Source organism: Ursus maritimus, unplaced genomic scaffold, assembly GCF_017311325.1.
Source record: "Ursus maritimus isolate PB19 unplaced genomic scaffold, ASM1731132v1 scaffold_20, whole genome shotgun sequence".
Lineage (NCBI taxonomy): Eukaryota > Metazoa > Chordata > Mammalia > Carnivora > Ursidae > Ursus > Ursus maritimus.
The window spans coordinates 15054964-15115807 of NW_024424453.1; the positions used below are offsets into that span (position 1 = coordinate 15054964).

Genomic DNA, 60844 nt, shown 5'->3' on the forward strand with positions numbered 1-60844 from the left:
CTTTTCCTTATGCGCCAGGATAGAAAATAGCTTTGTGGACTCCTGGGGGTAGTTTTCCCTTAAGAGGATACATACCAATTTAAACCACAGAAGACAAGTAAGTAAAGGGTGTACAGCCTAGATCCTCTAGGGAAAGATGATACAGAGAGGCCCTTTTTGTTTGGGGAGTTGAGCGGGGTGGGGGATGGGTGGTGGAGGTAATGCTGCTGCCCCATGTCTTGGGGACCCCTGGAAAGAAAGGACGCAGAGAATTCTGTAAACAGTGGAACCCATTCCTACTCAGAGCTTCAGGGGCCAGCTCTGAGTGTAGAGACTAAAAGAGCTAGGTTGAAAGGGAAGCCACATGGGGGCCGTTGACAGAGCCCGGTGCTGGAGGAGGGCACTGCCCCTGCAGAGAGAGCCCTTGTGGTCCCTTCAGACCCGGTCAAAAAATGCTGAGGGCTCCTCACAGCAAGGAAGCCGGTTAAGGTGAACCAACCGGTCTTCAACAGTGACACCATGTGGCCGAGGGAAGTAAAGACAGCACTAGGATTGAAGGATCTGGGGCCAGCCTACCCCCAAAAGAACGATGTGAGAGGGGGCAGGTCAAGAGGAGGACTGACCTTTTTGTTACTAGGCTGGGTGGGGGGCGACAGCTATTTTGTTTGGTATTGGTACTTTGAGTTTTGGGAGCAGTTCATACTAATTAAATACATTCTAAAATAAATGTTATAGACTATAGATTTTCTGAAAATCTATAACTACATCGTTTTGCCTTTTTTCGGGTTTTGCTGAAGGCCCTGAGCATCCAACTCCAGACAGCTGAACACAAGCATTGTTTTGTTTCCTCTTTCACTGCATGGTATGCCAACCTGTTTTTGGAAAAGAAGAGAGAGGGAAGAGTGGGAGGACCCAATTTTTGAATTTCAAATGAGATTACACTGGGGTCATTACATGTTTCTCTAAGTTATCTTTCAGCTCAAATGTCTACAGTTTTATATCGAACTGTTTTATGTTTTAAGAATCTCCTGGAAAACTTATTCATGCTACTCATTATGAACTTCTAGTTCAGTAAATGTTCCATTCATTTCCAGCTGAGTACCATAGTATTGGTTTCTCAAAACATTTATTTGTAAGTGTATTGGGAATAAGACTGTGTAAACTAGTCAAATGGATATAGTCCATGTGGCTTAGAGTGTCATTCATTGAAACAATAGGTAGTGTGTGAGCCCCACTATGTCAGCATTGTTCAGGTCATGGAAGACAGAAAGATATAGAACAGAACATGGCATCTTCCGCAAAGAGCCTTCCTGGCTGGAAAGAATCACAAGATGCTATAAGAGCAGAGAGGAAGAAGATCTGAGCTAGTCTCAGTTGCTAGCACTGATTTGGAGGGGCATAAGGCACAGATGAATGCCAACAACCAAGCACGGAACCAGCCCATGAAATTAGTAATTACATGCAGGCAGGGCTGGTGTTGGAGTCAAGACTACATGGGTTTGAATCCCAGTTCCACCACTTAGCAGCTGTATAATCTTGGGTATTGTTACTAAGCTCCGAGTGTCCCAGCTTCCTTGCCTGTGAATTGGAGAGAATACCTACCCTGGAAGAGGTTGAAATTAGATAATATTGGCAAAGTGTAATGCTGAGCAGGATTGCTCTATAATTGAGATTTATTTTAATAAGGACAATAAATAAAAAATTTGTGGCCAATCAGATCATCAGCTCATTTTTCTTATGTTCAAATCAAGAACTGACCCATTTAATAAAGAGTTGATGGTTTAGACCGGATGAGATTTACCATATTTCTCTAATTTTCTGGATATTGGCCTTTGCCGTACATCAGAATCACCTGGGGAATCTTAAAGCTGATGCCTAGACTTCAACCCCAGAGTCTGATGCAGTTGGTCTGGAGTATGCTTTGAGCTTCAAGATTTTTAATCATGAACTGATGGTGCAGCCAAGGTTGAGACCCACTGGTCTAACTGAATATGGAGAGTGAGCAGATCTGTCCTTGAGTCACAGGCAACCAAGGCAGTTAGTTACTGATGACGTTCCCCTTATATACCTGCATTCTGAGCTAGATGCTGTCCTGGAAACAACCAGTGGGAGAGGAAGTCGCCTCCAGCACCTGGTGCTAAAAACTGATGGAGGCACCTGTAGTTCAAACCCCATGAGGCATTTGTTAGTAGTAGCAGGACATGTTGCTCTGCCTGCAGCCATGGGATGTCTGGAACAGCTGCAGTTAGAAAGGTGGATTCTAGGGACAGCTCCACCATAGCCCAGCCAAGAAACTATTGGCAGATCATTCCGTCTGTCTCATCTTGGTTTTGTTATTTGTGTGTGTGTAGAGAGATGAGAATATTCTTCCGGCATGACCCACAGACCTGTTCTTAGGTCAATGAGTTATGTTGGTAAAGCACTTTGTAAACCATAAAATACTATATGAATGAAATAAAATACCCAGTAGAGATTAGACGTTGCATTTTTTGAACTAAAAACTGTTATTTTGTATCATTTCTGCTGTCCAGAGCTAAGTTTTCAAACACCTTGTACCAAATTGTGATGATTGAGACCATTTTCTGTAGTGATTCTATGTACTAGGTTTCACAAAAACAGTACAGCAGTGAACTCTATTTTCTATCCTATTCAATAATTTATCGTAATAAACCTTTTGAAAAACACCATCTAGGGTATGGGCCTACAGGGTAAAATGATTCCTTTTTCATGGAAAAATAGTTACTGCAATGAGTTTTTGTTATGTGTGGAACTGAATAAAGGAAACCTAATTCAAAATGGAGTCAGAGGCCAGAAGGTGGAGCTCTCACACCAAACCACTGGCTGCAGCCCTTGCATTCTCAACAGGAAGAAGCCTATACTTTACAACCCCTGTAGGAAAAAAGATTTCCTCCTTACCCAGCAACAGCAAAGCCAATCAGAGACTGTCACAACTCAGCCAATGAGAAGCCACTATACTGTGAACTCCCAATTTACTCCAGTGGACTTTTTGTTTTTAATAGTCTCTCCCAACTCCCCCAACTTTCCTCTGTAAAAGAGCAATCCTCTCCTTTGTTCTCTGAACTTGCCTAGGGTTTTGCCATAGCTTGCGTGTCCTGAATCGAAATTCTCTGCTATTCCCATATAAACCCATTTTTGCTGGTAAAATAATGGACAGTTTCACTTTTAAAGTTAACATATGCAAATATAAAGCACCTGGGTCCATGTGATTTTATGGAGGATAAAAATTTCCCAAAATTCATATGAAGGGTTCTAATTAGGAATGTAAATTAGCAATATAAATGATGGGTTTTTTGTTTTGTTTTGTTTTCTGTTTTTAGCAGAATTATTTTCTTTCAGGTTATAGAGAACTTAGAGAAGATTTATTTTTGTTAAAAAACAAAATTCAACTGAGTAAATTTTAAAGATCTTACTAACTTTATGCAGAGATTCATGAATCTGGCAGCATTCAAGCTAGCAAATAAAAAGGAGACCCAAATAGTTGTACAATTTGAGAGGTTTTATAGACCGAAGTGAGCAGGAACAAGGAGTTATACAGGGCAGGAGTGGATTGGTTATTGCAAGGTTACCTTCCTTCTAGCAAAGGGAAGTCTTGGAGCTGGGTCAGGTAACCTGTGCCGAGCAGGCAAGCACTGATTGGTTGACCTGGGCCTTCCTTTGCTGGGAGAGCTGAGCATAGAAACTTAGTTAAAAGATTTGGTTTGCTCATATGAGGCTTAGCACGAGTGACTCCAATTTGGGCTCAATCTGGTTAGTTAACATCTTCCTAAATCTGACTGGGACTGCCTAGCACGTGTACACGCTTGTATGTTCTTACAGAGCTGGGTGAGCTGTGTTGTGGGCAGCTGGATGCAGGTGCGGAACTTGTAGGTAGGGACCACTGGAGAAATCCACAGGCTTATCTCCTCAGCTCATGCTGCAGAAAAAGGTTATATGAACAAGGCAACTGCCCGTGTAAGGAAAGATTAAAAGTATGTTGAGAGGCGACCTACAGCACAGATTCCATCTGGAGTCAAACGGCCCAGGTTGAACTCCAGCTTCAATTTTTACCAATGGTGTGAGTTCAGGCAAGTAATTTAACTTCTCTGTGCCTCAGTTTCCTCTTCCATTAGATGGAGGTAATATTAGTAACTACATCATCATGTTGTTATAAGGATTAAATGAGTTAATATTGGTAAAATGCTTAAAACAGTAGCTGGAACATAGTCAACACCATGTAAGTGTGAAATAAAATACACTTCTTAACCCAGTGTTATAGCATCTGTAATTTACTCTAAAGTACATTGATATAGACAAGTGGAATTAATTTTAATCTACATCTTAGTGATGAGAAATTAAAAATGAAATACCCAATTTCAGGGTCCATTTTCCGAGGATGATTAGAGCAGAACTTCGGATATTGCTAGATAAATCTATACCAGGAGGTAAGCTATTTGATTTATTAAGAAGAAAGAATAGCAAATTATGGTAACAATAAAAAGGCAATTTGTTGAGTAATATTCTCTGAACAGTGTCATTTATATAAAAGTACATTCATTCATTCAACAAACATTTATTAAGTACCCACTATGTGCCAAACACAGTGAGAGGCACAAGATATACATTTGTCTAAGATGGATGTGAAGCCTGCCCTGTGGGGCTCCAAAGTGAGATCTGAAGGAAGAGGTGGCACCCACCAGCTGAAGCAGGTGGGGATAGAGTTCAAGCAGTGGGAACAGCAAGGATGGGACCTAGGGGCAGGACGCACTACAGGTTTGGGCAACTGAAAGGCAACTTGGGTGGTTGGATAGTGGAAGGAAATGGGATAGCAAGCAGCAGATGACTTTCTGGGCATGTTTCACTTGATCTACCTTTTGAACCTTGAAATTGTATTTCTTCAATTTCCATGTTACCTCCACCTCTTGATTTTCTCCCATTTTAAATAGTGAATATTTGAATAGTGTTCCCCAAATTCATATCTATTCAGAGCCTTCAAATATGACCTTATTTGGAAATAGGGTCTTCGCTGATATAAGGCAAATAGTTAGACAGATTAGAGTAGGCTCTAAAACCAAGGATGGCTGTCCTTATAAGAAGGCCATGTGAAGACACACAGAGAGATAAAAGCCAGGGTATGACAGAGCCAAGCCTGACGTGATGCCGCGTAAGCCAAGGAACGCCAAGGATTGCCACAACCACCAAAGCTGGGATAGAGGCATGAAACAAGGTGGCCCTCAGAACCTCCAAGGAACCAAACTTGCTGGCACCTTGAATTCAGAGCTCTAGTTTCCTGAACTGTGAAACATTAAATTTTTGTTGTTTTAGGCCACCCAGTTTGTGGCAATTTGCTATAGCAGCCTTAGGAAACTAATATACATCTCTTTAACTATGCATTCTCAGTCCTTTTCCTGGTTTCCTCTTCCCGTGCATACCCTTGGTGTGATCCAAGGGTTCCATCCTTGTGATACTCTCTCCTTACAGTCTCTCCCCAGCACCTATTGGCAAACAACCTTACTCTCTACTACCCAAGGCAAATAGGAAAGAAGTTTGGGAGTTAGCCAGGGCACTTTCCTCTATTTCAACTTCCACATTCAGTTAGTCACCAAGTCCCATTGACACTGCACTCTTTTTAAAAATTAGTTTTCAAGAAGAATAGGGGAGTAATACTTGCATATGATTTTAAAAGATATAGCTTGAATAGATAAATACTCAGACCAATGGAACAGACTAGACATTCCAAAATAGACCCAAGAATATATGGAAATTTAGTAAATAATAAAGATGGTTACTAGGGAAAATATTACCTTAAAAAATGGTGTAGGGACAACTGGATAGCCATTTCAAAAAAAGACAAATTAGACCTTTATCTCATATCATAGATCAGAATAAATTTCAAATGGATCAGTAATCTAAATGCAAAAAAAAAAAAAGGAATAAAAGTACTAAGAAATTATAACTGAGTTTGGAAAGAACTTCTTAAAGCTATAAAACAAGATCCCAAAGCAACAATAGAAAATCTTGATAAATTTAACTACATAAAAATAATTTTTTTGGCAAGGTGTAAGACATCACAAGCAAAGTCAAAAGGCAAATGACAAACTGGTGGAGAATATTTGCAACTTATATTGGGACTCATCTTTTTAATACATAAAGAGTGCCTAAAAATCAAAAAGAATAAAATTCAAGACATGAGAGAAAAATGGACAAAATCACAAACAGACAATTTGAGAAAGAGATATACAGTTGACTTTAAAACATTTTTTTAATTTAAATTCAATTTAGTTAACATATACTGTATTATTAGTTTCAGGGGTAGAATTTAGTGATTTATTAGTTGCATATAACACCCAGTGCTCATTACATCAAGTGCCCTCCTTAATGACCTTCACCCAGTTACCTCTTCCCCCCACCCACCTCCCCTCAGTTTATTTCCTACAGTTAAAATTTTCTTATGGTTTGCCTCCCTTTCTGTTTCCCTTTTATTTTATTTTTCCTTCCTTTCCCCTTTGTTCATCTATTTTGTTTAATAAATTCCACATGAGTGAAATCATATGGTATTTGTCTTTCTCTGACTGACTTATTCAGTAACATAATACCCTCTAGTTCTATCCATGTCATTGCAAATGGCAAGATTTCATTCTTTTTGATGGCTAAGTAATATTCCATTGCGTGTATCTACCACATATTTTTTATCTATTCATCTGTTGATTGACACCTGAGCTCTTTCCATAGTTTGGCTATTGTGGACATCGATGCTATAAACATTGGAGGTGCATGTGCCCCTTCAAATCACTATGTTTGTATCCTTTGGATAAATATGTGATAGTGCAATTGTTGGGTCATAGGGTAGTTCTATTTTCAACTTTTGGAGGAACCTCCATACTGTTCTCCAGAGTGGCTGTACCAGTTTGCATTCCCATCAACAGTATAAGAGGGTTGCCCTTTCTCCACATCCTCACCAACATCTGTTGTTTCCTGAGTTGTTGATTTTAGCCATTCTGACTGGTATGAGATGATGTCTTATTGTGGTTTGGATTTGTGTTTCCCTGATGCCTAGTGATGTTGAGCATTTATTCATGTGTCTGTTGGCCATTTGTATGTCTTCTTTGGAGCAATGTCTGTTTGTGTCTTCTGCCCATTTCTTGACTGGATTTTCTGTGTTTTGGATGTTGAGTTTGATAAGTTCTTTATAGATTTTGGATACTAGCCCTTTATCTGATAAGTTGTTTGCAAATATCTTCTCCCATTCTGTCAGTTGCCTTTTAATTTTGTTGACTATTTCCTTGGCTGTGAAAAAGCTTTTTATCCTGACGAAGTCCCAATAGTTCATTTTGCTTTTGTTTCCCTTGCCTTTGGAGATGTGCCTAGCAAGAAGCGGCTGTGGCTGAGGTCGCATAGGTTGCTGCCTGTGTTCTCCTCTAGGATTCTGATGGATTCCTTTTTCACATTTAGGTCTTTCATCCATTTTGAGTTTATTTTTGTGTGTGGTATAAGGAAATGGTCCAGTTTCATTCTTCTGCATGTGGTTGTCCAATTTTCCCAACACCATTTGTTGAAGAGACTGTCTTTTTACTATTGGATATTTTTTCCTGCTTTATCAAAGATTAGTTGACCATAGAGTTGAGGGTCCATTTCTGGGCTCCTTGTTCTGTTCCATTGATCTCTGTGTCTGTTTTTGTGCCAGTACCATGTTGTCTTGATGATCACAACTTTGTAATAGAGCTTGAAGTCAGACATTGTGATGTCCCAGCTTTGGTTTTCTTTTTCAACATTCTTCCAACTATTTGGGGGTCTTTTCTGGTTCCATACAAATTTTAGGATTGTTTGTTCCAGCTCTGTGAAATATGTCGATGGTATTTTGATAGGGATTGCATTGACCGTGTAGATTGTTTTGGGTAGCATAGATATTTAAACAATATTTGTTTTGCACATCCATGAACGTGGAACATTTTTCCATTTCTTCTTTTTTTTTTAAGATTTTGTTTATTTATTTGACAGAAAGACAGCCAGTGAAAGAGGAAACACAGCAGGGGAGTGGGAGAGGAAGAAGCAGGCTCCCAGCCGAGGAGCCCGATGTGGGACTCGATCCTGGAATGCCAGGATCACGCCCTGAGCCGAAGGCAGACGCTTAACAACTGCGCCACCCAGGCGCCCCACATTTTTCCATTTCTTTGTGTCTTCCTCAATTTCTTTCATGAGTGTTCTATAGTTTTCTGAGTCCAGATCCTTTGCTTCTCTGGTTAGGTTTATTCCTAGGTATCTTATGGTTTTTTGGTGCAATTGTAAATGGGATTGATTCCTTGATTTCTCTTTCTTCTGCTTCATTGTTAGTGTATAGAAATGCAACTGACTTCTGTGCATTGATTTTATATTCTGTGACTGCTGAATTCCTGTATCAGTTCTAGCAATATTTTGGTGGAGTCTTCTGGGTTTTCTACACAGAGTATCATGTCATCTGTGAAGAGCGAGACTTTGACTTCTTCTTTATTGATTTGGATGCCTTTTACTTCTTTTTGTTGTCTGATTGCTGAGGCTAGGACTTCCAGTACTATGTTAAACAACAGTGGTGATAGTGGACATCCCTGCATGTTCCTGACCTTGGGGGAAATCTCTTAGTTTTTCCCCATTGAGAGTGGTATTTGCTGTGGGTCTTTCATATATGACTTTTATGATATTGAGGTATGCTCCTTCTATCACCACCTGGTGGAGGTTTTTAATCAAGGAAGGATGCTAAATTTTGTCAAATGTTTTTCCGGCACTTATTGAGAGGATCATATAGTTCTTAACCTTTCTTTTATTAATGTGGTGTATCACATTGATTTTTTTGCAGATGTTGAACCACCCTTGCAGGCCAAGAATAAATCCCACTTGGTCGTGGTGAGCAATCATTTTAATGTACTGTTAGATCCTATTAGCTATCTTGGTGAGAATTTTTGCATCTGTGTTCATCAGGGATATTGGTCTGAAATTCTTCTTTTTGGTTGGGTCTTTGTCTGGTTTTGGGATCAAGGTAATGCTGGCCTCATAGAATGAGTTTGGAAGTTTTCCTTTCATTTCTATTTTTCGGGACAGTTTCAGAAAAACAGGTATTAATTCTTCTTTAAGTGTTTGGTAGAATTCCCCTGGGAAGCCATCCGGCCCTTGATTTTTGCTTGTTGGGAGATCTTTGATTACTAATTCAATATCTTTGTTGGTTACGAGTCTATTCAGGTTTTTTAAGTTTCTTCCTGTTTCAGTTTTTATAGTTTGTATGTTTCTAGGAATTTATGCATTTCTTCCAGACCGCCTAATTTGTTGGCATGTAATTGCTAATAATATCATCTTATAATTGTTTGTATTCCTTTGGTGTTGGTTGTGATTTCTTCTCTTTTAATCATGATTTTATTTATTTGGGTCCTTTCTGTTTTCTTTTTGATAAGTCTGGCTTTTTGATCTTATTAATTCTTCCAAAGAACCAGTTCCTAGTTTCATTGATTTGTTCCACCATTTTTTTGATATCTATATCACTGATTTTTGCTCTAATCTTTATTACTTCTCTTCTCCTGCTGCATTTAGGCTTTACTTGCTGTTCTTTTTCCAGCTCCTTTAGGTGTAAGGGTAGGTTGTGTATTTGAGACTTCTTTTGTTTCTTGAGGAAGGCCTGTAATGAATGCTATATACTTCCCTCTTAGGATCTCCTTTGCTGCATTCCAAAGGTTTTGAGCTGTTGTGTTTCCATTATCATTTGTTTCCACGAATTTTTTAAAATTCTTCTTTAATTTCCTGGTTGACCCATTCATTCTTCAGTAGTATGTTCTTTAACCTCCATGTATTTGTGGTCCTTCCAAATTTTTTCTTCTGGTTGACTTCAAGTTTCATTTGGTTGAGGTCTGAAAATATGCATGGTATGATCTCAATCTTTTTGTACCAGTTGAGACCTGATTTGTGACCCAGTATGTGATTTATTCTGGAGAACATTCCATGTGCATTCAAAAAGGATGTGTATTCTGCTGCTTTAGGATGAAATGCTCTGAATATATCAGTTAAGTCCATCTAGTCCAGTGTGTCATTCAAAGCCCTTGTTTCCTTGGTGATCTGCTTAGATGATCTGTCCATTGCAGTGAGTGGGGTGTTAAAGTCCCCTACTATTATTGTATTATTATCAGTGAGTTTCTTTAATTTTGTTTTTAATTGGTTTATATATTTGGCTGCTCTCAAGTTAGGGGCATAAATATTTACAATTGTTAGATCTTGTTGGATAGACCCTTTTATGATGATATAGTGTCCTTCTTCATATCTTATTATAGTTTGTCTGGTATAAGGATGGATACTCCAGCTTTCTTTTGATGTCCATTAGCGTGATAAATTGTTCTCCACCCCCTACTTTCAATTTGGAGGTGTCTTTGGGTCTAAAATTAATCTCTTGTAAACAACATATAGATGGATCTTGCTTTTTGTTTTTGTTTTTGTTTTTGTTTTTTTTTAATCTATTCTTATGCCCTCTGTCTTTTGATTGGAGAATTTAGTCCGTTTACATTCAGAGTAATTACTGAAAGATATGAATTTAGTGCCATTGTATTACCTGTAAAGTCACTGTTCCTGTAGATTGTCTCTGTTCATTTCTGGTCTTTATTCATTTTGGGCTCTCTCTCCACTCAAAGGATTCCCTTTAATATTTCTTGCAGAGCTGGTTGAGTGTTCACAAATTCCTTTAGTTTTTGTTTGTCCTGGAAACTCTTTATCTCTCCTTCTATTCTGAGTGACAGACTTACTAGATAAAGCATTCTTGGTTGCATATTTTTCTCATAAATCATATATCATACCAGTCCTTTCTGGCCTGCCAGGTCTCTGAGGACAGGTCTGCTACCAGCCTTACGTGTCTGTCCTTGTGGGTTAAGGACCTCTTGTCCTGTGCTGCTTTCAGGATTTCTTCTTTATCTTTGAAATGTGCAAGCTCCACTCTAATATGTTGAGGAGTTGACCTACTTCTGTTGATTTTGGGAGTAGGGAGGTCTCTGTGCCTCCTAGACTTGAACGCCTGTTGCCTTCCCCAGATTAGGGAAGTTCTCAGCTGTAATTTGTTCAAATAAACCTTCTGTCTCTTTCTCCCCCTCCTCATCTTCTGGGACCCCTATAATATGGATATTATTTCCCTTTATGGAATCACTGAGTTCTCTAAATCTCCCTTCATGATCTAATAGTTTTCTTTCTACTTTTCAGCTTCCTTATTTTCCATCATTTTATCTTCTATATCATTGATTCACTCCTCTGCTTCGTTCATCCTCATCTATCTGGCCTCCACTTGGGACTGCATCTCAGTAATAACATTTTAAATTTCAGCCTGACTAGATTTTAGTTCTTTTATCTCCAAAGTAATGGATTCTTTACAGTTTTCTGTGCTTTTTTCAAGCCCAGCTAGTATCATTATAATCATTTTAAATTCTAGTTCAGACATCCTATATCCGCACGTCCTGCCTTCCAAATGGTGGTCGCTTTTCTACTTGTAGACTTGCAGCATTTCTTTTCTCAAATTTCCCAATCGATTTCTCAGGTGTTCAGAATGATTTGATAGCTATCTGGGGATGAAACAAACTTGGGGTCCCCCTACTCTTCTCTCATCTTAACTCATCCTTCTCTCTCTCTCTTTTTTTAAGATTTATTTATTTGAGAGACAGAAGGAGAGTGTGCCAGCCTTGAGGGAAGGAGCAGAGGGAGAAGGAGAGAGAAATTCAAGCAGACTCCCTGTTGGGTGCAGAGCCTGATACGGGGCTCCATTCCACAACCCTAAGATCACTACCTGAGCCAAAACCAAGAGTCGGACACTCAACTGAGTGCACCACCCAGGTGCCCCTAAAGTTGACTCTTAAATATGTAAAAAGGTGTTGAAATTTATTCATAATAGAATAAAAAGTATGCAAATTAAAACCATACAAAGATATCATTTCTTATCTATCAGACTGACAATAATTCAAAAGCTTGGCAACATACTCTGTTGGCGAGGCTGTGGGAAAATAAGCACAGTCATACAATGCCAGTAGGAATACAAAATGATACAATCCCTGATGAAGGAAATTGGGCAGTACGTAACAATAATAATTATGCATTTACCCAGGAAAACCACTTCTAGGAAACTACTTTGAAAGTAAGCCTCCACAAATATGAAAGAATGCATGTACAATATTCTTCATTACAGTATTACTTGTAATAGTAAGATAGTGGAAACAACCCAAACAGCCATTAATAAATTAAACCGCAGTACAGCTATATGATGGAGTATTATACAGTCACAACAAAAAATATGAAATATTTCTATAAACTGACATGGAGTGATTTCCAGGATTATATTATTAAGTGGAAAAAAATGAAGTGTGAAAAATAAGAGAACATAAGAATATATATATATTACATTTATATATATATATGCTTATTTTTGCAAAATAAAAAGGGAACACGAGTAGGATAAAACAAAGACTAATGAAAATATCGGCTTCTGGAGATGGTGGGAACAGAGTGAAGGAAAGGGAAGTAAGTGGCACTTCTTTGAATATACTTTTTTATATTGTTCTGACTTTTGAGCCAAATAAGTCATCCATAAAACAATTCAATAAAATGTAATAAAAAGATTTTAAAAATCAAAACTAAAATCAAATATAAAAAGAAGCAAATGAATTTCTATCAAGTTATTATCAAGATTTCTTGGCAGTCCCTTTATGTCCTTGAGTATATCTCACTAAGGATGTACAGAGGACTACGTTCAAAGTTATTTGAATTACTCTGTTCTGTACTATACATTGTACCATCATTTCACATCCTTGGTGTCCTTAATTCTAAAGGAAAAGGGAGACTGCAAAACTTTTAAAGTCTACATCATAGATATATGATTGGTATTAATATTAAAATTGTGGTTCTAAAGCTATTTTATGTGTACAATATTGTAGAAGGCAGCAAGAAGTAAATATGTGACTGCTATTAGGAACCGAGATTTTCACAGTGGTCATGTAGAATGTTCTAGATCTTAGTAGATGCCCATTGAGGGGCGCCTGGGTGACTCAGTTGGTTGACTCTTGATTTTGGCTCAGGTCATGATCTCAGGGTCATGAGATCAAACGTTGAGTCAGGCTCTGCACTCAGTGTGTGGAGTCTGCTTGGGATTCTCTCCCTCTCCCTCTGCCCCCTGCCCAGCTTGTGCTCTATCTCTCTAAAATAAATAAATAAATAAATAAATAAATAAATAAATAATATTCTTAAGGAAAAAAAAAGAAGATGCCCATTGAAGTTTTTCCAGCGAAGTTTCATGATGTCTGCAACTTTCTTTTAAATGATTCAGAAAAAAAAGCATGTGAGAAACAAAGCAAAGGGAGCAAAATATGAGCAATTGATGTCTAGCTGAAGAATAAAGAGTGATCTTTGTATAATTCACATTTTATCAATTTTTCTTAAGTTCAAAATTCCAATAAAAAATTTTAGAATAAATGATATCTCTTACTTGACATTTTATAAAACACATGTTTTGGTATTAATTCTAATCAGAAACACATCATTCCTAGCAATAAAAATAAGCTGGATTTTTGCTTCAGTAAGAACCAGAAGCAAAAATCTCCATGTCTTAGAAAATCAAAGGTAGATAGCACTAGCTACCCATCACAGTCAACACAGTCTGGTGCAAGAGGAGAAAGAGAGCTGTGGAAGTTCTCTTTCAAATAATAAAATGCCTGAATAGAAATGACACGTGTAATTCTTTAATCACATGATCCAACTCACCCTAAGGGGAATAAGAGATTGGGAAATATCTGATGAGTACTATTAATGATTATCACCTCATGTTCACTATGTTTCATGCCACAGTAAACATTGATAAATGTGAGAAGTTAATATAATGTAGTGGTTAAGAACACAGATTCTGCCGCCAGATTACCAGTTACTAGCTCAATCACTTGCCGGCTAATCTTGGGCTAGTTACTTAATCTCTTTGTGCCTCAGTTTCTTCAGGTATAAAAATTGGGTCTTATAATAAGTAACTGCGGAAAGATTATGTGAGTTAACATTGTTAAAGCCTTTAGAACAATGGCTGGCATATCACTATCATCAACAGCGTTATTATTTTGTAGTATGAAACTCAGGATAATGCATTAAAGAAATTTCTCAATGTCCCTCCCCCAAATCAAGCAGTACAAAGATTTACAGTGAAAAGTGAGTTTCTCTCTCACATCTGAGCCTCATCAACCAGTTTTTCTCCCCAGATACGACTGTTACCAGCTGTGGCATTTACGAATTTATTTCCTTCCAGCCCCCAATTTCCTCTTCATTTCTCTGCTTCTGATAAATGAAGCATATTTCCTTGCTCCCTGCCACAATGTTAAGCTTTGCCAGTAGAGGACACTGGTGGGACTCTGGAGGAAAGATGGGCTTCTCTTCCCATCTCTTCTATTCTTGTGCTTGTGGTGCTAGGCAGGCATGTGGGAAACTCAATGATGGTGGGGGCCCCACCTGGCTTCCCCAGGGCCAGCTCAGCAACACTCCTGTAAACAATTCCTGGCAGATTTCCACTATGACCAACCAATGGCCTAGCTGGCTTCCCAAGCTCAACAGCACTCTCCATGGCAGTTTCCCCGAGAATTCCATCAGCACCCCCCAGCAAGTGATTTCTTTCCCACCAGTCTCAGACTACCGGTATTTCCAGCTTGTCATCCCTTGCCTGTCAACTGTGGACTAACTCTGACTTGGGGTAACCAGCAAAATGCTAAACTGTGGTGGGGAGGGGGCTTCTCCCACTCCAAGGAGGTCTGGTCCGGCCTTGAGGCTCCACCTTTCAAGTTCATTCTAGGGTACTCTTTCTCACCCCTAAGGTATTCTTCAGAGTTCTCTTAGTCTCTCTCAGTAAATTCCCTGTAAATAACTTTGTTTTTGTTTTCAGGAACGATTTTGTGGTTTATTCAGAGAATTGGCTTCCAGATCACTGTGGACAAGACCCAACTTGGCTAGAAGATGCAATTCCTTGGCAGATCCACACAGACAGCTCAGCTGGCTAAATTTTATTCTCAGAAAGGACAAAAATGCTCTGATTTCCCTAAAGTCCTGTTTTAGCAGCCAGGAGGGTGTAACTCTCATATTGAAAAGCAAGTAGTTTCAAGAAAAACTTCCATTATACTTTAGTCTTATAATGTATGCAATTGTGTTATGCAAATTCAATTATAGACACTCAACAGAATAGTAAAAATAACAATAATAGCATAATAATGAGAGACAAGACAGGACAAATGAACATGAAGTGCCAAGCAAACTTTCACCTGCCATTCTTCTCCCGGTGTGGAACTGGAGTCCATTCAGTCTCCTCCGCTCTTGAGTGCCTCTCTGCCCCAAGCATGAGTCCAGTGCTTAAATATCTACTGTTTTCATATAATATGGCCTCTAAAAGCTGGCCAGCTTCTTCATCTGGTGCTCAACTGAACAATCAACAACCTTCCCCAACACCGTAGTCTACCTGGCTGCACTGGACTGACAGAGAAAACACAACAGACTCCAATTTAATGTCTCTTGAAGGGTTTTCACGGGTCATTTCTGACCATAGGAATGTGTGTTCCTCCCGGGGGTTCCAGTAACTATAGAGTTGCCCTACCACGTCAGACATGACTTCCCTGGAGTCTCAAAGCTGACTAGAACCTGGTTTTGTCCATATTGTCACAGCACATATTTTCTGAAAGCCGAGACTAACTCTACGACTGGGTTCGGTAGGGGCCATCAAAAAGATAAGATTAAAGGAAAGTCAATGAACCATGTTACACCCCATTTCCCATTCCCTTCACACACACTCACCCACCCCACCCCCCCCATAAAAAAAAAAACCCTAGAGAAAACATTTTAAATCTGACTGTGTTACCTGAATGAGTTAACCCTTTAATCCTCTGTAGACTAGCAAGGATCGGCTTATCCCCTTAGCCAACAGCCCGCTGAAGGGTTGAGGGTGGGGGTTCACAGATCCAGAAGGCTTAGCAGCCTGGGGAACACAGAACCAGTTCTCACTCTCTCTCAGCTTTGTCCTTCCTGCATAAAAACTCCCACTGCCCACAGAATGATGTCCAAACTCAATAGTCCTTGTCTACCGAACCAGGATAAGCTGAGCCTCCCAAGGCAGGGTCTGGTTCTCACTCATCTCCAGGTCTGCCCAGCACTGAGCACAGATGGTAGCACATAAGCCAAATAGAGCTCAGTGAATGAATGGCAACTCTGTGAAAATGTAACCCATATAAAACAAGAGTACCAAATGTGCAAGTCTCTGCACAGTCTCATGTCAAAAAATAATAATAATTTAATGGGAGAGCACTTTAAATCTTTGCCAAATTTCTCAAGGACCGCCCCCCCAAATTCTATTATAATGTGAAACAAAACTTATAAACTCATATCTTACCTCCATGGCAGCTGGCCCCCAAATCTCTCTCAAATTACCCCCAATTTTCCTAACTTTTCTCATTCCCTTCCCATGTTCATTACCAGATATAGCTTCCATTCTTTCCTAGAAGTACAGGGTAGCAGGTTAAAAGCATAAGCTCTGGGGCTCATCTAGCTGGGTCCAAATTTCTGAAGCCGGTACCTGGCATGTGGTATAGTGCTCAATAAATGCAACTTGCTATTTATATCCTACCGACTTCTCCATCATCCTTTTTTTTTTTTTTTTAACTTGGCCCCTTTTCCATTAATGCAAGAAGAAATGTCTATCAGTTTTCCAGGGTTACCAAAACAAATGGCCACAAACTTGGTGGCTTAGCACAATAGGAATTTATTCTCTCACATCTCTGGAGGCCATTAGTCCCAAGTCAAGGTGTTGGTAGGGTTGTGCTCCTTCCAGAGCTCTAGGCGAGACTTTGTTCTTTGCCTCTTCAAGCTCCGGGTGGCTGTCAGCATCCCTGGGTTTGTGGCTGCCTCTGTCTCCACATGCCTTTCTCTGTGTGTACCTCCTCTGTGTGTTTCATGGGAACTTCTGTCATTGGATTTAGGGCCCACCCAGATAATCCAAGGTGATCTCATTTCAAGATCCTGAACTTAATTCCATCTGCAAAGACACTTTTTCTAAATAGTCTCATATTCGCAGTTTCCAAGGGCTCGGACTGCGAAGATATCCTTTATCACAGCCACCATTCAACTGACTACAAAATGAACCTTGGTCCTTCTTTGTGCAGGTGGTGGGCAGAGAGAGGGCTGGATACTCCTGTAATTTAATATTTTTCTTTTACCCTTGTCATGATGAACAGATGAAGTCAGCAGCCAGCTTCAACTACTTGGGAACCTGGGATGAGGTCCTGCATTTGCCCAAATACAATTCAAAGTGATCTTCGACATCCATGAAGAGGTTCTGGAACCCCACCACTGCCCAGGGGAGGAAGCGTGCCAGAAGTCACTTGCTGGGCTGCAGGCAGCAGGACATGCAGTACCTGGAAGCTCTGCAGCAGCCGTGGGGCAAGCAGCTGTCACAGCAGTACTGCTTTGTGCCACCGACGTTGATGTCCCAGCGGCCATTCACCAGCAAATCCTCCCTTTCACAAATGCATCCCAGCCGTCGGTGACGAGGCGCTTCTCTTGAATGGAGTCCCGGCACTGGTGGCCAGGCCGGCCTGCTCTCGCCCAGGTGAAATTTCTCTTTCCACAGAATGGGCTGATCATGGTCCGGAACCTGGAGGAGATTCTGATCTCTCACTGCCCTCTCCTCCTGCCTGAAGGTGCTGAGGAGGAAGTGGACGGGCGAGAACCGGAAGACCAGGGCAAGCAGCCACCTCTTCCAGAGGAGGAGGAGCGGGCGCCGCACCCTGGTGGCCAGGTTCACGGTGTCTGCTCGAATGCGGGACGTGGAGGCCAGGCTGTGGAGCGGGACAGGCCCGGGCCCAGGCAGCACGGCCCCTACGTGGCCAGCAGCCCCATCCACTGCAGTGGATAGTGGCCCAGCCAGTGTAACCACTCTTTATATTAAGCCTTCACTATCCAAATTAGTGTGTAATTTCTGTCTCCTGAAGGGACCCTGACAGATAAAACTGCTTCTGGTCATAGTCTTCCAGAGATATCCTATGACTATGCAGTGTGTGTGTGTGTGTGTGTGTGTGTGTGTGTGTGTGTGTGATCTCTTTTGTTGTGTAATTAGTAATACTCTGTGTAATGTTGTTTTTTTAAATATTCAACCATTATTGCATACCAGAGCATGTAGATTTTTCTCATTTTTAACAGCTGCATAGTATTCTGTTGTATAGATGTACCATAATTTATTTAATCAGTTTTCTATTAATGGAAAATTAGATTATTTCCACTCTTTTCTCCCCACAAATACTACAGTAGTATTCTTATTTGAGAGGTCCATATGCCCATGTGCAAGCCTATCTTATCTGAAAAATCACTTCCTGGAAAAGATTCTACCTTCTTAAATTCTCTCCAAAACGATCTCCACGCTTAATGTTTCCACCATATTATAGGCATTTCTCACTTAAAAAAAATTTAGTGTTTTTTGTTAACTGGAATTAAGACATTAATTAATTAACTAATTAAATATTTTGTATACATTTTAATTATTTAAAAAACATGTAAAATCAGGGGTGTCTGGTGGCCCTGTTGGTTAAGCTTCTGACTCTTGATTTTGACTCAGGTCATGATTTCAGGGTCATGGGATCTAGCCCCAGGTCTGGCTCTGCTCTTAGCACAGAGTCTGCTTGTCCCTCTCTCTCTGCTCCTCCCCACCACTAGCTCTCTCACGCAAATAAATAAATTTTAAAAACCATGTAAAATCAGTGAAAAACATAGCCCAAAGAAGATTATTGACAGATATTTTGAGACAGGAATGCCCATACAGACACACACAAACACACACAAATTTTCTATGTTCCCAGAATATAAATTTCTTCTTGAGAATCCATTATACACTTTTTAAAGTCAGTAACACATTCCTCATACTTGTGCCAAATTGGCTGCTACAGTAGTAACATTAAAATAGATGAAAATATTTTAATACATTCTGAATTACTCCTAGATATAACTTGATTGATCCTTTTATTCTTTTTTTTCTTTCTTTTTTTTTTTTTAAGATTTTATTCATTTGACAGAGAGAGAGACAGCCAGCGAGAGAGGGAACACAAGCAGGGGGAGTGGGAGAGGAAGAAACAGGCTCATAGCAGAGGAGCCTGATGTGGGGCTCGATCCCACAACGCCAGGATCACGCCCTGAGCCGAAGGCAGACGCTTAACCGCTGTGCCACCCAGGCGCCCCAATCCTTTTATTCTTGCAGCAGTTAACTGGCTGTATCCGGTGCGATGCTCTGACATTTCCTGTATTAGTATATCTGCTTTCTTGATTACCAAAACATCTTTCACTTTTCCTTCTCCTATTCTCTATCCATTCAGTCCTCATGTCTTGTTATTCTGTTTCTTTTTCTTTTCTTTGAAGTGAGGTATATCGAGATATCCAGTTTCTATACAGTGAAATTCACCCTTTGTAGGCACATAGCTTTGATAAATGTCTGCAGCTGTGCAACCACCACCATGATAAAAATACTGTATTAAATATTTCATTATCACCCCAGAAAGTTCCATGTGCCCCTCAGTGGGCAAATCCTCCCCCATACCACAGCACCTGGTAACCACTTGTCTGACTTCTGTACCACTAACTTTATTTTTTTCAGAATGTCATATCCACAGAATCATACGGTGTGTAGTTCGGCTTCTTCCACTTAGCATAGGCTTTTGAAATTCATCCATGTTGTAGTATCAGTATGTCATTCCATTTTATTGCCCACTCTTCTATTTATGAATGTATACTTTATCCATTTACTAGTCAATACTTCCAATTTTGGTGATTATGAATAATGCTGCTCTAAACATTCCTGTCAAAGTCTTTGTGTAACTTAAGGTTTTTTGTTTTCTTGAGTAAATTCCTAGTAGTGAAATTGCTGGGGTGTGTGGTACGTGTATATCTAACTTTGTAAGAGACTGCCAAATTCTTTTCCAAAGTAGCTTAATGCACATTCTTCCCAACATTTGGCCTGCTTTCTTTCTTTCTTTCTTTTTATTTTTAAAGCTTCATTTATTTATTTGGGAGAGAGAGCGTGAGTGGGAGGGCAGAGGGAAAGGAAGAAAGAATCTCAAGCACAGAGGCCAACATGGGGCTCGATCTCATGACCCTGAGACGGGGACCTGAGCTGAAACCAAGAGTTGGTCACTTAACCGACTGCACTATCCAGGCACCCTGGCCTTCTTTATTTCTGATGGAATGACTGCACTTGTCTCTGCAATGATCTCATAGCTGCATGCCTTCCAAACTCTGATCCATCCCTCAAACGAGCCTCTAAAATGCCCTCCACTCTTAAGCAGCTCTGACTTCCTCAGGATAAAGTCCAAAGAGTCTTCAGCTTGACACGCACAAGACTCTTCAAGCTCTGAGCTCCTTCTCCACCCACCCTCCCAACCACATTCATTGCCCCTCAGTCAGCTGGACGCTGGCTCTAAGTTGCAGACTGGGCCCCTCTTTCCTAACTCGGTACTTCTCTGTAGCCTAATGTGGTTGTTTGGGCAGAGCATTTATTTTCTATGTTGAGTTCCCAGCATGTTAGGGACGCCTGGGTGCCTCAGTCGTTAAGTGTCTGCCTTCAGCTCAGGGCATGATCCCAGGGTCCTGGGATCGAACCCCACATTGGGCTTCCTGCTCCCCTGGGAGCCTGCTTCTTCCTCTCCCACTCCCCCTGTTTGTGTTCCCTCTCTCGCTGGCTGTCTCTCTCTCTGTCAAATAAACAAATAAAATCTTAAAAAAAAAAAAAAGAATTCCCAGCACGTTAAAACACCTAATATTGTCTGATATACTCTGTATTCATAGTTTTGCTATTGTCCTCAAAATATGTTTCACCTCGTTTCCCAAGCCAAGATCCAATCAAGCTTCATACTTTGCATTTATCTACCAGTGAATGTTTAACTTTGATTGAGTCACAGTTTGCCCCGCTACCAGCTTCTTCACCTTTCGGACTCAGTTGTGTCCCTGCCCTTCCAAGAAATCTCCCATGAACCCCCAGCTTCATTCAAGCTCCCTGCGCCTTGCTGTAATTTCAAGAAGCTTACACTTTAATCTACTGGGTATTTGACAATTTGTTGAACAACTTCAACCTGTTGTTGAACTTTTCTATATCCAATCGCTTCTTGGCCTTTTGGTTAAGAGCAAGTGTGACCTTTTCTATTTCCCCAATTAGATTCTAAGCATCTTGAGGGCAAAAATGTTTTGCCTTCCTGCTAGATGGTAATCGCTCAATGCACGTTTAAAGAATAAGTGCTGGAATACAGTTCCTTGGCCCCTCATTGGGAAGAGCTGTAATAAATGAGTGGACTCTGAGAGCTAGAGCCAGGATGAAGAGGGCAAAGGGCAGGAAAGACAAAGGTTTGAAAGGCCTTTCCAAATACAGAATATTGTTTGGAGAGATTTGAGTATGAATTGTATACTCCTTCCCCTCTCTCAGTAGGCAACACACTAGATGTTTACCATGAATTAGAAATAAACGAAGACTCTAGCAGCACCATAAACATTTTGGCCTGATAATTCTTGAGAAAGAATTATAGAGACAAAAATCAAGGCTGCTTCAACCCAATGATCCATTTCTGTTTACACAGCTGTCCTACTGCTGCTTTCCTAATGTGTTTTTAAGGAAATACCCACTTCCGGTGGGTCCCTAGATTTGGCCTCCATGAACACTTTATGCCCACGGTCACTGGCGAACATCTCAATTCATCCACTTTGAACTTCCAGGATGAAATTTCTCCCTGAATAGTAACCTTTTCTACAGTTCAGTTTTCATCGTCGTGGCCAACTTTTCTTTTGGATAAACTTCTTTCAGATACTTCCTTCTTCTTCACTTCCCATCACCTGTGGGATTAATTCCAGGATCACACATTGACTTTGATTCCAAAGTGACTCAGAGGCTGCACACCAAGACTATTTTAGGTGGAGTGTTTCCTCCTGAGTCATCTTGTCCCCTGGTAGCAAGCATCCTGCGGATTTCCTCAGCTCTGCTGTTGAGAACAGGAAGCCAAGGCCAGAAGCAGCCAATAAGCACAGCAGCCCAGTGACTTGTCCCGGTTCCTGTAGGACCAGCAAGAAAATCCTGATTTAGTAAGAATTCATTGGCAAGAAAATTGGGAGTTTACTGGAGACAAATGGCTTCAGGAATCTTCTTTATGAGTACACAAATTTTTTTCAGGAGGCAGGTTAAAAAAGAGTCTTCTTGGAAATTAAATGAAGCTTTTTTTTTTTTTTTTTTTTTTTGCTTGTCTGGGGAGACTTCATTAGATGTTTTCATTAAGGGGATCACCAAAATTAGGACATTACTTCAACTCCCCTTTCCACAAATTTTATCAAATTTTCCAGCCTGTCATATCCTTTGCATTTACTTCTGTCACCGCCACCCGTCTTCCAAATGGCAACTGGTCCTGTACCTCCTCAAGTCTTCGTAAGTACCTGTGACATAAAAGCATCACTAGACACATCTTTCTGGGGTTGACTAGGACTGGGGAGTATTAGCCATGCGTGTTGCCCTTCCCTGACCCGATCTCCACAGCAGACAGCAGTCATGTATCTAGCTAATCTATCTGGTTACCAGTGTGTCTTCAAAATAACATTGTAGGCAGCCACTACCACGGAATCAGAATATCCACACTCGAAACCAATCTGCAATGAAGAAGAAGGGATTGATACATAGAAGTGTATCAGGCAGGGGCAGTTGAAGAGTCCAAAGAATACAAAAGTCTTGGATTTAACTTCTAGTTCTTGGGCAAGTTGAAAATTGTTTTTCTGAGGTCCATTTTTTTTTCACATGTAAAATGAGATTAATAATGCTTTCACCTTAGTGTCACCGAACTCATTTTTTGTTTTAATGTATTTTTTGCACAGTTTCTAGGATGAAAAAGACATCTAATGGATATTAGATGTCAATTCATCATGATTACTTGAGGGACACCCCTATTGGGAGTGACTACTCATCTCACCAACACTGAAATTTACTGGAAGCCATAGAGCTGATAGAAGATGGAAAATCCTCAATGATTCCACTCTCTGTAAGCGTTAACAAAAAGTATTTAGTCACTCTTCTTCAAAGTACAAAGCATCAGCAATAAAAACTTTGGTAAAATCTCAACGAAACCCTCTCAATTCTTCTTTCCAATCCTCTTACCTCCCGTCCTACCTCGCCTCTCACTTTCATGGCCCCACCTTGTTAGTCTGTGGGGGCTACTACAACAAAATACTACAGACTAGGGGGCTTAAACAACAGAAATTTATTTTCTCAGAGTAATGGAAGCTCGAGGTCCAAGATCAAGATGTCAGCAGGTTTGGTTTCTCTTGAGACCTCTCTCCTTGACTTACAGATGGCTGCCTTCTTGTGTCCTCACTCAGTCTTTTCTCTGTGTTCCGAGTGCACTTGGTATCTCTTTGAGTGTTCAAATTTCCTCTTCTTATAAGGACACCAGTCAATGGATTAGGGCCCTCCCTACCACCCCTTTTTAACTTAATTACCACTTTAAATATAGTCACATTCTGAGGTTATAAGGATTAGTGCTTCAACATAATGAATTTTGAGGGGACACAATTCAGCCCATAATACACCATTAGACTTTGTCTTCATCAATTTCTGAAACATTTCAATCTCAAATTCCAGCGTCCCACTTCTCGATCACTAAATTCTATCTTTCCAGCTCTTTCTCTTTCTGCTACCCCAAACCAGTAACTCTTCAACCACACTGGGACACACAATCTCCAAATCCAATAACTTTTTCACTCTCCTCACATTCTCTTATCTCCTTACTTGCCTTTCTCATACTGTGTTTCATGGTCCATCATTGGAATCACTCTCTTACATATATTCTTGATTCCCTTGCCCCTCTTTCTTCATGGTACTTGCCCGGCAAAGTCCCAATCCTGGCAATTCCAGCTTCCTTACTACTCTGCCCACACCTCTGCACCTGCACTTCACTAGGAAAAATACTCAATCGTGCTGCCTCGGCTCACTGTCAATTCATGACCTCATTGGGCCCTCAGTGCCTGCTGGCAATCCTGCCACATTGCTCCAGACCATTCACCATCCTAGGCAACTGTTTCATACTTTTTCCTCTCTCCGAACATTTAATATTCTCCCCCCATTCTCATTCTTGGTTGATCAACCTGCTTCCTGTTTCACCAAAAAAAACCAAATCTAATCTCGTCTGTTCTGTCTTCCTTTCTGTGCCAAGGACTGAGGGGCCCACGCTGTATCTAAGACCAGCTCCTCCATCTGAGCACATGTTCCCACCCCTTCTCATGTAAATGAGGACATGTTCTGGCAATTCTTCCCTCTCTCTCTTGCATTATCAATTCCCACCTCCCCTCCCCACTCCCAAAAAGAACATTTCCATCAAATGTACACAGATGCCACAATTTTTCCTATTAACTTTCTTCCCTTGACTTCCACTTTCCCTCCAGCTACTGCTTCGTTTTTCTGCTCTCCTTTACAGTAAAATTCTCCAAAAGAGCGCCTCTCCTCTCTTTCCATTCTCTCATGAACTCACTCCAGTTGGCCTCCCAAGTCCACTGCACCACCAGTTTCTCTTATCAAGGTCATTGGTGACCTCCATGTTGTTAAATCCAATAGCCAACTCTTAGTCTTCCCATATTACTTGCCCTATAGGCAGCATTTGACTCAGTTGGTTACTTCCTCCTCAGCCGGAAACTCAACTTCTAGGGTAAGCTTCTGGTTTTTCTTCTAACTCACTGGCCACTTCTCAAGCTCCTTTGCTGACTCACCCTCATGTCTCCAAATTCAATCCATTGGACTGCCCAGGATTTAGTCCTTGGGCCTCTTTTCTGTCTACACTTATTTTCGTAGTGTTTCATGGCTTTAAATACTATTAAAACGTTGACAACTCTTATATTCTCCACCCAAGACTTCTCCCTTGCACTTCATATTTGTATATCCAACTACCTAATTGGCATCTCCACTTGGATTTTAATAGTTATCTGAAAACTTGGAATGTCTGAAACTTACCACCTCATCTTTCCCCTCCCAAACCTGTTCAACCTGCTGTTTTGTTAATTTCAGTCACTGACAACTTCATTATTCCAGTTGCCTGGACCCTGCACTATGTAGTCATCTTTGATGCCTCTCTTTCTCTTATATTCAGTGGAATCTGTCACCACATACTATTGATTCTGTCTTAAAAATACATACAGGGGCACCTGGCCAGCTCAGTCAGTAGAGCATGTGACTCTTGATCTCCAGGTTTTGAGTTCAAGCCCCAAGTTAAGTGCAGAAATTATGTAAAATAAAATCTTAAACACACACACACACACACACACACACACACACACACACACACAGAATCCAGCCTTTTCTCACCATCTTGGCTACTACTGTCATAGCCTGAGCCACTCTTACCTGGATTGTTGAAATGACTTTAGAACTCATCTTCTTTCTTTCAACCAGATCCTTTACAACCAATTCACAACACAGCAGCCATGGTGAGCCATTTAACATAAGAAATCATTTTCCTACTCAAAACTAATCTCAGATGTTCCTACTTTTCCCCTCCTTCGCTTGGCTCCAGCCACAGTGGTCTCCTCACCAGGATTCACTTCGACATCAGGGCTTTTGTACACTTGCCATTCTCTCTGCCTGGAATGCTTTGCCCCCAAGTTCCCTACATGGCTCACACTCTCCACTTCCTTCAGATTTTTACTCAGATGTCATCTTCTCATTAAGATCTTTCCTGACCACCCTGTTTGAAATGATATCCCCATTCCCATTCTCTGGCATTCCTACTTGCCCTTTTCTTGATTTATTTTAGCCATACTTATCACTACCTGACAAGCTATTTATTTTTTTATTGTTAGTTTCCCCACAATGGAATATAAGCTTTACAAGGGCAAGGATTTTGGACTGTCTCCTTCATGGATCCGTCTCTCCCCAGCTCTTAGAACATTGCCTGGCACATAGGAGGTGTTCAATAAATATCCAGCCAACACTGCTGTTCTCCCTATCATCCCAAGGGTTCTAGTAAATATGACTTTAGTTTGCTTCTATATCCCCAGGAAAAAAAAAATCTAGTGACAAGACTTTGTGATGCACTTTGCTCAAAAAACACTAGGGGAAAAACATCACACTCACCAGGGGTGCCAAGAAATCTCTTTGGAACCCATCATAGAATAAGACTGTTAGTTTCTAAGTTTGCTTTGTTTGAATCCAAAAGTCGATCCAAGGATCTCAGTTTCTTGAAAAAAAAGTATGAATATAATACAATTTAACATTATTTATATAAAATAAGTTTTTATTCTCTTGAATTAAAAGTATATATATTACAGAACATTAGTACTTTCTAGAGGACACTAACAAATTAATGTAAATACTTCTGGGATCAAGATTTTAGAAGGTCGTGACACAGAACTCTTTGGGTACCAAGAGAAGTAAATAAACAGACATTATTTCTGCTCTCTGTACAATTTTTTTTTATTGTTAACGATGGCTCCCATTTATTGCCTACCCCTTCTATATCACCTGACACTGTGGTTTGCCCACATAATCTTGTTTAACCCTAACATTATTCTTCTAGGGAAGGTATCATTTTTTTTTTTAATTCTCATTTCACAGATGAAGAAGTTGAGACTTAAGAAAGTTAAGTTGAGGGGCGCCTGAGTGGCTCAGTCATTAAGTATCTGCCTTTGGCTCAGGTCATGATCCCAGGGTCCTGGGATCGAGTCTACACTGGAGTCCCTGATCAGTGAGGAGCCTGCTTCTGCCTCTGCTGTTCCCCCTGCTTGTGCTCTCTCTCTCTCTTTGTCAAATAATTAATTAATAAAGTAATTAAGTAATTAATTAAAAAAAGAAAGTTGAACAGGGTTCTGATGTTACCAATAGAAAGGGGTGGCAATGAGGTCAGGCAACCCTTGAATTCCTTACCACCGTTGTCCTCATAATCTTTAACATAGTAATATCAGCTCTCCCTCTCTCTCTCTTAAATAAGTAAGTAAAATCTTAACCAAAAAAAGTGGGGTGGGGTGCCTGGGTGACTCAGTGGGTTAAGTGTTTGCCTTCGGCTCGGGTCATGATCACAGGATCCTGGGATTGAGCCCCACCTTGGGCTCCCTGCTCAGCAGAAAGTCTGCTTCTCCCTCTGCCCTTTCCCCTGGCTCGTATGCTGTCTCTCTCTCTCTCAAATAAATAAAATCTTAAAAAAAAAAAAAAAAAAACCCATAGCAGTGTCAGGATGCATTCCCTTAATCCTTTCCTATGTCATCCTAATTAAAGAGAATGTGTGGCTCTTTTAATTCAGGGCAATCATTTGGAAGGGAGAATTCTTAAATCCTGGTTTCAGACTTATTACTCCTAAAGTCGTAATCAAATTACCCAAATTCTTTTACCCATTTTCCTAAGCAGTAAGAAAGATACGCATTTATTCCCGTTATTACTTTTCAGAGAGGTAGAAATCACAGAGATGAACTCTCGGAAGGAAAGCTGTACCGGTGTTGCGACAGTAAACTCACCCACAGGGATGTCTTGTTTTTCTCCCCCACCAGGCTGTCCCTGTCTTTGTCCTTTTTGTGCCCCCTGCAGTTGGAACAAAGCTTGGTGAATAGTGAGCACAAAATAAAGAACACGGAATGAAGGGCAGATACGGAAAGTCAGGACACACCACATACTCTGCTCTACGCAAACTCCCTTGGTAGTTTCCTCTTTAACCCCCCTGTTCACCGTTGGATGAAATTTGCCAGATTCAATTCCACCCTCATCCCCCCACCCCAACTTCCTTCTTAAAAATATGCTCAGGGTTAAGGCTTTCGTGCTGTAATCCAGAGGAAAATGACTTATTTTAAAATGCAGTAAAAACACCGCATTCCTTTGGCACAGGATGAAGACCAGCTCAGCTCTTCAGCCCTGGATCATTGTCTATTGTTCTCCAAACAGTAAACTACTATTTCTCACCAGAGATTGTGGGCTGCAGTTCTGTCCGAGCCCTGGGCTTCACATGAATATGAAGTGAAGGGCTCTGACCCAGAAAGTGGCAGGTAATCTCAAAAAAAAAAAAAAGGACAGGTGGGAAGAAAATTAGGCTTCATGTAATTCTATACTCTTGAAATCTCCTGCAGGTCCCGAGCAGGGTAAAATGGGGTCTCGGAAATGTGGCAGCTGCCTAAGTGGTCTGCTGATTCCGCTTGCACTTTGGAGCATAATTGTGAATATATTATTGTATTTCCCAAATGGGCAAACTTCCTATGCATCCAGCAATAAACTCACCAACTACGTGTGGTATTTTGAAGGAATCTGTTTCTCAGGTATCATGGTAAGTGTGACTTCGGAGACTTGGGGTTGCAGAAGGGGGTGTTTTTACTAAGCATTGTCTTGTTCTTTGCAGAAATAATGAATAATGGAAAAATCATGCGACTAGTCCTGGGTTTGGGATTTGGAAGATGGGTGGGGGTAGGGGGGCAGGTAGTCCGTGAAGGCTTGGGAGGGTAGCTTTGTCTCCGGTAAGCTGCCCATTTATGTCACTTTGTCAGTGTAGGAAATTAGTCCTAATGAGTCTGTGGGACACTGGCCTGTCGAAATATTATGTCCTCATGAACTCTGTGTGTTGGGTTCAGCTGTTTAATGTCCAGTGGCAGTGCTCTTTTCCAGAACAGTTTCTATCTGAACTTACAATTTCTCTAGATTGGAGAGGTATCCAGACAACGTAGAAAAAGCAGAGATTTGGAGATTCAGACAAATTTGTGTTCAAATACAGGCTCTGCCATTTGTGCCATGAGACCTCGAGCAAATTACTCAACGTCTTGGAGCCTCAGGGTCCTCATCTGAAAAATGGGAGTGATGGCATTTACATTGTAGGGTAATTGTGGGGCTTCAATAAAATTTCATGAAGGAAGCGCCCAGGACAGAGGCTGACATGTATTAGGTAGTCAGCGAATATTGTGATTATAAATACCTGTTGAAGAATGGGTCAGATCATCATTAAATAGTCTGATATTATAACCCTCATAAATCGGGGTGTTTTTGAAAATGAAATGAAATTATTTACAGTAAGAATCCATGAATGTTTTCCTGATGACTTTGTGCTATTTAAAAACAAGCTGATAATAAATCATCTTGGCAAGTCAGAGGAAAAACCACTTTTCCTGATTATATCATTTCTAAAAACAGCACTTTGTACACTATAAGCTTACTATACCACCAATGACATAAAAGAATATGCATTATAATTTATCTCTACATCTTCATGGGTGCTTAATTATTATAATTTTTGAATAACTATAACGAAAAGCAGTTTTCATTTAGTTACTGTTTTGCATATGAAGTGAGTCAACTTTAAAGTATTGATACCCAACGCTGTCGAAGTTGCTATGTGACAGGTAGGTACACAATGAATGTTTGGTGATTGTACTATAAGTGAATACTAACCTTCTGGAGAAGATTTGGATATGCTTTATTAAGATCCATGAAAACGCTTATGTCTTTTGACTCAGTCATCCTAAACCTGAGAATTCATTCTGAGGAAACAATCCATAATAAGGAAAGAGATGCATACGTAGATATTTATAATAGTAAGAGATATTTATTTATAATAGTAAGTTATTAGTAGAAGCCCCCAGCATAGAATTGGCCAAATAAATTGTGATACATTCATTTCCTATGGCGATGAAAATGATAATTATGAAGATGTAATAACATGGAAAATGCATATTATTTTGTGTTAAGCAAAAAAGAAAAGATACAAGAAATTGTGAATAAGTTACGATTACAACTATGCAAAATATACACATGTGGTAATACCCCGGGAGTAAATACATAAAAACATATCAGGGTGGTGACATTTGGGGTCATGTTCCTCCATTATGCTTGAGCCCTGTATCCCAGTTATAATTTTACAATGAAAAAAGAAAGCAGTTTCTCTTTCAACACGAGTGATGCCTGTGTGTCTCTTTTGACACAGGACTCCAGGGTCTAGGTCTAATTATTTCTCTTAATATTGTAATGAAGCCATCACTGTACCTGGTGTGCTGTGCCTTCTCCCTCAGTGTGTCACTGTAATCAGCAGAAGGGTTGCAAGGCATTAATAAGATTAAATAAGAATCTACTAAAATCTGTGATAACTAACGGTGTTGAAAGGAGGAGAATATAAGACTCTTTGGCTTATATTCTGTGTAAAACTTAAAACTTAGAAAAGAACCAATTCTCTATTTTCCATTGTCAAGGAATTCTTGAAAAACATGATTGTTACTGCATCAAATCTTTATAGGAGAAAGAAGAGGAATATAGATAAATAAATAAGTAGACAAACGAAAGCTGAAGGAATTTGGAAACTGGAAATGTTGACTGTATATAGCAAAATAACAATGAATTCAGCTTCAAGATTCAGTCCTGAATATCGGGAGTAAAGGATAGGTGGAAATTTGTCAGAAGCAATTCACGGTCCATACCTGCCCAAACCAGGAACTATAACAGTAAAGAAATCCACATTCTTTTCAGAACTTGAGCCCTTTGCTTGAGATACAAGAAAGGGAAGTAGAATACATTGAATTCTCCCAGTCTGTTGGCTCGATAGAGACAAAGCACACTTGAGAATTTGAACCTGAGATGATTTGAATGCTTGGGGAAATCAAACTGACTTTACTTTGAATTAAGACATGTAGTTTCAGATTAACCATGCCTCTCATCTGCATTCCTAGAGGGCAGTAAATGCAGAGAGGCTGGCAAAGAAAGCAAAGTCTGGTGAATGATTTTCCTTTGACCTCTGCCACTGAGTCAGTGAGAAATGTAGGTTTGCTGCACGGGGTGGTATTCCCGTGTTCGACCATTTACTGCTTAATCATTAGCTTTTGATGACTAACAACCATACAATAATAGCTAACATTTATCAATCACTGTTTTATAAATCAAGCAGTATGTTCAGAATTTTACATACATGACCTCCTAACAACCCAGCGAGGTGAGTTCTCAACACCATTGTACAGGGAAGGGAGGTCAAGCTCACATAGCTAGAAATGGCAGCACGGGATTCGAACCCAGGTCCCTGCTCTGAATCAGTGTGCTCTATGACTGGTATTCCATTGTTGATATTTCCTCTCTTCCCTACTGCAGATGCTTATAGTAGCAGCAGTTCTTCTTGTATTGGAGAATGAGAGCAACTATAAATGTTGCCAGAGCGAAAACTGCAGCAAAAAATACATGGTAAGAGCAATAGTACTTTGAGGATGGTTGAATGGGCTCTGGCTCTCTTTCCTCTCAGAAATGTGAAAATATTGACACTATTGTCCCCCTTCCATAATCCTTCCAATCCAGAGCCCAAGAGTTTACTAAAAAAAAAAAAAAAAAAAATTATCTTCCATTTTGTTTACTGTCTTTCCTCCACCTTTGTCCTCTTTGTCCTGCTAATGTTCTTCCAGAAGTTCAGGATTTAAAGATACATGAAATTAGGAAATAATACTACCTTTTCCTAACTAGGTTTCTGTGAGTTTATTTTTTTTCCCTTTTCAGTTTTATTGAGGACTACTTTACATTCAGTAAATGGCATCCATTAAAATTGTACAATTCCACGAGTTTTGACAACCAAATATACCCAGGCAACCACCATCACAATCAAGACACAGAACATTTCTATCACCCCAGAAAGATTAATCTTTGATCTGCTTTATGTCATTATAGATTAGCTTGTATTCTATGTAAATAGAATCATGAAGAATTTGTCTTTTGTATCTGGCTTCTGTCACTCAGCATAATGATTAGATTTATCCATGTGTTCGGTATACATGGTGCACATTTTTTTTTAAACTGGGGCTTTAAAAATAATTTAAATAGAATCAAGAGAGAATAATACAACCAAATTTTCTAAGCCTGTGCTCAGCAGGCAGGTGCTGGCCTCCTACATTTCCGTCGTTCTCCTTCTCCTCAGGGTCATCATCTTTTAATCATATTTGCATAGCACTTTATAGTTTTCTTCACACTTACGCAGTGAATTAGATCGTTGTTACTCATACTTATATGAATTACCTGTGGCTCAGAGAGAACGTGTGCGGTATTAACTAAAAGGACTTTCCCGGAGGCCTGGTACGCGTGTCTTGCAGCAGTGGCTGCCCATCATGGCTGCCCGCTGCAATCATCTGAGAGCTTGGAGTTGGAATCCCCCACCCCCACCCCCAAGACACCTTGAGCTCATTGGTCCGAGGGGCAACCAGATTTTAATGTGCAGTCGAGATGACATGTCCAGCTTTCTTTGACAGATGCGTTGGAAGACTAAACTAGGGGCTAAATTTAGAACTGTGCTCCTGGTGGAGAAGATCTGAAGAACTGAAAGTTGCTCTGCGCACGTTCATGCGCATGTGCGTTGTGGTTGTATGTATTTTCTCAATCAACTGACTCAGACCTCCCCCAGTAGCTGCCGGTATTATGCTTAGGGAAAAGCTTTCAAAATTGCCTACATGAAGCGGTAGATTCAGGGAAGCATTAAGCTAGGATACTTAGGGAATCTCTAGAAAACAAACGAAACAAACGTGTGTGTCACTAAGTTCATAATCAAAATAAATGTGTTCCATTTGCCTTGACTCGCTATGATCATCTCCAGCACAAATGGATGTTGAGACAGTGTGGAGTCTGGACAGGGTCTGGTAATCAAATCCAATGAGATGACTGGCATCTTAACGGGAAGAGCAGGAGGAAGGGAAAGAGGATTCTCTGGGTTCCCTGCTTGGTTCTTTCAAGGTGGGGCTTTAGAATAGGGGTTCCAGCTTATATGCCCCTAGGAGCCAACTACCTGATGGAAATGAAAGAACTGAGCCTGGTAGGCGTTAGAGCAAAATGTCTGTTTAAGGAAGAGAGGGATCTCCTACTCCAGTCCAGCCAATTGTTATGACAAAACTGGGCAGTGTTTCTCAGTTTTCAATAGAAAGTAGAAATATGGAGCTTTAATGTACAACTTCTCAGTTGTAACATGTTGGCAATTAATTCTCACTTAAATTAGATAAAGCACATCTTCGAGGCTAAATGTGAGTCTGCCCGGGTTTGGAACTGCTAAAGCTCGGCAGTGGAAATTGAGGGCATCCAAGATTCACTTTACAGAGCAGAAAAAGTTTTCCCCCAAAATTTCCTTTTCCCTCAACAAAAACACATCTCCATAACTCATACTTTTTTTTTTTTTACCAACACGCTTCCTTTTTTTTCTTGTATACAGAGTTGTTCCCTTATTATTTCTAGTAGTTTTACTTTCTTTTTTTTTTAGCAGTTTAAATTACATATGTTAGAATTCTTAACTCTCAGAAACTTTAATTTCTAGTGAAAACCAGGAAGTAAGCAATTGCAGAATGTTATAGATACAAACATCCTGTTGGTCGGCAAAGTCATGAATATGCTAGTTCATAATTTCTCAAGCATACAGATCCATAGTACAATTTTCAGTGTATCTACTAATAGACCCAAATATCTTTAGTTCCTCTTTGACAGAGAGACAAAAGTAGGTAAACTTAGATTCACTAATCAATGTTGCAGTAATTTATTTTATTTGGAAATGACTTGCATATTCAATGAATTACCATTATTTAACTTCACTCAGTATAACTTATATAACTTTAAATTTAAGTTAACAAAAAGATTTTGGAAGGTATTTTAAAATAAATGGATTTTGTGAAACCTAATCATTGTTGAAAAATTCACTTATAAACTTTTATCACACATGTATTTAACGCGCTTGCTCTTAACAACTGTGTAGATTACTCATGAAAATTTCATGACACCATAGACAAAGTTAGCCATTATTTTAAGTTATTTTTCTTGTTGACAAATTTTGTGACATATGTATCAGGCAAGCATCAAACATCACAGAAACAAAGCACCCAGAAAGTTAGACATACTTTTTCTCTCTTTCTCTCAACTGGTGTGCTTGACATACATTTAGCAATTTATTTTTTAGCGTATGCTTTGTTTTTAGGTTGAATTTATAGTTTTATATTGTTAAACATCTAGTAGAGATAATATGTTTGCTTGACTAGTAATCCTCGGTAGAAAAAACTGTCTGACTACGTTACGTTTAATGCTGACAACTCTAAAGATATGCTTGCTGGGTTTTTTTCCCCCAACAATTTTTTTTTTTAATTTTATTTATTTATTTGACAGAGAGAGAGAACTAGCACAGAAGGGGAGGGAGAAGCAGGCTTCCCGCTGAGCAGGGAGCCCAACACAGGGCTTGATTCCAGAACCCTGAGATCATGACCTGAGCTGAAGGCACACGCCTAACCGACTGAGGCACCCAGGCACCCCCCACCTTTTTTTTTCCCCAACAATTTTTAAGCTATCTTTATTTACCAAAGATTATCCCAGATCGTGTGAACTTAAAAAAAAGTTTTTTGGATTAGTCTCTGTATTTGAGAATACTTAATTTATATGAGTACTCATTTATCTCTATGTCAATTAGAACAGAACTCTTTTGAGTGATTTTATAAATTATTTTGGTAATACCATCTGAGGTAGAAAAATATTGCCCGTCTGTAACACGCATATGTAGATATAAATAAACATAGAGACGACACAGAGATCTTACAGCCTTTGCTTTTAAATTTTCACCGCGTATCAGGTACATTGATACAAAACTCACCAGTTTATAAAAAAGTCCAAATTATGTTTCTGGCCGATGGAACAAGTTACGGCTACCCACGTGGATGGCGAAAGCTTTTTACTAATAGTTGTGGAGAAGACTTTTAAGATTTGTATTTGCCCTTGACAAGTAGTCTTACGAAGGCTGTGGATAGATTTTGGCAAAGGAGTTTTTATAGCAGTTGGCTTTTAAAAAAAAACTCCCCAACCTCCTTTTTTTTCCCTTTTAGTTTCAGGCAATTGTAGGCTGTTTTGTAATTATCTCCTGGAATGTTTACATTTCAAAGAGACAGTAAGAGTCACCTCTCAGAGGAGATAAAGAATGTAGGTTTCCTTTTAGAAGGAATTTGGGGGCATATTTATCTATTATCAAGAGGTCTCGAATAATTACTATTTAATTTTTTCTTCTTTTTCTGAAACGCAGGGCAGTTCCGTTTCCCATGTCCCAATCTTTTACAACATCTACAAACATTTTGAAATGAAGAGGGGAGGCTTGGGGATCAGTAAGGATAGGTAGGTGAGCTTTGAATTGCTTTTAGCGACACATTTCTAGTTCGATAAAGACTAGATTTGTAAGACAAGGGCAATTGTTTTTTAATTCCTCAAAGGATTGAATCACAGCCTGAATGATCCTGATCAACCCATTCAATTACATGATTTTCAACTTGCTTCTTTATATCAGGGAGAAAATTTCCAACTAAGATGGAAATCAGAAAATTTCTGGGTCCTAGATTTACAGTGGTGTGTCTTTGTAATGTTCTCATAATTGTTTCACAAAACCTTCCACATGTTTTCTTTCCCTCTGAGTACAGAGTTCCATTTTAGCTTAGGAGAAAAGGCCTTGATTTTAAAAGTTTCTATCAGGATCTGAATATCAACCTTCAATTTGGCCAACTTCTGACCATACAGCCCCTTAAAAAAATTGTTTCAAATACTTAAACCAAGTGACTTGAAACTAAAACCAAAACTTAACCATGGATGCAAGAGATGTCTCCAAACAGGGTGCAAAAGATGCAGCCCTCCCAAGAGCCAGAACCACTCCCAAGGTAGCAAAAGAAAGACTTAGACAAGTCCTCCTGAAAGCTGGCGACAGTTGGTAGGATGCTAGCCTAGATTTTTTGGGCCCCACAACCTGACAGTTGGCTGCCTCCAAGAACTGACACTTGCATGCCCTGACAAGCAGAAAGCCAAGCCAAGTTCTCAGAACACAAATAAGAGACAAACAGGAAATCGATAGCTGTCCGTGGGAGAGAAAGGATCAATAACCAATGGATAACTCGAAACCAAATTTTAACCATAGTCACAAACCAAAGAATTAGTTTTTATGCCCCCTACCAATCTGAATCTGAAAAGGAAAACACTCTTACCACCTTCTCTGGACTAGTCCCCCACAGGCAGAGATCCAAGAAACTGACATGGCAAGAATTCTTCTGTGGCTTTTGTCACAGATCCAGGATCTCTAACTGTAGCTCCTGGACCAAGCAAGGTGTCCCCAGCCAATAATGCCCCATTTGGGGTGCCAGAAACTAGCAGAGGAAAAGTTTTACTCTACCCTTTAAGGGTCCCTGGCTCAGTCTGAAAATTAAACTGATGAAGACAGATTAGCAAGAGAAAGGGATACACATTTTATTGAATTTTTACGTATCCATGGGAGCCCTCATGAGAGAATGAAGAGCTGAAGCAGTGACCAGAGTAGCAAGAAGTAGCCACGAATTTGTAAAGAATTGGCGAGAGTGAGGGGTTTGGGCCAGGGGTAGTAAATGTTGAAGAAAATAAGGTTTACTAGGAAGATAAGGTTTAGTTTAATGAAGTTTGTTTATACAGGTTTCTTGGCCCCAAATTCCCTGTCTCTGCTGATAAGAACGTCTTCCTTCCTCCTTGTACAGAGAGGGTAACTTGCACATGGGAGTTTTATGACCTGTTTCAGAGAAGAAGGGCGAAGGGGCTGGGAGGGGTCAGAGTGACCATCCTGCTTCTGCCATTTTCTCAAACTCCTTCAGTTTAAGACATTCTGTATGCTAAGGTGCCATATTTTGGGGGGTGACCTGAACCCCATTAACTTGTTTGCTATTCATTCTTCTGTGGGGTCTCATTTTCTGCCCAAATCCTGTGGGTTGTTATCCCTGGAAAACAATTATCAGCCAAATAGAGGCGCTTGGAATAATAGATAATGTTGTGATTATATTGACACTTTTGAAATTATTTTTACATCCATTGTGTCCTTGAATCTTTGAAACAGCCCTGATATGTGGTTCTATAATCATCTACATCATTTACAGTTTGTAGAAAATGAAACTGTGACTCAGAGAGATTCTGATTCCTGCTGTATTTTGAATCTCAGTTGTGCAATGGTATCCACTCATTAGACTGTAATTTGTATATGTATACAAATATATGTACTGCGCTATGGTTGCCAATTTCACCGATGGAGGAAGTCTTCATTTATCCTCCCAGTGAACTGCTTAAGAGCGTATTTGGTAAACAAGGAGCTCAATCTTTTCAAAACACCTTCTTCCTTTTTGGAAGTTGGCATTGGCGAATAGGTAAATTTTCTTTGTGAAGTGTAAGGAACAGTCATCTGTTAAACAAAAAGAAGTAGCGTGTCTCATCCCATGATGGGCAACATTCTATTAAAATCAATATGAGAAACAGAATTTGGAAGATCTTTTAATCATATGTGAAGATGCCAATGAAATAATATCAAATAAGAAAAAAAGCAGAATTGTTCTTGTCTTCTTTGGGTTTTTAAAATATGTTTTTCTGATTTTCCATAATGAGCATGTATTAATGTTATAATCAGCAAAATAATGTTGAATTAGTTGAGAGATATATAATGTGAGATCACTCTTGTTCCCAAAATCACAGGTTTGTTGCTCTCAGTTTTTCTGGTCTCCATTTTTGAATTTATTATCAACTAACTTGGTTGTTCTACTCTCACTTGAAAGCAACATTTCTAAAACTAGACTGAATTGTCTTCCAAACCAAACTACCCTTCTTGGCATCCCTATTTCTGTCCTTTCCGTTCATGTCCTCCAGGGCATGTCTTTGTCACCGCAAGTTGAAGTTGTCTCCACGTGAAATCCTTATTCTGTGCTTTCTCACTTCTGGCTGGCATGCCGTTACTGCCACAGCCATCTTTCAAAATTATATATTGGTTCATGTCACTTCCTTGCTCAAAAACCAAGTACATGGCTTGTTGGGAAAAGAGCTATTCTGGTTCTTTATAAATTCAAAATGAACTTGGTACATTTTGTGCCAGGAAGCAAGGAGGTGTTCAAGGAATGATAAGGATACCTCAAAGCGCAGAGGAATTGACTTGACAGGATGTTCTCACTGGCCATATTCGGACCAAATAAGCATCTAAAAGAATAATAACAGTTATGAATTATAACACATTGAATTAGAAAATCCATGCATCTACAGTAAGAGAGAAAGAGAGAGAAGGGAAATGGAAGTTCTTCTGTGAAAAGTAGTAAGATATAAATGCAGAAGACATGATAGAATGAGATAAGCAGCACCCTGCAACCAGTCATTGTGATAATTGGTGATAACGGGTATGAGGACCATCAATGGATGGCAAATCCATCAGTTGAAATATCTCTGGGGAGAGGATATCACACAGCCTCAAAGTATTACCTCAACTTATTTACTAATTGCAAAGTGAAAAATATATGTTTATAGACCTGAAGGATACCACCTTAACCAAGAGGTCAAAAGCACCACCAGTAGCAGTGAGAGGCCCCTAATGTTCTGGTGCCCATCAGGTGTTCTTGCCAAAATGTTTAACCCAAGTTCAGGTGTGAGGAAACAATCAGAAAAGCCCAGATCGTGGGGACATTCTATAAGACAACTGGTTTGGATTCTTAAGAAACAATATAATATTCTAAAAAACAAAAAGGCAGTAAGACTAATATAGATCAAAGGAAACTAAGGAGATGTAATCCTGTGCATAAACCCTGATTGGACCCTGTACAAAAAAGTAAAACACAGTTGCAGAGTAATAGGATATCTTTATTTTGGGGAGATATGTGCTGATGTGTTTAGGAGTGAGATAACACAGTATCTACAACCTACTTTCAAGTGGTTAGGCAACAAAAATGTGTAGATAAATAAATACACGTGCATGGATATATACACATACATACACACACAGAGCAAGCAAAAATGATAAAATATTCACGGAAGGTGAGACTAGATAAATAGTATACAAAGATACATTGACTATAGTATACTATACTATATATTCAACTTTTTGGTAGATTTGGAAAAAAATGTAGTGAAAGGCCATGGGGGGAAAAGCTACTTGCCCTGAAGGGTGAAGTCCGCCCTCCTTGATCCAGCATTCAAAGCCACCTTCTGCTCCATATACCAAGTTGCACTCACTTTGTAATCAACTGGAGGGCTGGGTTGTGTCCAACAACCCCGTTTCCCCAGCATTAGCAAACATGTCAAGCTGGTCTTCATAAATTTCCCCATAACGCTCTGTAGGAACCCTCTCTTGGATCACACTAATCTACTTACCCTTACAACTCTGCTTGCACTGATCTGCCTGTGAACACTGCTCGTCCTCTCGGCTCCGAGGAAAACACCCTCCTCCCCATCGAGCTCATCCTCACTTGATATGGCCCTGTAGGCTTCACACCTGGTATTTCCCCTCACGTTCCTGTAAGTGAAGGTATTCATCATCTTCACATGAGAAAAGCCAAGGTCCTAGCTTCCGATTCTTAGAGAATCCACCCGACCTAGAAAATAATGTCTTCAGTAAAGGCAGATTGATCAGTCACACCCCTCACTGCATTAATGTTTGATCATTATTTTGATACCGAAATTCCAGAAGAAAGGAAGAAATGTAGTAAATTAAGCAGTATCCTCTGTGGAATCCCAAACAAAAAGTCGTTTTAAAAACTTATTTTAAAGATCAGGTAGATTTGGATTAAACGTTTCTGTTTCTCTGTGGACATTTACACAGACTGCGTGCAGTAAGTTTGGACGAGTACGGGAAGGTACCTATCTGGTCATTTAGCCACAATATCCCCTTGTTTCATTCTATGGCACTGACCCCTCTTCCTCTTCCTTCTTTTTTTTTTTTTTTTCCCTAACATCCTTCTTCTATGTTTAATTTAGACACTGCTGTCGATGATCTTTTCTGCCCTTGGAATTGCTTTCTCTGGATACTGCCTGGTCATATCTGCTCTGGGCCTCGTTCAGGGTCCATACTGCCGCACTCCTGATGGCTGGGAGTACGCCTTTGAAGGCACTGCTGGACGGTAAGGAATAATTCTCCGAATCAAGAGGCTCAGAAAGCCAGAAACACCTGGCTTCGTGCTCATGCTCATTTTCCAAGATCACTTTGGTGTTCCACAGGGATATGTTAGTGCAGAATTTTCCTACTAGCTAAATAATACTCAGACCAATTTCTTCCTACATAGATCTTTGTTTCTCTCTCTCTCTCTCTCTCTCTCTCTCTTTTTGCCAGTCTTTTAATGCCATATGCATTCACTATTTTGAGGTCGATGTGGAGATATCCAAATGAAAGGTGTGTTTCTCCCAAACTTCAGAGCAAAGCTTTGTCGTTATTGTGGTCGGGCAAGTGCTGGAGCCTGGGACTTGAATGGTTCTAACAACTCAGTCTTGTTGTGTGGCCAGTTTAGATGTGTGCTCTGTTACAGGTGGGAAGGAGCTTGACTGGGAGAGAATCCCAGTGCCCTTGGATGGTGTGACCCATGCTATGCCATCAGGGACAACACAGAGATAGAACTAGGCAGCGTGAGCATCAAAGTGCAGAGTGAGATCGGGGACATGACCAGGTGCAGGGGTTTGTGGGGGAGAGCCAGGAGATGATCGAGTGTGTACTGAAGAAGAGTCTAGGAAGGCAGCCTTACTTAGAGGGCCGGTAGTTCAGTTAGCTGTTGAAGAATCCAATCCTGGATGGCAGAACACCTCACAATGGCATTGTACCAGCCAGCACCTGCAGAGACAGCTCTGGAGGTAGCAGGGCCCAGGCAGAGATGCAGGAGAAGCCCATCGAATCTCTCCAGGCTTGTCCTATGCTCAGAATATTAATGGTATAAATGGAGGGAGTGTCTGTACCACTCCCTAGGGAAGTTACAGTCTCTTCTCAGCTCCCTATGACTGGCTCTGTTGTTCAAGGCCCACGTCTATTTGAAGGCTTACATGCTCACCTAAGCCTGGATTGCAAAACTGCTTCTGTGCCCATGGCCGCCTTTGTCCTGAAGGTTCCACCAAGTGCCACGTGCAGTGAGCAGAGCTCTCTCTCAGGTTGGGAGAACCTAGAAAATAACCTCAGGCATTTTGGAGCACTCCTGAGGGACTTCAGGGGCTCAGGAAAGGGGACCCTAATGAAGAGAGTCCGACTGGGTGCAAAAAATCATCTTCTGTGCCATCATTCCCTGAACGCCCCCAACCCCCAAACCAAAGAAGATTTCCCTTTCAGTGCAAGAATCTCAGACTGTCCACATGCTTCTCCATTACTCTTGAAAGTTACCCCTGATATTTGTATTCACCTGACCCCAGCTACATACAAATGTTTGGAGATCAAACATTGGAAGCCATAAAGGGAAATTAAATCTCAGGTCTCCTTGAGAAGTTTCCAAGCCTTGGCAAATTCTGGGTGGAACAAGTGTTAATGTTAAAGTTCCACAAATCCCTTTTGCATTTGCACATTCCGTCAACAAATATTTCTTGAACATCTACTATGTCCCCAGCTTGAATCAGGTGCTGGAGAATCAAAGGTACACGACACAGTTGAACTTCCCTCTAGGAGCTCACACGGACCTGACGGAATGTTCTGCTAAAAGCGAGGCCGTAGAATGAACATTGCCCTCCTAGCACAGGCCTTCAATGTTTACCCATCTGGGTTCACGTCTTTCATCTGCTACTTACAAACTGCACGACCTTAAACAAATATCCCTGAGCCTCTGTAAATCATGTCTACCTCACAAAATGGACAATTAAGTGGAAGCAAAGCACAGATCAGATGTAATACATTTTTAGGATAAGCCAGATTTTATGATTAACATCGTTACCGGGCATAATCTTTTATGCCTTCATCTGCTGGGTCTTCTGTAGGCTCAGCCACTGGCACGGTGACTGCTGGGGATCCTGATCAGTTCCATTCAACAAGCACTTGTTGACCTTTGCAATGCGACAGGCACTGCCTTAGGTCTTAGGCTTGGCTGTCCAGGGGTGTATAAATCACGGTAGGGCTCTCAGAGTACACAGCTTAGTGAGGGAACAGATGCAGATACAGATAAGACAGACTTACGATATAAGGAAGTAAATGCTGTGATAGAGCTCTATATGGAGGTTGTGGAGGGAGGGAGGATCCGAAATAGCGTCTCCATCCCTTCCAGACCCCGCTAGTGCATTTACTACTCTGTGGTTTACACGAAGAATAAATAAGCACCACAGTCCAGGAGAAAAATCAGCACCGTGAAGGTCCTCTTGCTTTCAAGTGTTGGGGGATCTGTGCAGAGCATGTACTGGCAAGTCTAGAGCGAGGATCTTGAAGGGATTAGCTTCCCTGGTGGCTGAGACTGAGTTCAGAGCATGAGGGTGTAGGGACTGGGTCTAGGGAAATGGTAACAGGAAATTATATCTGGAGCAGGCTTTACAGGTTCCAAAGCATCCTTACACACCTTTCACTGAATATTCATAATAACCCCAGGGTTCCACATGTTAAGCCCATTGTCCAAATAAGACTCTAGAGGTCAGACATGTGAAGTCTCTTGGCCGAGATGCTACTGAACCAAGAGTTCCCTACTGAATACTCTTTGCCACTTGAGACCTGACGGCCTTTAGCAAGATCAAGAAATTCTCGGAGTGCTTCTGAGGGTCCCGGAGCATAGAGCAGGAACTAAAGAAAGGGAGGAAAGAGAGAACTAAAGGAAAGGAATAGGAGAGAAACAGGGCGGGGTGGGGGGACAGGGAGAAGAATGAACAAAGAGGAGAGGGAAGTCATGGCGGTGGTGTTCCCCGAACTGCAGAATTCACCCTGTCCCACCACAGACACCAACGTTCCAGGCCACTTGTCCAGTAGCCTCTTTGCCTTAGCTGCCGTCTCAAGAAAAAGCATATTGCTATTGACGAGGTATTTGTAAACAACTGTACCCTATAAATAGTTTTGATTATTTTTGTTTGGAGAATTTTCTGAGAGACCAGTTTTCCATTTTGATTCTGTTGAACAGAGTGTCACCCTTTGGAGAAGCGTTGCTGGGCATGGTGTACCTGGAAGTGAGCAAACGTCAGTCGGGTAGACTCAGTGTGGTTTTAAGATTATCCTGGGACCTGGTTGAATTCTCACAACCCAGTGCTAAATTAGGTTGATGGAACCTTTCGACTTCGCATTACCACCTCACTCATCACTTAAAGCTTAGTGGCAGCAGCGCAGCACTGTTCTAAAGCAGAGGTCCTCACGATGCGGACTCCAAACCAGCCGCAGCAGCAACACTGGGAACTTAGAGACGCAAGCTCTCAAGCCTCATCCAGACCTTCTGAATCAGAAAATTGCAGGGGGGGGGGGGTGTCTTTGCAATCTGCATTCTCACAAGCCCTCCAGATAATCCTGACATATGCTTGTTGAGAACTACTGTCTGAAAAGGCTTGATGACAGAATCCAGGAGTTTCTTTTTCTTTTCTTTTCTTTTTTTTAAACAAATAGTGCTTATAAGAGATTCATTTTTTTTAAAGATTTTATTTATTTATTCATTTGACAGAGAGAGAGTGAGAGGACAAACGGGGAGCAGCAGAGGGAGAGGGAGAAGCAGACTCCCTGCTAAGCAGGAAGCCCAATGCGGGGCTCAATCCCAGGACCCTGGGATCATGACCTGAGTCGAAGGCAGACGTTTAACCGACTGAGCCACCAGGTGCCCCGAGTCTAGGAATTTCCAGCAGCATTTCCCTTTGTTACTTTGCCACATGTGTGATTTTTATATCCAGCACAAGCTCAGCCAGGCTAATTTCTGGACTTTTAGGGAATGAGCAGTCTCTACCTTTCTTGGTATTGATATGTGCTGCCTTTTCTTACTAGCGAACTGTTCGGTATGTGTCTTGTCTTCTAACTGAATTAAAATCGTCTCTGAGGAGGCACCATGTTTAAAATAAGCATAGGCCAATGCTTTCTGCATGGTATATACTCAATATATGTATCTGAATGATTTTTCTAAATGCTTTGATTCACATTTAATAATATTATGTATTTCAATCATATATATTAATTTCCCAAACATACAGACATCTCTGGCCTTCTTCCTTGGACCAAGTATGTAGGCTTGGCCGCGCGTCTTGTTGACTGTCTCTGTCCTCTCTCTCAGTTTCCTTACAGATTCCAGCATATGGACCGAGTGCCTGGAACCTGAGCATGTAGTGGAGTGGAACATCATTTTATTTTCCGTTCTCATAGCTCTCAGTGGGCTTCAAGTGATTGTTTGCCTCATCAGGGTAGTCACTCAGTTATCCAAGATACTCTGCGGAACCTATTCGGTCATCATCCAGGTAAGAGCTCGCTGGGAATACCTGCACCTCCTCCATTTTACCCCCCACTGCCCACGATTCAACGACTCTTGTTGGAAGGTTTTTAGCCTCCCATCTTTTTCTTCCCACCCCTACTGCGCTCATCAAGCTCGAGTAGCTCCATTTTTTTCAATATGCCAATATGTGTTGGCTTGCCTATGTGGGTCGAATCAATGGAATAGTTATAAAATCTGCATTCAGTCCTGAATGGTGCAAACAGCACAAGTGTGTTGAATGAGCCACAGTGCAGGGTTTTGTGGAGAAATAACTCAAAGCACAAAGAAGCCTTACCGTTTATTGAGAATTTCCCTGTTCATAAGATAATAGAAGGCTCACAACATTATCCCATTGAAATAATTTCTCTTCCGGATGCTGCTACAGTAACCTAATAATCATTTTTATACTGTATCATTAGTAATTGGTTTTAAAGTAGAGAATTCTGTTTTTATCTCTTCAAAATTGTTTTTGCTTCATCTGCTAAAATACTGATGTTAATTTAGTTATGATTGAAATTGCTAAAACTACCCAGCAAGTCCAGAGTGAAGAGAAACCGTGAGCGAGTTATCTTGTGTCTTATTTAACAACAAATAATGTATACCCTTCCTAGTAGTTTCAAGTAGGGATTTTCCTAATTCATCATGTTTTGAATATGAACTATAAATTTAAGTTGCTACCTGGATCATGGATCATTAATCAAGCCAAATTTATTAACTTTATTTACTTTCTTTTTCTTTTTTTATAGCCTGGAATCATTTGAATGATAACAAGAATATTTTCCATTATCAAGAAATGCCATCTATCTGCCTTATATCTTCTGTATAGACCTTAAGGCATTATTCAAATGATGGTGATTTCTCCATTTGGTGTTTTTTGAGCCTGCTTATAAAATTTATAGTCCTCACTGAAAGTGCAAACTATGTCACCCTTCCATTTGGAATTTTTTCTAAGGAATATGTGCCAGGATCTTCAGAAATGTCCATACTCTTTGGTGAAACAAATCCATTTCCAATAATCTGTACTATGGAAATAAATAAGAATAGAACATAAAACTTTATGCAAATACAAATAATACAATATTATTTAGTATTCTAGAAAATTAGAAGTACCCCAAAGTCTAACTTTAGGGGAAGGATTAAATCAAGAGTAGTACATTTGTTGTAATATTATATAGTCATTACAAATTATATTTTAAATATTATGAATACTGTTAATTTAAAAAGCAGATTACAAATTTATGTTTATAGTAAAAACATATCGATCTAAGACAAACACCAAATAATCAAAATTTAGAAGAAAAACTCAATCTAGAAGGATTTACAGAAAAATGTCAACTGTCATTTGTCTGGATAATAGGTGACCCTCTATGCTTTTCTCTATTTCCCAAGTTTTCTTTATCATGTTTTATAATTAAAACATATTTTAAAACTCATTTTTACTATGAAAAATGTTTGCTTTTACCCAACCTTTAAAGATATATGCTTTTTCCACGTTTTCCCACCTTGAGCATCTGTAAACATCATAAAATAACACTTCAATCAGTATTCAATAAGGAAAGTATTGAGATAGAAAAGACAAAAAAGTGATATAAATTTATATAATCCAACTGAGCATTTAGCTTCATTTTCTTACTCCTGATGATGAGTGTGATGGGCTACAAGAAGTAACCTTGAAATAAATGAGCAGCTGAGGACAGGCTCAAGGGGTTAAAGAAAGTGAACATTGACCAGTCAATACCTATGTCATAGGGAGTTACCACTACTTGTATTTATAGAAAAAAAAATTTAGTAAAACATTTAGAAACTTTCTATCTATACCCAATACTTATCATGACCTCCTTGAAAACAGCAGCTATGTTATATATTTTCCCACCCTCCATTGGACATAGCATAAAGTGGATATAGTAGACACTCAATGTTGGATATTCATGCCAAGCCCGTCTGCCTTTCATGGCTACTCTGCTGAACTCCTGTCTCCATCAGAGGCCCACCGGGGCCATAACACTTCTGTCACTTCCCTGTTGCTCTCCTCCATGAACACTGTCAACAATGCTCTGTCAATCCCTGCTCTGTGCCAAAGCTGTGCAACAGCCTGGGGAAAGAGGGAAAATGCTCCTCTCCTTCTACAGGGAAGCTGCCCTGACTGTAGCCTTTGCTGGTGTAAGTATCTTGAAAGCAAGCCATGTTGTAATCAAATGACCTCCATGTCTGGACCCAGCCAGAAGAATTGGGATGGACACCCAAGCCATGGGCAGCCTATTGTTGCCCTATTAGTTTTGACTTAGCCAAGAGAGAAACACCATCCAAATGAGATTAGTGGTCATTCTCGCTTGAGAATTTGAACTCAGGGAGGCTAGGAATGAAGCACCCCAATCATTGCTGTCAGGAAAATAATTAAAGCATGAGAAAGGATGCCAACATACAGAGAGTATCTGATTACTCCACCAAGTCCATAAACTTCTCATATTTGTCACCCACTTTTCTTAGTTCTCCTAATAACTCCTTAAGCCTCTGGTAAACAGACTTCTGGCAGGTCAACCCCACCAGTTTGTCTGACACATTCAGGCTGTCTCAACCCTTTTTCGATTCAATATGGCGCCATACCTTGAGTGGACCATTAAGTAGATGTCAGCTGAACAACTCCACCCCAGAATTGGAAACATTGTCTAAAAACAGGGTTGCAGCCAAATGCAGTACAGTATATGCATATGTAAATTAAATATTAACACAGCCACCCCACATGTTTTATTTAAAGAACATTTGCTAATGATGTAGTTTTAAGGAAAAAAGCTGGATACAAATCTATATGTGCACTGTGAGCCCAAATTTTTAAATAACCATATGATTACAGGTAGACATGTGCAAACCTTCAGATACAGACAAAAAAAGACTGGAATAATACCTAAATGTTAATAGTTAATAATTATCCCCTAATGGTGGGATTGTGACTTATGCTTCTTTTCTCTACATTGCTCTATATTTTCAAATTTTCATTTGAAAATGTGTTACTTGAATAATGAGAAAAAATAAATACCATTTATAAAGGAAGTAGTCTCTCATCCTTTCTGTAAAATCCACTTAAGGAGCTTAAAATAGAAAAGCACTAAAAATGAGGATAAGTGTGTGATAGCCCTTTTTCTTGTTTTTTTTTCATTTTCTCATTCTCAGTCTGAATATTGCTAGCTAATTCTAATTGAGAATGAATTCCATTTTATGGGTTTATGTTTTATATTTGCTATTTCTCTCTCATTTCCCTTGCTTCTATCTTATTGTAATTTTCCCAACTTCTTAAATTGAATGCCTAGCGCATTAATTTTCAAACTTTCTTTTTTTTTCCTTAAAATAAGCATTTAAGACTATACACTTTTTCTTTAAGTGTCACTTTAGTTGCATCTCCTAAATGTCAAAATGTTGTATTTCCCTTATTATTTAGTTATAAATTTTTGTACTTTTCTTTAGGATTTATTTTTCCATCTATGTGTTTTTAAATGTGCTTTAAAATTCCCAAATATATGAGTTTGGGTTTTTTTAAAAATTGATTTCCAACTTAATTGTATTGTGATTATACAAAGTGATTCTGATACTTCGAGCATTTTAAAACATGTTTTATGGTTACTATTTGTAAATATTTTATGTATTTTAAAAGTATATATTTTTCCAAATATTGGGTGCAAGATTCTACAGTGTCTATTAGGTGAAGTTGTTAATTTTGTTGTTCAGATTCTCAGTATATTTCCTTTTGTTTGTTTGCTTCATCCATAGCATCCAGGAAGATTAAATGGGGGTATATATATATATATATATATATATATATATATATATACACTAAATTGTATAATCTTATTTACATATTATATATATGGATCTCTCTATCTCAGAAAACAGTGTTTGGCACATGGATGTGATTTTTAAGTCTATAACGTAGTGGTTTAAAGATGTACTCTGGAGTCAGAATGCTCAGATTCAAATCTGGACTCTGCCTTATTAGCTATACGATCGTGGTCAATTTACTTACAGTATCTGTGCCTCAGTTTCTGAATTTGTAAAGGAGGAATAATAATAGAGCTGTTGTGTGTCACCTGAGTTGCTCAGTCAGTTAAGCAGCAAACTCTAGATTTTGGCTCGGATCATGATCTCAGAGTCATGAGATCAGCCCCGTGGGGCAAGCCCCACATCTGGCTCCATGCTAGGTATGGAGCCTGCTTAAGATTCTCTCTCTCCCTCTCCCTCTGGCCCCATCCCCTTCTAAAAAAATAAATATTAAAAAAATAGTAGAGGTGTTGTGCAGATTGTGAGCTGGTACATATAAAGTTCTTAGAACCCAGGTGGCTGAAATCAGAAACCAGTGTAGTTGGAGCAGATTTGGGGGGGCTGAGACCTGGAAATACCACAAATATAACGAAAGGGGAGGAGAGTAAAGGAATGTCCTACAGTTCTAGGGAGAGGGTAGGGTCAGAAGTCTGGGGAGGGGAAGTAGGCAGAGGTAAGAGGCAGGCATTGCTTGGCTAGACAAAGTGCAAGACAGGTCTGCATTTTCCTCTCATCACATGTTTGGAGAGTGTAAACATAATAGCCATCAGAATCAGGTTCCCAGGATGCCTGGGTGGCTCAGTTGGTTAACTGTCTGCCTTTGGCTCAGGTCATGATCGTGGGGGTCCTGGGATTGAGCCCCGAATTAGGCTCCCTGCTCAGCAGAGAGCCTGCTTTTCCCTCTCCCTCTGCCACTCCCCCTGCTTGTGCGCTCTCCCCCTCTCTGTCAAAGATATAAATAAAAATTAAAGAAAAAGAATCAGATTCCTAAAACCTCAGCCTCTGGCTTATATACTTCCATCCCACTGAAAAGCTACAAGGGAAGGAGGCAATTCAAGGGTACTATTATGAAAACCCCAACTATTTATATTCGAAATGACTCCTGCCAGTTCTACTTCCTGCTTTGTGAGATGAAGCTGGGAATTAGGAACAAGATTCCAGTCCCAGAGGAACTGGGATATCTGGTAGGAAACTGAGGCAAGAAGTCAAGCTTTAGTGTGTGTCATTGGACAGGTAGGGCAGGACACAAAAGCCTGGCCACTAAAATCCTTTTACTAGATGTGGTGCCTGGTTACCCTGGTCAGAGACAACCCATGCCTGACCCAAGGAACATAACCAATTCAAGTTAAATGCTTTTTCTGCATTAATATGAAAACACACACACAAATCTAATTTCACTCCTGCCTAAAATCACACTAAATTTATAATAAAGATTTTTTAAAGACATAAACCAATAAATAACCAGAGATTAGGAGAAGAGACAACAGCAATAAAATTGTGGAAGCTACAAAGCATACTGATAAAACATAACTGACAAAACCAACTATGAAGCATGAAAATCCAAGCTCTGGGAGTGGGGGCGGGGAGCAGAGAGCCAGCTTAATTTACATGTCAGAATCTTCAAAAGACTCCCAAACAGATAGCACCAGATTAATCTGGAACTGGGAGTAAAGGAAGAGCACTAAAACAAGAAGGACTGAGTGACTCCCTGTATCCCTTCTCCCCTCTATGTCACTGGAAAGTGGCAGACATTTGAGTTTATTCTCTGGACAGGGTAAAATAGAGGGTCTCTGAACTGGAGGGAACTAGACTCACCAAACATAATGGACACTGCAGCAAAACTAAAGACATTGAGTGACTGGTACATCCCGAATGAGGAACGCTGAGACACACCTGTCCCCCAGCCCCTTTAATCCACTCAGATCTCAGAATACTGGTAGCCGGAATTTTACCTTCCAAGCTGGAGCCCCTTGTAGGGAGTCTGGACAGTGCAAGAGGGAAAACTTAGACACTGATTGTGGTAGACTGAATAATAACCCCCAAAATGTCCATGTCCTAATCCTGGGAGCCTGTGAATATGTTACTAGAAATGGACTTTGTAGATGTGATTAAGTTAAGGATTTTAAAATGGGGGATTATCCTGGATCATCCAGGCAAATCCAATGTAATCACAAAGGTCGTGATAGGAGGGAGACAAGAATATCCCATTCAGAGAGAGAAGAGACAAGGACAGAAACAGAAATCAGAGAGGAGAGAAGCTGCTACACTTCTGGCTCTGAAGATGGAGGGAAGGGATCAATCAAGGAATGTAGACAGACTGTAGAAGCCTGGAAAGTCAAGGAAACGGATTCTCATCTACAGCCTCCAGAAGGAACTTAGGCTTGCCCACATCTTGATTTTAGTCCAGTGAAACTGATTTTGGCCTTTCACTCTCCACTCTAATTATTGTAAGATAATAAACTTGTGTTGTTCTCTGTCACTAAGTTTGTAGTTGTGTGTTACCATAGCAATAGGAAACTAATATAGTGACATGTGCAATTCTTCAACAAATGGCTCACCCAGTTTACCCAACAGTGAAGTTCAGGGTCAATAAGCCCTACACACACACTCAACTTGCAATCAGCTCTTTCCTTCATTCATAATCATGAGCAGATAGACCTGAGGAATGCCTCTTACATGAAAGATAGAGACTTAAAGCAAATATAAATAAACACTGATTTGAAGGAAACAAACTTGGAAAGAAGAAAACCTTAAAAATATATATATGATGAATTCCTCGCCAAGATAAGATTTTGTGTTCATGAAAAAAGACAGGAATGCTATTTAAAAAGAAGCATTCAGAGAACAACAACAACAAAACTCTTAGAAATTAAGAATGAGATTGCATATATGAAAAACTCTGTAGACGATTTGGAAAATGAAGTCAAGGAATCACTCAGAGTAGAGCAAAAAGAAGAGATTTTTTTTAAAAAAAAGAGCAAAAATAAGGAAAATTAGAAAACCAGTGAGTCTAAGAAGTCAACACCAAATAATGTGAATTTCTAGAAAGAGATAACAGACAAAATGGGGACAGAAATAATTTTAAGATTTTATTTATTTATTTTAGAGAGAGTGACAGAGTGTGTGTGAGTGGGGGAGGGGCAGAGGGAGAGGAAGAGAATTTTGAGCAGAATCCTCATGCACTGAGCATGGAGCCTGACTTAGGGCTGGATCTCATGACCCTGAGATCATGGACTGGGCTGAAACCATGAGTTGGATGCTTAACCAACTGAGCCACCCAGGTGCCCTCAGGCAGAAATGATTTTAATGCAAGAAAATTTCATGAAACTGAAGAGTATGAGTATCCAGATAGAAAAGGTATACCAAATGAAGTTTTAGAACCCCTGACTGAAAGAGGATATCCCATAACCTTCTGGGTAAAAAAAAAAAACAGGTCCCATAGAGAGTATAGGGAATCATATTGGCTTTAAATGTCTAAACAGCTAAATTAGAGAAAGACTGGAACAATGCCTTTTATATTTTAAAAGAAATTATTTCCATGACACATGACATTTTCTGATGATTAAGTTCTCAAAATAGCACCTTCCCAGGAAGTTCCTGGAGAATGCGCTCCACCAAAATGAGAGAATTCTCCCTCCACAAAGAGGAAGAAATAAGATTCAGGAACCGAGACAGATCACAGAGAGCTTAGGGGAATTCCCAGAAAGAAGGAAAAGAGTGTTCCAGAATAACACCTGTTCACCAAGTTTGGAACAATCAGTCTGCTGGAGCAGTAGACTTGAGAGACAGATGGTCAAGGACAGTCGTCACCAAGGGCCCTGCTGTGAAGGGCTATCCTTTGAACTTGAGGATGGCATGACTGGGTGAGATTTTTATCTCTGCTTGGTCTGGCTTTGCCACGTGCTGCTGAGGTTCCTGCTCTCCCATCTGTTGTCCACCATTCGCATGGGCTGAGGACACTCAATTCACTCTCTGGGAATTCTCCTCCGCCCAGTCCCGAGAGCTGGCAGGCCACAGGGACCACTGTGACCATCGTTCCACTTAGCTTCTCCCAGGAGCCTGGAGCCAACATTTGCACGGTTGCTGCTTTTCTAACACAGACAGGTTTATGTTTCCTATTATTTTTTCTTCTTCAAAAGAAAATAACATATTGTTTTAGGATCGATACCTAGATCAAATGATGTCAAACAGAAGAACTTATTTTCCAGGGAATGAACTGTGTTCACCAAGGCGGGTTCCCATGTCACCCTGGCTGTGTCTGTGTCTTTAACGATCAGTTCTGGATTTCATACAAAATGCTTTTTTGGAAGTCCTGGGGAATTCTAACTCAAGGAAAGTCTCAAGCACAACAGTGCAGGAACTTGCATAAATATTGAGGATTGGGGGCCTTTTCCACGTTCTTCAAATTTGTAAGCAAGCCCCAGTGCAACCTAGATCTCGTCCTCCATGTCCCTCCACGCGGCCTCAGCTGTTTGGGCACCCATAGGAACTCGGGTTGCGGTAGACTTCATAACTTGTCACTCTAGGCACTAAGGTTAATATATCCGAATTATTCTAAAGATTTTTAGATAAATTTATTTTTACTTACAGACAAACTTGGGAGCCTGAGATCTTTAGAGAACAACTCAGGATAGCTTCTGGACTCCCCCTCCTCCCTTTCATTTTCCATGAGACTCCAGTTCTCTGTTTTCAGAACCACTGCGTCTAACGTAGAGATATAACGGAAGATACTCAATGGAAGTTGGAACTCATTTACGTGGGAAGCTAAGGTTTCTTCCACAGACTAAGGACGTAGAACTCTGCTGAATGGGTACCACTGAGCAATCTTGGCCTCAGGACATCCAGATAAAGCTATTCCTGAAGGGCCTAGAAAAAAAGAACCCTGGGAAATGAGCAAAATGTGGAAGCTTCCATTCCAGGGAGCAGGAAGAGGTACTCTGGCTGAGTCCTGCAGCTCTGGGGAATCAGGTCCACCATGGTGGAAATCTCTGGAAGTACAGATGCTGCCTGTCATGGAGGAGTCTTTCATTAGCTTCTCCGAACTGGAAAATGAGGCTCCTAGGAGCCTTTTGGTGTTCTTGGGTATGACGGGGCAAGTCTCACTGCTCTGCCTCTGAATTCTAGGCCTACTCTTCACCGATTTTGGCAGAGGCAATAGTACCAGCCCTAGGGGTAAGGGCAGGAAGATTGAAGAAAAACATTTGTAAGAATCCTGCAGGCAGTTCCTGGTATTTTGGGTCAGTTTCTATAATGCCATAAACCCCTAAGGATGAGTTCTTTGGATCTGAAGATCTAAAAGGATAGCTAGGGGGAAGACTAAGGCAGGTTCAAAGAGTTCAGGGACCAGGTGAGGTTACTTTCATTAATTATAGGTTTTTTGGAGCTCACTGACCGGAGACAGGGTTTTATCCCTTATGTTAATAAGAGTTATAAGTGAGGGCACCTGGGCGGCTCAGTCAGGTAAGCGTCTGCCTTCAGCTCAGGTCATGGTCCCAGGGTCCTGGGATTGAATGCCACATCGGACCCCCTGCTCAGCAGAGAGTCTGCTTCTCCCTCTGCTCCTCCCTGTCCCAATCCTGCTCTCTCTCCCTCAAATAAATAAATAAAATCTTTAAGAGAGAGAGAGAGTTATGAATGAATAGTAGTAAAATCATTGAGTAAAAGTATGTCTGGGGAATAAGATGTTTAGTTGAACACAAAGATCACCTTTGAAATTACTTATAGATTATGAAGGGGAAAAGATACCTTTTGAATGGAGATATCTGACGTCACCTTCTCTAAGTGACGCAACTGAGTGTAGCAGACATGTCAGTACCTCTCACATTTCCCCTTGGTTCACCCTGTAAGGCTTCTGCAGACAGTTCCAGTACAGGCAGACGACTTTCTGCGTTTCTCTACCTGAATGTATTCTCTGGCTGTAGGCGCATGCTTGTATAAAACACGGGGCGCCAGAAGTGCCTGGGGGTCAACAGCCGGGCACTGACCTTCAGGTGGGTAAATTCCATAACCTCCTTGCTCTTCAATAGGTTAGTTCTGAGGGGCTATTATTCAGTCTCTCAAAGAATCTCCAGGCTGACTGAGCCCCAGTTACCCACAGCATTAACTCACTCGCTTTTTGGCTTCTCTCCCTTCCCTGCTTCACTTCCCAGTGCCAATTAAATGTAAATATTGGAGGACTTTAAAGTCATTGAAAGTAAAGGGGAGCTACTCAAATCACACACAAGGTCTTGACAAATAAGGATCTGGCAGAGCTAGGTTAGCAAATGTTTGAAGAAAAGTCAAAGAATTATGACAGGTTAAATGTGTTAAAAGAATGATTTGAATATTATAGATTTAGAGATGCCCTTAGGATTCCCTTCGATATTTAGGCAAAATGACACTCTTCATGAAGGTGCTACATATACCAAAAGTGAAATGAAGGAGTCTATATTGTGCTCTCTTAAAGCTTTGTCAACAAAAATAATAACATTTAAATCCAAGTAACTCTTGATTTGTTTTTACTTCATCCTAAGATTTAGTGCAGACTTACAGGCCTAATCAAAATTGTGTTAAATATTAGATGAAACCATGTGAAACTCATTTTTATAAATCAAAAAATTAAGATTTCAACTGATATAAAATAAAATAAGCTTATTCTCTTAATTTTCATTTCTAACAATAAAATCCTAATCAGGTATTTTATTACCAGTTTCAAATGGATTTACTTTACATGGCCATTTTTCAGTAACAACGATCTTTGGTTATTTTTTTTTTTAAGATTTTATTTATTTATTCAACAGAGATAGAGACAGCCAGCGAGAGAGGGAACACAAGCAGGGGGAGTGGGAGAGGAAGAAGCAGGCTCATAGCGGAGGAGCCTGATGTGGGGCTCGATCCCATAACGCCGGGATCACGCCCTGAGCCGAAGGCAGACGCTTAACCGCTGTGCCACCCAGGTGCCCCAGATCTTTGGTTATTTTATCTACATTTGGGTTTACAATGTCATTGGGAGGGCAGAGGTGGAATTCATCCACCACTTGGAACACTGCTTCATTGGGAGAAAAGTCATCCTGAGGTCCAAACGATGAAGTACAAATTAATTTTTGCAATCAACCCCCCCCTTTTTTTTTAGCTGATAGCAGCTAAACAGTTGTAAAGGTGACATAGTGTAACTGTTTTAGTAAGAAACACGCCGCAATGTGCGTATTCTAGCAAATGTAGATATTCTCAAAGTCATCAACCAGGGAGATTATACAGACATTTTCACAAGAAGGTCATGGTTCCAAATAGTTGTTGGGTCTTCTCTTCTGGTTGCCCTGAAATTCTGTGCCAATAATCTTTTTTTATACCTAAATTTATTTATTTTTAATTTTGTTAAAGTCAATTAATTAACATATAATGTATTATTAGTTTCAGAGGTAGAGGTCAGTGATTCATCAGTCTTATATAATACCCAGTGCCCATTACATCATGTGTCCTTCTTAACGTCCACCATCCAGTTACCCCATCCCCCCCTCCACTCAAGCAACCCTCACTTTGTTTCCTATGATTAAGAGTCTCTTATGATTTGTCTCCCTCTCTGTTTTTGTCTTGTTTTATTTTTTCCTCTCTTCCCCTCTGAGCCTGTTTTTGTTTCTTAAATTCCACATATGAGTGAGATCATATGATAATTGTCTTTCTCTGATTGACTTATTTCACTTAGCATAGTACCCTCGAGTTCCATCCGCATTATTGCAAATGGCAAGATTTCATTTTTTTTGATGGCTAAGTAGTATTCCATTGTGTATATATACCACATCTTCTTTATCCATTCATCTGTCAAAAGACATCTCAGCTCCTTCCACAGTTTGGCTATTGTGGACATTGCTGTTATAAACATTGGGGTGCAGGTGTCCCTTTGGATCACTACATTTGTATCTTTGGGGTAAATACCCATTAGTGTAATTGCTAGGTTCTAGGGTAGCTCTATTTTCAACTTTTTGAGGAACCTCTGTACTGTTTTCCAGAGTGGCTGCACTAGCTTGCATTCCCAACAGTGTAAGAGGGTTCCCCTTTCACTGCATCCTTGCCAACATCTGTTGTTTCCTGAGTGGTTAATTTTAACCATTCTGCCTGGTGTGAGGTGGTATCTCATTGTGGTTTTGATTGTATTTCCCTGATGGCTAGTGATGTTGAGCACTTTGCATTGTGTCTGTTGGCCGTTTGGTGTCTTCTTTGGAGAACTGTCTGTTCTTGTCTTCTGCCCATTTCTTGATTTGATTATTTCTTCTCTGGGTGTTGGGTTTGATACGTTCTTTATAGACTTTGGATACTAGCCCTTTGTCTGTTATGTCATTTGCAAATATCTTCTCCCATTCTGTCGGTTGTCTTTAGGTTTTGTTGACTGTTTCCTTGGCTGTGCAAAAGCTTTTATCCTAATGAAGTCCCAATAGTTCATTTTTGCTTTTGTTTCCCTTGCCTTTGGAGACGTGTCTAGCAAGAAGCTGCTGTGGCTGAGGTCAAAGAGGTTTCTGCATGTGTTCTCCTCTAGGATTCTGATGGATTCCTTTTTCACATTTAGGTCTTTCATCCATTTTGAGTTTATTTTTGTGTGTGGTATAAGGAAATGGTCCAGTTTCATTCTCCTGCATGTGGTTGCCCAATTTTCCCAGCACCATTTGTTGAAGAGACTGTCTTTTTTCTATTGGATATTTTTTCCTGCTTTGTCAAAGATTAGTTGACCATAGAGTTGAGGGATTGTTTGTTCCAGCTCTGTGAAATATGTCGATGGTATTTTGATAGGGATTGCATTGACTGTGTAAATTGCTCTAGGTAGCATAGATATTTAAACAATATTTGTTCTGCACATCCATGAGCGTGGAACATTTTTCCATTTCTTTGTGTCTTCCTCAATTTCTTTCATGAGTGTTCTATAGTTTTCTGAGTCCAGATCCTTTGCCTCTCTGGTTAGGTTTATTCCTAGGTATCTTATGGTTTTTTGGTGCAATTGTAAATGGGATTGATTCCTTGATTTCTCTTTCTTCTGCTTCATTGTTAGTGTATAGAAATGCAACTGACTTCTGTGCGTTGATTTTATATCCTGTGACTCTGCTGAATTCCTGTATCAGTTCTAGCAATATTTTGGTGGAGTCTTCTGGGTTTTCTACACAGAGTATCATGTCATCTGTGAAGAACGAGAGTTTGACTTCTTTATTGATCTGGATGCCTTTTACTTCTTTTTGTTGTCTGATAGCTGAGGCTAGGACTTCCAGTACTATGTTAAACAACAGTGGTGATAGTGGACATCCCTACATGTTCCTGACCTTAGGGGAAATCTCTTAGTTTTCCCCCTTTGAGGATGATATTTGCTGTGTGTCTTTCATATATGGCTTTTATGATATTGAGGTATATTTCTTCTCTCACTACATGGTGGAGGGTTTTAATCAAGAAAGGATGCTGTATTTTGTCAAATGCTTTTTCTGCATCTATTGAGAGGATCATACGGCTCTTGTCCTTTCTTTTGTTAATGTGCTCTGTCACATTGATTGATTTGTGGATGTTGAACCACCCTTGCAGTCTGTGACAATAACTTTTTAATGTCTTTTAAAATGGCAGCTACTCATCCACTGAAGATAGGTTGATTTTAGTAATGTGGTGAGAAAATAAATCAGGCAATATACTTGAGAATACAAACAAGAAATGAGGTTTGTGTTTTTGTCTGACCATCAGCCACAGACCCTCTTTACTCATTATACTGCCCTATTTTATAGATGTCATTCTCCCTTAGTGATTGGCATAAGACTGGGCACATAAAAACTTTTCATAAGCATCTGCTCAATGTTGAAGTGAAGACATGACTTCCTGCTTATGAGTGTCATTCACATATACAGTGAAGTAGAAATGGCTCATAGTTGGTAAGCAAAAGGGGCAAAAAAAGTTTTTTTCCAATACAGTTTCTATTAATCCCACCATTTTACATCCCAGTATTTCTGACCAGTTGTATATCTCTGAGCTGTACCAGGTTCCCTCAGTCCCTCCCCCACAAAATTCCCCGTTTGCTCCTAAAAGCAGGAGTGAGGTCTCTGCTAGTTTTGGTTAATCTGGCTATTTAAAATTGTTCTGTTTTCTTTGAAGAAGTTTGATTTACAAAATCATTGTTTGTTCATTCATACAAATACTAGGGGAACTTGGATAGGCAGGACTAGCCAGCATTGTATAGTCATGGCAGGGAAAAAAAGAGTTTACTCATGCACAGTTGTGTGATATTTGCATCTGAAAATAGGAAGTAGGAGCATTCTGAAGGATCTGCAATGTTGTGTCCACAGAGCCACCAGTTCCTGGTTCCATCAAGTCATAACCTCATAACAAATACTAGGGGAACTTGGATAGGCAGGACTAGCCAGCATTGTATAGTCATGGCAGGGAAAAAAAGTTTACTCATGCACAGTTGTGTGGTATTTGCATCTGAAAATAGGAAGTAGGAGCATTCTGAAGGATCTGCAATGTTGTGTCCACAGAGCCACCAGTTCCTGGTTCCATCAAGTCATTACCTCATAACTTAGTCTGAAACCATCAGCAAAGTAGATAAAATAGTGAAGTAAAGGGACATTCAGGTTTGTGGATATGGAAGGATCCTTTAAAATAATATGGCACAACAGTTTGTAACAAAGAGGAAAATGCTTGAAGTACAGAGAAGGTAATCCACTTTCCCAGCATAGCACTTTGCTGGTGAACTTGAGCTCTGGAGCCAGAATACCTGAGTGCTCAAATTCTGGCTCTATCTTTCACCAGCTGTGCAGCCCTGGGCAGGAGTCTTAGCTTCTTCTTGGTTTGGTTGTCTCATTCTTGAGGTTGTAGAGATTAAGTGAGTTAAGGTGCTTAACACATAGAAAGCACTCTAAAATTGTCATTATTGTGGCTGCTACTGTTTTCCCAGGTCACACAGCCAGTTTCAGGGTATCCTACCATGCATTCATTCAACAAATATTCATTGAGCACATACTTTGTGCCAAACACTGTTCTAGGTGCTGGGGATACATCAACAAACAAAACCGACAAAATTTTGTGCCCTTATGGAGCTTACATTTTAGTAAAAAGAGACACGCAATAAATTATAAACCTGATAAAGAAGAAGATTGTCTAGTAAGTTGGAAGATATGTGCTGTGGACAGAAGGAAAAGTAGGGGGGAATCCCAGGTGCTAGGGTGAACAGCGGTGGAGCAGGTGCTGATATGAAATCATATAGTCAGGGTAGACCTCATCGAGAGGGTGACATTTAAATTAAGACCTGGTGGAGGTGAAGAAGGGAGCCATGAGGATACCGGAGGGGAAGTGTTCAGGCGGAGGAAAGAGTCAGTGCAAAAGCCTTCTGTTGCAGGTGTGGCTGGGAGGTCCGAGGAGCACAACAAGGCAAACCTGGTGTGAGCAGAGCGAGTGAAGGAGAGAAGAGTGGACATGGGAGAAGAGAGGTGAAGTGTGAAGTGAAGTCATTAAGGAGCTTTGAAAGCTGTAGAAGAGACTATGGATCTTATACTGCAGGAAATGGGGAGCCATTGCAAGACTTTGAGCACGGGAGTGACCTGATGGAACACTCAGGCTCCTGTGTTAAGAACAGACAGGAGGGGGGCGCCTGGGTGGCACAGCGGTTAAGCGTCTGCCTTCGGCTCAGGGCGTGATCCCGGCGTTCTCTGCCTTCGGCTCAGGGCGTGATCCCGGCGTTCTGGGATCGAGCCCCACATCGGGCTCTTCCGCTGTGAGCCTGCTTCTTCCTCTCCCACTCCCCCTGCTTGTGTTCCCTCTCTCTCTGGCTGTCTCTATCTCTGTCGAATAAATAAATAAAATCTTTAAAAAAAAAAAAAAAAGAACAGACTGGAGGAAGGCAAGAGTAGAAGCAGAGAAACTACTTAGGAGCTCTTACAGTTCCCTAGAGGGACACATTGGTGGCTTGAATCAGGGAAGTATCAGTAGAGGTGGCAAGAAGTGGCTGGATTTTAGGTTATATTTTGAACAGGTGACAGACTGGATGTGAAATGTGAAAGGAGCTAAGGACGAATCCAACATTTTTGACCAAACTTTATTAGAAGACTGGAGGTGCCATTAACTGCGATGAAGAAGACAATAAATGGAATGAATGGCTTTAGGAGAATGGGCAAGATCTGTCCAGCTTTATAATTCTTATTCTTGTTTCTCTGTAACTCACTTAATCTCAACAACAAGATACTTTCCTCTTCCTGGCTTCTTTCAGGATTTTCTCTCTAGATTTGGTCTTCCATCGTTTGAATATGATATGCTTAAGTATAGGGTTTTGGTTTTGGTTTTTGTATTTATCCTAGCATTTGCTCCCTGAGCTGCTCGAATTTGTACTTCGATATTTGTCACTCATTTTGGAAGGTTCTCGGTCCTTATTACTCCAAAAATTTATTTAACTCCATCCATTTCTTTCGTTCTTCTCCTTCTGGAATTCCAATTTTGTTTTATCTTTTGAAGTTATCGCACAATTCCAGGATATTCTGTGTGTGTGTGTGTTGTTTGTTTGTTTGTTTTCCCATTCTTTTTTCTCTTTGCATTTCACCTTTGGAAGTTTCTATGGACTGCTTTTAAACTCACCGATTGATTCCTTGGCTGTATCCAATCTAATGAAGCATCAGAAGCACCTTTATTCCTGTTACAGTGGTTTTGATTTCCGGCATTTTCTTTTGATTCTTGCTTTTAGAATTTTCATCTCCCTACTTGCATTACTTCTCTAGTGGGTTTAAGAAAAGTTGTTGATTTCCAGTTTGTCCAGTGTTTCTTGTTGCAAGGATGGCAGTGATGACTTCCAAGCTTCTAATATGTTGGAGTTAAGAATGAGGCTTAGAAGTTCGTATTTGGGCATGTTGAGTTTGAGGTGTCGATTAGGTTGCTGCTACTGAGAGTATGGCTTGTGGACCTGTAGGATTGGCATCACTGGGGAGCCAGCCCAGAAATGCAGAATGTCGGGCTCCACCTCAGA

General features: G+C 40.3%; 1 protein-coding gene and 1 pseudogene across 1 annotated transcript; one reads left to right on the forward strand and one right to left on the reverse strand.

Moving 5' to 3' along the window:
- Positions 1 to 16482: 16482 nt before the first annotated feature.
- LOC103681477 lies at positions 16483 to 24566 on the reverse strand (annotated as a pseudogene).
- Positions 24567 to 27901: 3335 nt separating this feature from the next.
- On the forward strand, positions 27902 to 45518 carry TM4SF18 (transmembrane 4 L six family member 18). Its single transcript, XM_008707315.1, has 6 exons — positions 27902 to 27990; positions 28072 to 28265; positions 31058 to 31147; positions 39683 to 39825; positions 43891 to 44071; positions 44832 to 45518. The coding sequence occupies exons 2-6, from the start codon at positions 28089 to 28091 to the stop codon at positions 44844 to 44846; spliced, it is 606 nt and encodes a 201-aa protein (XP_008705537.1). The 5' UTR covers positions 27902 to 27990; positions 28072 to 28088; the 3' UTR covers positions 44847 to 45518.
- Positions 45519 to 60844: the final 15326 nt, after the last annotated feature.

Coding starts and splice junctions, on each gene's coding strand:
- TM4SF18 (XM_008707315.1), top strand. CDS start 28,089: ATGGGGTCTCGGAAATGTGGCAGCTGCCTAAGTGGTCTGCTGATTCCG. Junction 28,266..31,057: donor TCTGTTTCTCAGGTATCATG/GTAAGTGTGACT, acceptor TCCCTACTGCAG/ATGCTTATAGTAGCAGCAGT. Junction 31,148..39,682: donor ACTGCAGCAAAAAATACATG/GTAAGAGCAATA, acceptor TGTTTAATTTAG/ACACTGCTGTCGATGATCTT.